Consider the following 70,434-nt stretch of genomic DNA (forward strand, 5'->3'; position numbering starts at 1 on the left):
CCAACAACCCAGGAGTCTTGAAATTACTCAGCACTACACTGTGAAAGGAAAATGCTGCTTTAGGGGAGGGTGGGTTTTTTGTTGTTGTTGTTTTGGTCAAGTAAATGAATGTTTTGCTGGCTCAGAGGAGGCTGTCCAGGATTATGTGATTTGTGGAACTTAATATAACACCACACCCTTGTCCTGAGCTGCGTGCAAGGAGCCTGGCCTTTGTTTTCAAGTTGTTTCAAGCCCTCCAGCATTTGAAGAAAGTCTTTAAAATACTAACCAATGCAACTGTCATCTTCCTGTGTTTCCAGACATTTTACAATAGGAAACAAAGGACAAACCCCTGCAACAATAGCTCAGAGGTATGAATTGCCTCATTCATCTCACTGGAATGTTCAAAAACATTAACTATTTTTTGCCTGATTCAGCAGAAAATGTGCTGCCAGAGAGTAAGCTTGTGCCTGATCCAGGGGAGATTCAGGGGCTCAAAGGTTTTACTTCTCAGCACCTTTCCTGAAAGGAAGCAAATACTCTTGTTGCTGGAAGGGGCTTCGTGAGAGGGGAGACTCTGACACAGCTTGAGGGGAGCTGCTGCCTTCCTCTCCCTCTGTGCTGGCTCTGAAAGAGCAAATGGCTTATCTCACCTCCATTCTTAATCCACAAAGGCCCACCAAGAGGAGTAGATGCTGGAAAAGACTCTGGTGTCACTGTAATAAATTAATTACTAATTAGTGCCCACTCAAACACACCATGAACTACCAGTGCAGCCCTTTGGATTTCAAGGGGAAAGGGCCAGGACTTCATTGTGGGGTGTTTTCATCTCTAATTTCGCACTCTCAGAGCCGGAAAGACAAGGTCAGCACGGCAGGCTGAACTTCTGTTGAGTCAATGCCATCATTAAAACAAAGTTTGGTCAAACTCCCATTAAAACATGTTGATGCATTACAGCCAGTGAGAAAACAGATGGTTTGACTGTCACTCTGCACAGTCCTCCCCTCAGGAATGGTGGGAACTTGACTGAATTGCTGCTTCCAGTGCTGATGTCTCATTTCCAAGACCAAGAGGTCAGGAGAGAGGTGTGTTACACCACAGCCAAGCTTGCCAGACTATGTCCTCAAAGGAGGGCAGAGCTGCCACAGCCAGCACCTGGGTTTTGCAGCACTAGCAGGTTACTAACCACAAACACATCTACTGCACCCCAACCCCAAACAAACACAAATCAAAGTCTTAACAGAAATGGAATAATAAACAATCAACTGCTGAATTTCCCAACTTGGAATCAGATAATCCTTTTGCATGGAAAACATTCTTAAGATTATAAGAGTCCAGCTATTATCTAACTACCAAGTCTGGTGGTAAACCATGTCCCTCAGTACCACATCTCTGCCTCTTTTCAACACCTCCAGGGATGGGGATTCAACTACCTCCTTGGGGAACCTGTTCCACTGTTTAATAACCCTTCCAGTGAATAATTTCCTTTTAATATAGGATCTAACTTGATTAAATTTCTTCTCATCACGTTACTTTGGGGGAAGAGACCAGCCCCCACCTCACCACAACTCCTTTCAGGTAGTTAGAAAATAGAAATCGAATAAACCAGGTTGGAAGAGACCTTCAAGATCATCGAGTCCAAGCTATCATCCAACACCACCTAATGAACTAAACCATGGCACCAAGCACCCCATCCAGCCTCCTCCTGAACACCTCCAGTGAGGGTGACTCCACCACCTCCCTGGGCAGCACATTCCAATGGACAATCACTCTCTCTGTGTAGAATTTCATAGTAGTATCATAGAATCAGTCAGGGTTGGAAGGGACCACAAGTATCATCTAGTTCCAACCCCCCTGCCATGGGCAGGGACACCCCACACTAGATCAGGCTGGACAGAGCCTCATCCAGCCTGGGCTTAAACACCTCCAGGGATGGGGCCTCAACCACCTCCCTGGACAACCCATTCCAGGGCTTCACCACTCTCATGGTGAAGAACCTCCTCCTCACATCCAGCCTGAATCTCCCCACCTCCAGCTTCATTCCATTCCCCCTAGTCCTATCACTACCTGAGATCCTGAGAAGTCCCTCCCCAATTTCCTCCTAACATCCAGTCTGAACCTCCCCTGGCGCAGCTTGCGACATAGGTCTCCACTCAGCCTCCTTTTCTGCAGGCTAAACAATCCTAGATCACTCAGCTGCTCCTCACAAGACACGTTCTCCAGATCCTTCACCAGCTTCCTTGCCCTTTTCTGGACACACTCCAGGACCTCAATGACTTCCTTGTAAGGAGGTCCCCAAAACTGAACACAGTGGTCACCAGTGCTGAGGGCAGGGGGGTGGAGTATTATCATCACAAGGCCTATGGAAAAGGGCTGTTTCATTTAGAATAGAATAAACCAAACCAGGTTGGAAGAGATCTTCAAGATCATCATGTCCAACCCATCAACCAATCCAACCCACCTAAACAACTAACCCATGGCACCAAGCATCCCATCAAGTCTCCTCCTGAACACCTCCAATGATGGTGACTCCACCACCTCCCCAGGCAGCCCATTCCAATGGGCAATCACTCTCTCTGTATAGAACTTCTTCCTAACATCCAACCTGAACCTCCCCTGGTGCAGCTTGAGGCTGTGTCCTCTTGTTCTGGTGCTGGCTGCCTGGGAGAAGAGACCAACATCGGCCTGTCTACAACCTCCCTTCAGGTAGTTGTAGAGAGTGATAAGGTCACCCCTGAGTCTACTCTTCTCCAGGCTGAGCAATCCCAGCTCCCTCAGCCTCCCCTCACAGGGCTTGTGTTCCAAACCCCTCACCAACTTTGTTGCCCTTCTCTGGACTCGTTCCAGCAAGTCAACCTCCTTCCTAAACTGAGGGGCCCAGAACTGGACACAGGACTCGAGGTGTGGCCTAACCAGTGCAGTGCACAGGGGCAGAATGACCTCCCTGCTCCTGCTGGCCACATTGATAGACTGCAGGGCTTGACAACAGGATTTGTGTGCTAGTACAGAACAAAGGGATTGCTGCTGCTTACCCCAGCACCAGAATCTGTGAAGAGCTGAGTAACAAGTGCCACCCTCACACTTCCAGTTAGCCATTCTAAACAATGACTGGGAAGTGGCCTATGTCTTCAAATAAAGGCTACATCAGACAGCTGAAGAGATTTTGTTGGGTTTTGTTTTATTTGAATGGAATCTTTGACCTTTATGAGCAATATTACTTCTTAAATAAATAAAAAAACCATTCATTTAGGGGGAAAAAAAAATTAACACCACCCCAAAAAACAAGAAATCACAGAAGTTTTAAAAGTGCTAGGTTTTCCAATATCCTTTCAGGATTTCACACACACACACACAGAGTTTTAGCTGCATTCAGAGTAATTGTATGCAAAGTGAAGCCACAGTTAGACCTCCCTTCCCACCAGGCACACCCCTGCCATTTCCAACCCCCCCTCCCCCCCCAGTCCAATCATTTCAGCAAATTCCTATAAATCAGTGCTTTAGCTCTGTTACCCCTGCTCTGCCACGTGCAGTATTGATGGCTCACAGCTGGCACAAGCACTTAAAAGTCAGTGGTTTAAAAGTCACCAGAAGAACACTTCAGTGTCATTGTTGAAAGGACATTTTAAGAGTACAGCTTGGGCTCGAGAGGATTCACCTTTCAGACAGTTTGACAATCAGACCTAACTGTAAACAAAAGTGCACACACAGCCCAGTGCTGATCAGCACTGACCCAGCCAGGCATTTAGAGGTGGCTGTCCCCAACCTGGGCTGAAAACTCAGGTCTGTGAGTTTGACACTGCTGCAACAGGGAGACCTCTTCAAACCCTTGCTTAATCCTTGGTTTCCTGAGGTCTTACAGAGAGGTCCCTCTCAGATTTGAAACAGTGGTTGGTAGCCACCTCAGGAGAAGTTCAGAACAACTTGGGCAACTGCCTGAGCTGTTTCACATCAAGAACAGTGCCAACAGAATTCATGCTGTTTGACTGGTTTAACGTTTCAAGGGTTGGAGTATGCAGATTTCCAGGGAAGGCCTGAATATCTCCATTGTCCTTCCTGCCAGGCTGTTCAGTGAATTCAACCTTCCCAGGTAACAATTTAGGTTTTGATTTTAAGGCCTTGAAAATTTGAACTGAGTTTTCATCTGCTTGATCTGGTCTAGGAGGAAAAAAATCCTGTGTAACATTCCTCAACACAGGGCTGTTTGATTCTGGTGGCGAGGCATTAGTAGCCAGCTCTCTGCTGTGACTTTTTAGGTGAATGGGAAGTCTTCCATCAGTTCTTTTGGATAGTTCAGCCCAAGGGTTGAAGCCATCCAGCACAGGAGTGCAGATTTTGTCCAGCAAGCCTTTGCTCTTGACAGTGCCAGAACTGCCATCCTGAACCTGCAGTTCCTCTTCATCTTCGCTACTGTCGTCGCCCTGGATCAGCCCGTGTCGCTTCATGTACTTCTTGGTTGCAAAAGACATATTGCTTGGGGAAATTAAGCTAAGACCCACCATGCTCTTGTCCATATTTGTATGCAAGATGTCTTGGAAAGAGAAATCTGCAGGAGGCTTTTGGCCTGAGCGACTGAGGGAAAGTCGGGACAGCTGATTTTCGCTGAGATACTTGAGAGCTATGGCGTTTGCTTCCATGCTCAGGTCAGCGACGTTGGGAGTTAAGCCACACATGCTGACGTTGGCAAAGGACACACAGTTTAGCCCAGGAATCACTGCTTCAGGATTTATGCACGCTAAGACGCTGAAAGAAAGCATCAGAAAGTTAGTTTGGCTTCCAGGAAAAGCGTGCATTTCACAATACGCTCAGCTCATTTCATCTTGCTGGCTGTACAGATTTTCTCCTTCCTCCTGAGCGCCACTACTCAGTCAGGCTGCCCAGCTCCCAGATCAGGCGTTCTGCAGGTACTAGAAAGCGGTTCTCCAGCTACTCACACCAACACAGTACCCAAACATCACATTAGAGATGTTCCCTTCCGATTCTACACTAACCACAACCCTTGTGTGAAAAAGAACCTGCCTCCAGCAGGTTTCAACAGCTGGTTTTGGTCTTGCAGATGGTTTGAGCTCTTAGTTTATCCTCACCAGTGAGCATAGCATTATATGCCTCTGATCCTAAGGCTCTAGATCACAGTATCACTAAGGTTGGAAGAGACCTCAAAGATCGTCAAGTGCAACCTATCAACACAGACCCCATGACTAGACCATAGCACCAAGTGCCACATCCAATTCCCTCTTGAACAGCCCCAGGGACGGTGACTCCACCACCTCCCTGGGCAGCACATTCCACTGATGAATGACTCGCTCGGTGAAGAACTGTCTCCTCACCTCGACTCTAAACCTCCCCTGGCACAGCTTGAGACTGTGTCCCCTTGTTCTGGTGCTGGTTGCCTGGGAGAAGAGACCAACCCCCTCCCAGCTACAACCACCTTTCAGGTAGTTGTAGAGGGCAATGAGGTCACCCCTGAGCCTCCTCTTCTCCAGGCTAAACAATCCCAGCTCCCTCAGCCTCTCCTCATAGGGCTTGTGCTCAAGGCCTCTCCCCAGCCTTGTTGCCCTTCTCTGCACACATTCAAGAGTCTCAATGTCCTTCTTAAACTGAGGGGCCCAGAACTGGACACAGGACTCAAGGTGTGGCCTAACCAATGCAGAGTCCAGGGGCACAATGACTTCCCTGCTCCTGCTGGCCACACTATTCCTAATGCAGGCCAGGATGCTATTGGCCCTCCTGGCCACCTGGGCACACTGCTGGCTCATATTCAGGTGGCTGTCGATCAGCACCCCCAGGTCCCTCTCTGTGTGGGAGCTCTCCAGCCACTCCGACCCCAGCCTGTAGCTCTGCATGGGATTGCCGTAGCCAAAGTGCAGCACTCGGCACTTGGACTTGTTAAATGCCATCCCATTGGACTCTGCCCATCTGTCCAGTCTGTCGAGGTCCCTCTGCAGAGCCTTTCTACCCTCTAAGTGACTAACATCTGCTCCTAACTTGGTGTCATCTTCAAACTTGCTGATGACTGACTTGACCCCCTCATCCAGATCATCAATGAAGATGTTAAAGAGGATGCCATCCAAACCAAAATTGCTACCCAAATAGAGGGTACAAGCCCAGTGACAGCAACCATGAACATCTCTTTCCCAATGCATACCAATTCCAAGGTTTTTCCAGAAACTGACAGAGTATCTGTTCCTAGAAGCCTGCAAGGTTCTAGATTTTGAAGACATCCTTCAGCAAGAGAAATGCTCATTTATTCTGTTGCTTGGTGCACCAGTTTCTTGTATACATTTGGTACTTAAAGATGGAAAGAACAAGCTATGGTACACTGGCAGGAGTTATAAACCACTGCATTCAGTGTGTGTCATATACTAGTTCATAAACCCAAAGTCCTCATGTGGAGAGTTTAAAATCTTCCTGTTTCCCTGAGCAGACATTCTGAAGCTTGATTAGGGAGAGTAAAAACTCCTGGCTCAGATGAACAACCACTGCTTCCATTGTAAAGCTGCACTGTTGTGTCCTCTGCTGAGATGCAGTCCTCCTCTCAGAATTTTTATCAGTCATGAAAGTGGCAGAAGGAAGAATTCCACTCTGCTCACCAAGCATTCCAGTTTTGTCTTATGGGCTCACTTATTAGCCTATTACTGGCATTAAATGAGCACTGGCAGACCCTTCAGCCAGGAAGGCAGCCTAGAGATTCCACAAAAATGTCTGATGAAATTCAAGTGAGAGAGAGAGAAGAGAACTTAGAAAGTACATGACTGGAAACAGCCTCTGATACATGGCTGAAGAAAAGATTCATTAGGAGATGATTAGGGCTTTTTTTGTTTACCTAACAGTTATATACTAGAGTCAAGGACAATATGAATGAAAGCAAAGCTGTTCCAGGTGGTCATCCTGCATCAGTAAATTCCTGTGCCTCAAAGACCTTCTGTGGAAATTACTCCTGCTCCTTCTGTTTCATTGAGGCCATTTCCCTCCCCAGCCACTGCCATCTCCCTGCTTCAGGTCAAAAAAACACTCACAGTAACAAGTGATTGAGACAACACCACTTCTGACTAAATATCAAAGCCATGACAACAATGTCATGGTGAACTGCAAAACGAGGGTTAAGAAGCAGTGACAAAATACACAGCTGCTTAACATTCAGCCTCCCAAGTCCAGTGCTTCTCTGGAATACCTTGCCATAGCCCAAAGGATTGAAGTTACTCAAGAAGCTTTGTTACTATTCTAGAGAGCTGTGTGCTACTGCACACACAATACTCTAAGAATCACCAGATGCTCTAACAACTCAAGAGGGACCTCGACCGACTGGGCAGATGGGCAGAATCCAATGGGATGGCATTTAACAAGTCCAAGTGCTGAGTGTTGCACTTTGGCCACAGCAATCCCATGCAGAGCTACAGGCTGGGGTCGGAGTGGCTGGAGAGCTCCCAGATAGAGGGGGACCTGAGGGTGCTGATTGACAGCTGCCAGAATATGAGCCAGCAGTGTGCCCAGGTGGCCAACAGGGCCAATGGCATCCTGGCCTGCATTAGGAATAGTGTGGCCAGCAGGAGCAGGGAAGTCATTGTGCCCCTGGACTCTGCATTGGTTAGGCCACACCTTGAGTCCTGTGTCCAGTTCTGGGCCCCTCAGTTTAAGAAGGACATCGAAGCACTTGAACGTGTCCAGAGAAGGGCAACAAGGCTGGGGAGAGGCCTTGAGCACAAGCCCTATGAGGAGAGGCTGAGGGAGCTGGGATTGTTTAGCCTGGAGAAGAGGAGGCTCAGGGGAGACCTCATTGCTGTCTACAACTACCTGAAGGGGTTGGTCTCTTCTCCCAGGCAACCAGCACCAGAACAAGGGGACACAGTCTCAAGCTGTGCCAGGGGACGTTTAGACTCAAGGTGAGGAGAAAGTTCTTCACCGAGTGCGTTGTTCGTCATTGGAATGTGCTGCCCAGGGAGGTGGTGGAGTCACCATCCCTGGAGGTGTTCAAGAGGAGATTGGATGTGGCACTTGGTGCCATGGTTTAGTCATGAGGTCTGTGGTGCCAGGTTGGACTCTATGATCTTTGAGGTCTCTTCCAACCTTAGTGATACTGTGAAGATACTACTATCATATTTAAACAATCCCAGTTTTGCTAGCAGAGCTCTCAGACCTATCTGAAATAGACACAGTGCTGAGCCAGTGCTTCATCTTTGTAAGACGTGTGGATCAAGTTGCCAAACAAATCCCCAGTGGCAATGAACACAGTCCCTTCTCTTTGCTCACTGAACCAGCCCTCATATTTGGTTGGATCTACAACTTGCTACTCAAAACAAGCAGCATTTTACCTGGCATTCTCCACTTTGTGTGTATTTTTCTTCACCTTGCCAGGTGAGTCAATGGTCACTCCCAGACTTTTCAGCTGTTTGAGCGTAGCACTAATCACACTCTCTTTATCCACCACTGCCATGTCAGTCCCTGAAGCCATTTCTGTTGTATCTTCAGTAGCCTGATGATTAGGACCATCATCATTACAAAATCCTGATTTTACAGGCAAGTGGTCTTGCTCTTCTGAAGACTTCAAGAGGTGGTTTACTTGGCCCTGCAGAAAAAGGAAGCAGGGGAGAGACCACATGGAGAAAAACATCATCAGGTAGTGGTAGGACTAGGGGGAATGGAATGAAGCTGGAGGTGGGCAAATTCAGGCTGGATGTGAGGAGGAGGTTCTTCACTATTAGAGTGGTGAAGCACTGGAATGGGTTGTCCAGGGAGGTGGTTGGGGCTCAGTCCCTGGAGGTGTTTAAGACCAGGCTGATCTAGTGTGGGGTGTCCCTGCCCATGGCAGGGGCGTTGGAACTAGATGATCCTTGTGGTCCCTTCCAACCCTGACTGATACTATGATCATCAGAGGCAGGAGTTATCAAGCCCCCAAATTCTTACTTTTGTTATGCAGCTAGACAGGTTAACAAACTTATTCTGGCAGAGAAGCCAAATTCAGGTTCAGTTCAGATGCAAATATGTATTGCTCTCTACAACTACCTGAAGGGAGGCTGTAGCCAGGTGGGGATTGGCCTCTTCTCTCAGGCAACCAGCACCTGAACAAGAGGACACAGTCTCAAGCTGTGCCAGGGGAAGTTTAGGTTGGAGTTAGGAAGAAGTTCTTCCCAGCAAGAGAGATTTGCCATTGGAATGTGCTGCCCAGGGAGGTGGTGGAGTCACTATCACTGGAGGTGTTTAGGAAGAGACTGGATGGGGTGCTTGGTGCCATGGTTTAGTTGAGTAGATGGTGTTGGGTGATAGGTTGGACTTGATGATCTCGATGGTCTTTTCCAGCCTGGTTAATTCTATTCCATTCTAACCACAGAGTCACAGCAATGTACTCAAACACTGGAGTATTTTATACTTCAGGCTTTCTGCAAGCCTGTCTTAAATTTAAACACATCACACACAGAGACTCTTCAATGCTGAAGAGCCTGCCCTTTAAGGGACTTGAAGGTAAAATGGTGTGGTATTTTAAAGGGCACTAATTTGGGTAGTTATCAACTGGCATTCTCTCTGAACTAAAGAATTATTATTTCTGAAACAGCACTCCATGGATGCATGGAAAAATGAAGTACAGAGTAACCACTTAAACCTTAAACAACCCTACCCCCCTAAACAACCCTAAAAAAACCCCCAAAACCCTCAACAACAAAATAAACAGCACTCAACACCAACCACCAAACAAACTCCCACCCCAAACCCTCCACAAAACAACCACAAGAAAACCCCAACATAAAACCCACCAGAAGCTTGGAACTTTTCTGTAGGGCACAATGTGAACTTGAAAACTGTGTGCAATTTTCATTCACTCCAACACCACACCAGAGCTTCAGCAGTGTGCTCTTCTGGGTGTTGCATTCAGCCCAGAATATAACATTTGAATCAATTACCAGTAAGTCCTGATAAAGCTTCTGCTCCTCTGATGGACGCCGAGGAAGCAGCGAGGCGGGTGGCTCCGAGCTGCGCTCGCTTGTTACCGCCTCATGGCTGCCGGCTCCCTCTGTTGGCTCTTTCTGCAAAGACACGCCAATGCTTTCCTCCAAGGATGAGCTGCGAACAAGAGCTTGGGAAACGTTTCCATTTCTGAAAGAGAACACCCAGACAGCTAGGTATTGCCTTGGAACAGAAAACGTACCAGTATCACCACATGCACCTGATCTTTTCATGAACACTGGAAGAAGAAATGTTAAGTGCTGGAAGCCGATCCTAATGTTTGTTTGTCTGCTGCTTGAGCCCAGTGCTGTGTTCCTGCAGTCATTTTCTTACAGAAGTCCTTTGAGGACTGAGGAAATGTACCCCACAGAGTGAAACTACAACAGCCTCTCTAGTTTTTGAAAAAGATGACTTGAAAAATGGCTTCTCTGCACTACTCCACACTCAATGACACTCTGCAACTGTGTGGTGCAGCAGACAGGCTGGAGGGAAGGGAGGCCATCCAGAGGGACTTTGACAGGCTGGAGAGGTGGGCACAAGCCAACCTCAGGAGGTTCAACAAGAGCAAGTGCAGGGTCCTGCATCTGGGTCGAGGCAATCCCAGGCACAAATCCAGGCTGGGCAGTGACTGGCTGGAAAGTAGCCCTGAGGAGAGAGACTTGGGGGTGCTGGTGGACGAGAAGCTCAACATGAGCTCTCAGTGTGCACTTGCAGCCCAGAAAGCCAATCAGATCCTGGGCTGCATCAAGAGAAGTGTGGCCAGCAGGTCAAGGGAGGTGATCCTCCCCCTCTGCTCAGCTCTGCTGAGACCCCACCTGGAGTACTGCCTCCAGTTCTGGAGCCCCTATTACAAGAGGGATATGGACGTGCTGGAAGGTGTCCAGATAAAGGTCACAAGGATGATCAAAGGGCTGGAGCACCTCTCCTATGAGGACAGACTGAAGGAGTTGGGGCTGTTCAGTCTGGAGAAGAGAAGGCTCTGAGGTGACCTAATTGTGGCCTTCCAGTATCTGAAGGGGGCTACAAGAAGGCTGGGAAGGGACTTCTCAGGCTCTCAGGTAGTGATAGGACTAGGGGGAATGGAATGAAGCTGGAGGTGGGGAGATTCAGGCTGGATGTGAGGAGGAGGTTCTTCACCATGAGAGTGGTGAAGCCCTGGAATGGGTTGTCCAGGGAGGTGGTTGAGGCCCCATTCCTGGAGGTGTTTAAGCCCAGGCTGGATGAGGTTCTGGCCAGCCTGATGTAGTGTGGGGTGTCCCTGCCCATGGCACGGGGGTTGGAACTAGCTGATCCTTGTGGTCCCTTCCAACCCTGACTGATACTATGAACTTAACCCTAAAGCAGATTAAATTAGAGCTCTTAAATTGGGAGCTCATCTTGCATGTTCAGCATCTTTGCAGGCACTCAGAAGCCTTTAGGAATAGCTTCCACGTGCTCTGAAACATGCCTTATTCAGCAAGCCATGTTTACTAAGGTGAGTAACTGATAAGATTCCTTTAGAATGCTGTAAAAACTTCTCAGAGATACTGTTGGAAGCGCACAAACACACACAGCACACGCCGAGGATCACGCACCCAGAATAAAAACCTAGCTGAAATATTTCTCATTATCAGATGTTGTCAGGGGCTAACCATTACAGATGTGAAAGAGGAGCCATAATCTACCTTGAAGTTTCCAGATAAAAAGGGTAAATACCCTAGACTGAGCTACGATGCGATGCTCAGCATCCCCTTCAGCCAGCGGATGTATGCAGCGCATAAACCTTCTCAGACCAGACATATCAATAGTACTATCACCCTGAGGAGATCCTTACGTGACCCTCCTCCCCCTCCCTGTTCCTCCTCAGGAGACAAGTGTAAGATAAGAGAATTTCAGAACTCCACTGATCAATTGCCTGGGTTGAAAGCGATAAGATTTAAATCACGTGACATACTAGATAGTCAATGTAGGTTATCAGTTACTCTTGCAGCAGCAATTATTCATCCTTCCCAAAAATGTTCCCCTCCTCCTTCAAGGGAGCTGGGTGGTGCTCTGCATTCTCACTCTAAGATGCTTAACACAGCTATTTGACACGTTTATGACTCTAAGCTGACGAGAACCTTCAGATGGCATCTCTGCCAATGCCACGTTCAGAAGACTGATTTGAATCAGTAACATTTGGGGCAGCAGTGTGTTTGCAGATGGTGCTTCCACCAAGGGCTCTGAATGCTTAAGTTACAGCTTAATTATCATCATATTCCCCCAAGATGATTATTTTAGACCTCTAAATTCCCTAGGAGGATATCCCCTCTCCTTTGTTGCTTTATATTTTGGAAACCTTACATCGTGGGAAGTGCTAAACTGTTGAGCTAGGCTCTGTATAAAAATAACAGCTGTGTAGGTAATAAAAACCATCTAAAAATGTGCTCCCCAAATTAGTCTGAGCTTAGTCATTAACACTAGGAAGAGTCTGATATTAAAAAGAAGAACATGAACAGCAGTGAACTTGGTAGCTGCATTCGTTACACACGAGGTGATCAGCTGCGAAAGACAGAGAAATGTGGGAAGGGTCTTAATCTTAAACCCCACATCCAGAGCCCCTCAGAACTGAAAGGGCTCTGAATGCTGACAGGGAAATGCCACTGCAGGCAAGCAGCTGACTACAGCAGCATTGCCATTGCCCCTTAGGATTTAAGGCAAGAACAGGAATGCTGCCAGCACTGCCCTTGCTTTCATAGTATCATAGTATCAGTCAGGGTTGGAAGGGACCACAAGGATCATCTAACTCCAACCCCAGTGCCATGGGCAGGGACACCCCACACTAGATCAGGCTGGCCAGAGCCTCGTCCAGCCTGGTCTTAAACACCTCCAGGGATGACACCCCAACCACCTCCCTGGACAACCCATTCCAGCGCTTCACCACTCTCATGGTGAAGAACTTCCTCCCCACCTCCAACTTCATTCCATTCCCCCTAGTCCTATCACTACCTGAGATCCTGAGAAGTCCTTCCCCAGCCTTCCTGTAGGCCCCCTTCAGATACTGAGTGCAAGGCTTTTGCCATCAGCTGCTGCTACAGGTAGGCCAACTAAACATGCATGGCTGATAAATGCCAGCTCCAAAGGCAACTGTGTTCTGGTGAGCTGTACACCTATAACTCCAACACAAAGAAGGGCACCTAGGCAGCAACTGAAGCCTGGTGAATATTTGTAACTCCTGAAAATACCTCTGAAAGCAGTAACTTATGAAAGGCAGTTCAGCTGATTGTGTGAAAACAAGGTTTTGCTGGTTACTTACTGGAGAGTGTTCTGATTAGTTCCTTCTTCCACCAGATGGACACTGTCTACAAAGCTGGGCATGTCAACCACCTTTAAGGAAGAAGCAATACTTGTATTACTTGTGTCTTGCCCAGCATTAATTGAAATGCTTATGTCTTCCTTAGAAATCTCTTCATCCTCTTTTTTCCCTTGTGGTATGGAGTCATCTTGTTTACCCGAGGCTGTGTTCCAAAATAAGCTAGCACCTAGAAGAGAATAAGAGATTTACTCATTTAAGGAAAGAATAGAATAGAATAGACCAGACCTTTGAGATTATCAAGTCCAACCTATCATGCAACACCATCTAATCAACTAAACCATGGCACCAAGCACCCCATCAAGTCTCTTCCTAAACACCTCCAGTGATGGTGACTCCACCACCTCCCTGGGCAGCACATTCCAATGGCCAATCACGCTCTCTGTGAAGAACTTCTTCCTAACATCCAGCCTAAACTTCCCCTGGCACAGCTTGAGACTGTGTCCTCTTGTTCTGGTGCTGGTTGCTTATCTTCTGAGACTCTTTGGCTTTGTAAAGCTACAGGAATCATGTCCTTATAGTCATTTTTTTTCCCCTCACCATTCATAAAGTGAATTAGGGTTTAGAGCAGCTAGGAGCTGCCAAAGCATCATTCAGGTCCTAGTTTGATTCCCAAGCATACTCAATAAAAATGAGTGATTGTATTAAAGCAATGTAAAGCATTTAATCTTGAGCCACTTTCCTTCAGACTGACCACAGTATTTCCATGGATTTAACAGAAATCCATACATTCATGTGTAACTTTACAGACACAGCTGCCTAACTGGCTAAAATTAAAGCAAATACAATCTGTCCCCTCCATGCATGTAAATAAACAGCTTACAAACCCCATCAATGATACATTTACTACACCACCAGATGGGATAGTATCAGTCAGGGTTGGGAGGGACCACAAGGATCAGCTAGTTCCAACCCCCCTGCCATGGGCAGGGACACCCCACACTAGATCAGGCTGGACAGAGCCTCATCCAGCCTGGGCTTAAACACCTCCAGGGAGGGTGCCCCAACCACCTCCCTGGACAACCCATTCCAGGGTTTCACCACTCTCATGGTGAAGAACTTCCTCCTCAAATCCAGCCTGAATCTCCCCACCTCCAGCTTCACTCCATTCCCCCTAGTCCTATCATTACCTGAGATCCTGAGAAGTCCCTCCCCAGCCTTCCTGTAGCCTCCTTCAGATACTGGAAGGCCACAATGAGGTCACCTCAGAGCCTTCTCTTCTGCAGACTGAACAGCCCCAACTCCTTCAGTCTGTCCTCATAGGAGAGGTGCTCCAGCCCTCTGCTCATCCTTGTGGCCCTTCTCTGGACACCTTCCAGCACCTCCATATCCCTCTTGTCATAGTGGCTCCAGAACTGGAGGCAGTACTCCAGGTGGGGTCTCAGCAGAGCTGAGTAGAGGGGGAGAATCACCTCCCACCTTGGACAGAAGCCATTAATTTCCCAAATAATGTCTTAATTAAAAAAAAGATGGATTTTTTTTCCTTTCTTTCAATAAGGCACAGTTTAAAACAGAAGACCTTGCTAAAGCTACTGGAAAAAATAATTCTTCTGGTGATAGCAATCACTGTCATTGCAGCCCAAAGGCAAAAGTAGCTCCAGCCTAAACTTCCAAATAGCACCTAGGGAACTCAGTTGGGTTTTGCAGCTAGGAGCATAGAATCAATAATGTTGGAAAAGACCTCAAAGATCATCAAGTCCAACCTGTCACCCAACACCTCAAGACTACTAAACCATGGCACCAAGTGCCACATCCAATCCCCTCTTGAACACCATGTTTGCACGTGCACAGCATCTCTGCAAAACATTTCCTGCACACCCAACCAAATCATAGAAACAGCTGGAAAAAGCCATGCCAGTCTGTGTTTAAAAGACCAAAACATTACCTGTGCTCACAGCAACACTCACACTTTTCCTGGTGTGAGGGCCTGGTGAGGACTGTGTTTCCATAGAAACAAGGTCCGCTTGCTTCTCTGGCTGCAGAGCATGGCTGGCTGCAGCTGGTTCAGAGGAACAAGCCTGACGAGCCTGGGCTTCCAGTAAGCGTTGGATCTGTAACAGTAGCCAGGATGTTACAATGTGTTACAGTAAAATATAAAATGCAATAGGCAAAAGTGAATTGCTAACTTGGGCTCCACTAAGATGTGGATTTGAAAGCAGGCTGCTCTGCCACAGAAGTCTGAATCCCATCCAGTTCCCAGCGGGGCGTGCAGCGTAAATCAAAACATCAGTTCTGATGCTGGCAGAGCTAGCAAAGGAGAGGTTTTAAGCATGCTGGCAGAGCTAGACCAAGACAACTTGAGTAAAGCCTATTTGCACTACACTTGTTGGAAGTATTCTCTGTGCCTTTCATTCACATACAAAGCCTATTACTGGCTTGCCAGCCAAGCGTTTCTCTGCCAGCAGTGCCTGCGCCAGGCTAAACCAACTTTGCTAATTGGAAAACTAAGCACTTCAATGTTAAAGTCAAGGCTGCCCAGGCAATCCTCACTCTGGTATTTGCATCCACTCTGTTCACCAATTAGTTCACAGCTCCATGGAGAAATACCATAATAAGGAAGGCTGCATTTAGGCAACAAGGAATTTCCTTTCCTCGTGCCCCAACCCCTGCTTGGAGACCTTGATTTTACATACAGCAGCTACATCTAAAGCACGTTTCAGTTGCAATTTTCTGGCTTAGGTGGGGAAAACATGTATTGTGAGCAGCTTGCCTATGCCTATAATCCATCACCAGCAGCCCCATTTACACTTGCCTCTTCAGCTCCAAATCATACCCTGCAAAATACAGGGACCACAGAGTAACTCAGGAGATTGCTGTTATGAAGAAGCTTAACTAGCTATCAAAACAGATCTCAGTGAGGTGGCCAGAGTCAAACTCTCCAGCACAGCAACACACACCTGATGAATCCTGCCAGTCTGCTGCAAACACAACTGGAGTTTTCTAAGCAACAGACTCAACAGCTCAGGAAGCTGCAGGCTTGAAGGCAGGCAAAGCAACAGGAGAACCTTCTGTGCTTCACCTGTATGCTTAAAATAACTCCAAAGTTTACAGCCCATGCAATTGTGGTTTGGTTTTGTTTGATGTAGACAGGCATATATATATGTATGGGGGGGAAATTCTACAGAAGGCAGAGTGATTTACATTATAAACCAAGCTGCTGAAAGGGAAACCTTTACATCCTGGAAATCTGGTAAAAATAAATGCCAAAATCTCATTGGGTGTCAAACAGTCTTCATTTGTTTTACAGCATCACAGAGACCTCAAAGATCATTGAGTCCAACCTGTCACCACAGACCTCATGACTAGACCAGGGCACCAAGTGCCACATCCAATCCCCTCTTGAACACCTCCAGGGATGGTGACTCCACCACCTCCCTGGGCAGCACATGCCAATGACCAATGACTCCCTCCAAGAATAACTTTCTCCTCACATCCAGCCTAAACTTCCCCTGGCGCAGCTTGAGACTGTGCCCTCTTGTTCTGGTGCTGGTTGCCTGGGAGAAGAGACCAACCCCTTCCTGGCTACAACCTCCCTTCAGGTAGTTGTAGAGAGCAATGAGGTCACCCCTGAGCCTCCTCTTCTCCAGGCTAAACAATCCCAGCTCCCTCAGCCTCTCCTCATAGGGCTTGTGCTCAAGGCCTCTCCCCAGCCTTGTTGCCCTTCTCTGGACATGTTCAAGTGTCTTGATGTCTTTCCTAAACTGAGGGGCACAGAACTGGACACAGGACTCAAGGTGTGGCCTAACCAATGCAGAGTACAGAGGCAGAATGACTTCCCTGCTCCTGCTGGCCACACTATTCCTAATGCAGGCCAGGATGCTGTTTAAAGAACACCAATGAGCAGAATTAAACCAGGAGCTTCCTGCACCCCTAAACTGGACCTGCTATGACAGGCTTTCTTGTTCCACCAAGGACAGACGACAGCTGATTTAATCCCTGCAGCAGGGGAACTATCAGAGCATAATCACCATGAGGGCAGAGGAGAAAGCTACCAATTCCACAGACCTGAGCTTGGAGCAATTTGAGTTGTCTGTCTTGCTCTGTAAGAACCCGGTATGCATCTGGAGATAACCCCATCATGCCATTATCTGATCCCGCTTTCGGAGCAGGCACGTGCAGGCACGGCGAGTGGGCTGCACAGAACTGCGGACTGGCACTTGAAAGCAGCCTTCCTCCAGGTGGTAAGCTGTTGTCCAGGGAATAGTGCCCCATTTTCCCATGATACCCCATGCTTAAAGGGCTGCTTGTGGTGCATCCTGGATTGCAGCACATGTTTGGGCAGATGACATTTGGATGGAGCAATGTGCATGGATTCTGTTGAGCCATCTCTGACTGGATTTCTGTTCCGGGTTTGGGGCTCATTTTACCAACCCCTTGCCACGAATGTATCAGATTGTATTGGATGGAAGGAGGAAACTGACAGCTGCATGCATTGGCTGAACAGCAAGGTGGCACTTGAACTGGCCCCTGCAGTTCTGGTGGTCTTTTGCAGCTCTGTGGTGAAAAAGCAGAGTTGTAGAGGACTGGCTGTGTCACAGCAGGAAGCTGCTTGGAACCGGATGTTGATGCTCTTCTAATTGGAGGCTCTCCCTGCTGCATGACTCCATCAGGATTTAACACAAGCCTTTCTGATGACTTTCTGGGGTGATTCACAGATGTATCTGGAGAAGGCCCACTACAAGGGGTTGAAGGAGAAGATGATCCAGAACTTTTTCTTGATGGAGGGCAAGCTTTCTTACAGTGCATCTGTTGCTGTGGCAGAGCTTGTTTTCCTCTGGAAGGTCTTGAAGTCAGAGCTGGCAACTGTCTCAAAGAGGGATCTCCCACGTTAGCAGAAAAGTTTTGCTGGTCTTCAGAGTGCTGGGTGGGATAGCATGCAGATCCCAAGCACCCTGTCTTTTTAACAGGCTGATGTAGTGCTGAGGGTAGACTTTTAGCATTTGAAGTCCCCACAGGCTTAGATGATTGTCCTGATTCTACAAAACTCCCATCCAAAACAAGTGACAGTTCAGGAACTGATGGAATGATCTTGGTAACCTGAAGGGACAATTACACAAGAAAGTCTAAGACAATCTTAAAATACTGTTGTTTTTTTTTTAAGCAATTCACATGCAGAACTTCACATAAGTTCTTTTCATTCAACAAAAAAAATTACAAAATCAATATATGATCATGGTTCAACTACAGATGGAGTACTTTTCTAAAGGCTGGAGAAGCCAGATACAGAAAAAGCAGCAACATTTCTGGCATCATTCTTAGAAGACAAAATTGCTTACATCCAGCATAACAGCTGTGTCTACCAACTGAGTAATCCATGTCATCCTGGAGTGCATTTCAGAGAGGGTCTTTTCCCTTCAAGAAGTGAACTACATGTCTCCCCCTTATTATTCTTTGACCCAACAGGATGTTTTATAATTCACAACTACCACATCCTTCAAGACCTGTGCTGTATGAGGGCTGCTATTTAGTATTTTCCACACACTTCAGTGAAAAACAAGACTGGCAGAGCTTGATTTCATTTACCCAGCAATACACAAGAAAGTTTGCTGCCTCTGTCATTGCCTCAGATATCACAGCTCTTCCACTTAAAGTTAGCAAGATTCTCAGTATCACAGTATCACCAAGGTTGGAAGAGAACTCAAGGATTATCAAGTCCAACCTGTCACCACAGACCCATGACTAGACCATGGTGCCAAGTGCCATGTCCGATCTCCTCTTGAACACCTCGAGGGTTGGGGACTCTACCACCTCCCCAGGCAGCCCATTCCAATGACTAATGACTCTCTCAGTGAAGAATTTTCTCCTTTCTCAAAGCAGAGCCTACTGTTTCTGTCTCTAAATACCAGCATATACAGGAATTACAGTGTCTATGACCCTAGCAAAAAAAGGCAAGTTAACTAGAACAGCAGCTGGGACTCTTGGCTTGTGTCTTCAGTTCTTTTTATCCTCCTGCTAGTACTCCGAGACAGAAACTTTACACCCTCCAGTCCCCTTACAATGAATTTTGCTGCTTTAAGGGTCACATCTGAGATGCCTACAACAATTATTTACTTAATTACCTGCTGACTCACTGGGTGAGGACTTGGAATTGGTCTGGGGGATAAATCCTCATCTTCTACACCAGAGTCGTGATCGCTCGCTGACAACTTGCTGGGTGAACAGCCTAGGGAAGGACTAAAACCAACATAAATCAAACTTGTCAGATCTGGCAGCAGTAACATGAATCCTCACACTTTTCACTGTGCCATCTGCAGTGCAATATCAGCATCATTTTTTCCAAGCAGCAGTTGCTGTACATCTCCCTGGCTAGCTGGGGAGTTCACCCAGCATACAGTACTGAGATCAAGCAGTGGAAATACAAAGGCTGCTTTTGGGCAACGGGAGACAAACACTCCCTTCCCCACATCCCTCAGACATACACACTTTCAAAGTGACATTCTAACAGCAAAGCACTGATTTGTATCGAAGATAAGGAGTGCTACAGTAAAGATTATAACACTGCTTAAAGGACAGTGAAAGCCATTGTATAGACAAAAACTTGATGGGTAAGTCAAGCTCTTAAGAAAAACCCCAAAACCCTGTTTCAACCTATCCAGGTCTTTCCTTCTGACTTTTTTTTCCAGGGCTGGAAAAAGTCATTTTTACCAACTTAAATAGATTTCAATTAGAGATTTGCTTCAAAGGGCAGATCTCACAGAAAGCTTGAAATAGTGAATTAAGCTCCATCAGTAAGGAAGCTTAATAAAGGAACATCCACTGTATAAATTACAACCACCAGCATCAAAAGTGGACCTTGAGCTGATTCTCTTGGAATACGGTCAGCTTGACCACCTGGCTTGGAGAATATTAACTCCATGAATAAGCAAAAGCACACACACAGATTTTAATGTGACAAGTCACTGTATGCACAGCCAAACCTGACAGGTGGCAAAGCAGAGGTCAAAAAAAGTCTTCATCTGGTGAGCACTTCAGTTTTATGCATAAATGACAGCTGAAAGATTTACCTTCTGAGAGGAAGTTTCTTGCAAACTCTGCTGAAGAACTCTGTTTCTGCATTTTGGCTCTCTGCACTCAACTCAAACTGGAGAGGGCTCTTGTCTGAAGGTTCAACATTCTGGAATGAAATGTTCTCTGTGTGTGAAGCATGAAACTTTCAGCTTTTCATCACTGAGGTACTATTCTCAAAGAAGTACTTTTAAGGATGTTTGTATCTGATTATTTGCTGCTTCTCCTCTACTTTCAATTCTCAATTCTTTCACCAGTACAAGGAGGCAGGCAACTTCCCTTCCTGTTTAACACTGTTCCCCCTGCTTCTCTGTAAAGTAGTTGGGCTAATTATAGCCAAGAGCAGATGCTTCCTTGCTGCAACTGCTGAAATACTCTTCCACAAGCCTTCACCACCATAGGAAACTGCAACTGTTCCAATACTGTTCCACACACCACAGCTGGGCAAGTTCTGGAGGCAACAGAAGTGAGCCTCTGTTAAGAGGCTGGTGATCTTCAGAAAGCTATGCTGTACCTAGGCTAAAGGTGGGAGCAGGGAAATTTAATTGGAAAGAGTAAGCAGCACAGGGGAGACACTACCCTAGCTGCTGCCCTGCAAAGCATAGAAGCATTTATCACACAGATTTAACAACTTCAGGTTTTGCCTAAGCCTAGAAAAGAAACAGGTAAGGAACTGAGATTTACTATGGTTTCCTCAAACTTTTCTAGTTACCTCCCAGACACTGTACCACCAAATTCATTCAAAGAGTTACTCTGCACTAAGACAAATTTACTCCTGCTTTGTTACTGTAGTAGAGCAAGAAACCTGCAGATCAGTAAGGCTAGAAAGGACCTGTAAAAGATCATTGAGTCCAACTGTAACCCAGCTACCACTAAACCATGTCCTGAAGCACCACATCTACACACTTCTCAAACACCTCCCTGGGCAGCCTGTTCCAACACATCACCACTCTCTCAGTGAAGAAGTTTTTTCCTAATGTCCAGTCTAAACCTCTCCTGGCACAACTTAAACCCATTTCCTCTAGCCCTATCACTAGTTACCTGGGAGAAGAGACCAACACACCAGCCTCACTATAATCTCCTTTCAGGCAGTTGTAGAGAGCAGTAAGATCTCCCCTTAGCCTTCTCTTCTCCAGACTGAACAACCCCAGACCCCTCAGCTGCTCCTGGTATCACCTGCCCTCCAAGCCCCTCACCAGCCTCATTGCTCTTCTCCAGACACACTTCAGGATTTCAACGTCTTTTCTATACTGTGGTGCCCAGAATCTAACAGAGTACTTACGCTGTGGCCTCACCAGGGCTGAGTACAAGGGCACAAGCACTTCCCTACTCCTGCTGGACACACTGGATTTGATACTGGCCAGGATGCTGTTTGCCTTCTTGTCCACCTGTACACACTGCTGGGTCATGTTCAGCCAGCTGTCCACCAGCATCACCAGATCCTCTTCCACTGGGCTGCTTGCCAGCCACTCTTTCAAGCCTGTGGCATTACTTGGGGTTGTTGTGACCAAAGTGCAGGATCCAGAACTTTGTCTTATTAAACCTCATTCTGTTGACTTCAGACCATCAAGATAACTTGTTCATATCAAGCAAACCACAAGTACCTAGCTTTCACATGTGCCTAAGTTTGCTCTCTTGAAAGCACTGCTGTACATCACTCACTGTAGCTAGTAGAGGAGTCCTGCATGCACATAATACTGAAGACTAGCAAATGCTACAGGAAATCAGAATCTCTGTTCATAAAGCCAAAATGTCACTAGTAAGGAGCAGCACTAACCAAGTACAACACAGCACAGTACACTTTGAGAAGAGAGATTCTTAATGCTGTCAGAAAAGGGAGCAGTTGCTGATGTTGGAGGTCATCTCTCAATGTGAGAGAAGCTGAATTTACAGTAATCACTGTAAAAAGGAAGCTTTATAGAGCTACACAGTTTTCAAACACTGCATTTCCATTTGGGTCACATTATTTAGTGACTCCTCCCTTAAGAACTGACATCAAAAGCCAAATTTTGAAGTACCACAATGCATGAGGAAATCAAGCCACTTACTTTGTAGAGGTGCACTGTTTCACTGCAGGTTAAGATCTGAAACCCTAGTTCACTCTGTCCACTGCATGGAATGCACTCATAGAACTCTGGTTCCTTGTGTGTTAATGAATAAAGCACGATAAGAAAACTCCCAGATTCTGAAAAAACTCTAAAACAGGAAAAAAGCCAACAACAAACAAACCACACAACACATATTAAAAAAAAAATTGAGGAAGAATATGTTTTCAATATGCTGAGCAAACTATCAGACAGTTTAGGAAGCTGGTGAAGCACTGCATTGAGTGGTGCTGAGCTACAGGCAGAGCAGACAGTCTTATGGCTGATGTTACATGCAAGAATCCAAGCAGAGAAATGGGGCAATGAGAATCACCCTTCTATTCTCTAGTTCAAACTTTTAGGATCACTTAATACAATCAACTGAATTCCTGGAAGACTTCAATCATAGCATGGAAGAGAGTGGCTGGAAAGCAGCCAGGCAGAGAGGGACCTGAGGGTGCTGGTCGATGGTAGGCTGAACATGAGCCAGCAGTGTGCCCAGGTGGCCAAGAGGGCCAATGGCATCCTGGCCTGCATCAGGAACAGTGTGGCCAGCAGGAGCAAGGAGGTCATTCTGCCCCTGTACACTGCACTGGTTAGGTCACACCTCGAGTACTGTGTCCAGTTCTGGGGCCCTCAGTTTAGGAAGGAGGTTGACTTGCTGGAACGTGTCCAGAGAAGGGCAAAGTTGGTGAGGGGTTTGGAACACAAGCCCTATGAGGAGAGGCTGAGGGAGCTGGGGTTGCTTAGCCTGGAGAGGAGGAAGCTCAGGGGTGACCTTATTGCTCTCTACAACTACCTGAAGGGAGGTTGTAGACAGGCGGAGGTTGGTCTCTTCTCCCAGGCACCCAGTACCAGAACAAGAGGACACAGTCTCAGGCTGCGACAGGGGAGGTTTAGGCTGGAGGTTAGGAAGAAGTTCTATACAGAGAGAGTGATTGCCCATTGGAATGGGCTGCCCGAGGAGGTGGTGGAGTCACCATCATTGGAGGTGTTCAGGAGGAGACTTGATGGGGTTCTTGGTGCCATGGTTTACTTGTTTAGGTGGGTTGGATTGGTTGATAGGTTGGACTTGATGATCTTGAAGGTCTCTTCCAACCTGGTTTATTCTATTCTATATGATATTGTGATTTCATAGTATCATAATATCATTCATGGTTGGAAGGGACCACAAGGATCATCCAGTTCCAACCCCCCTGCCATGGGCAGGGACACCCCACACTAGATCAGGCTGGCCAGAGCCTTGTCCAGCCTGGTCTCATACTTCAACTGAAGGTGTATTATGAAGACACTCAGTGTTTCAGCTATACCAAAACATCAAAATAAGATGCTTACTAGCAAACAGATATTTTGCCAATAAAATCACACTGATTTTTGTTCTATAGGCTGAGAACAGCAAGTAACAACAGTCAACATTTAACACAAGAGATGAAGGAGAATGAAACATTTCTAGGGGAATGTATTACTACTTTCAGAACCATTTGGTTTTACAGCACTTGAAATAGAATAGAATAGAATTAACCAGGTTGGAAGAGACCTTCAAGATCACCATGTCCAACCTATCATCCAACACCACCCAACCAACTAAACTATGCAACCAAGCACCCTTTCAAGTCTCCTTCTGAACACCTCCAGCAATGGTGACTCCACCACCTCACTGGGCAGCCCATTCCAATGGGCAATCACTCTCTGTGTGTCAAACTTCCTCCTGACCTCCAGCCTGAACCTTCCCTGGTGCAGCCTGAGACTGTATCCTCTTGTCCTGGTACTGGCTGCCTGGGAGAAGAGACCAACATCTGCCTGTCTACAACCCCCCTTCAGGTAGTTGTAGACAGCAATAAGGTCACCCCTGAGTCTCCTCTTCTCCAGGCTAAGCAACCCCAGCTCCCTCAGCCTCTCCTCATAGGGCTTGTGTTCCAAACCCCTCACCAGCTTTGTTGCCCTTCTCTGGACTCGTTCCAGCAAGTCAACATCCTTCCTAAACTGAGGGGCCCAGAACTGGACACAGGACTCGAGGTGTGGCCTAACCAGTGCAGTGTAGAGGGGCAGAATGACCTCCCTGCTCCTGCTGGCCACACTGTTCCTGATGCAGGCCAGGATGCCATTGGCCCTCCTGGCTGCCTGGGCACACTGCAGGCTCATGTTCAGCCTACCATCAACCTGCACCCTCAGGTCCCTCTCTGCCTGGCCGCTCTCCAGCCACTCTGACCCCAGCCTGTAGCACTGCATGGGGTTGTTTGGGGAGGACACTGGGGTTGTTCTCTTTGAATGTTTTATGTGGCTGAGAAAGCAGCAGGAACGAGACACTCGAAAAAATGCATTCACAAACAAGTTTTAAACTCTTCTTACAACTTAAAGAGTTAAAAAATGTATGATGCACAGATTAAGCAGTTAGTCTGCAGAGGTTAATTCTGCTTGCATGGCTCATTGAATCTGCCTAATCCACTTCAAAGATGGAATCAGTGAAAGTTAATGAGAGTCAAGCATCTAACTTGTCTATCTAATAGTCTAATTGGGCTCTTATCTGTATTTGGGCATATTTAAATTGTTAAGGGGGGGGAAAAAACCCCACCCTATCCTGTAATTACAGACATCTGTTCACCAAATGTGGGGGTTTATTTCATAATTTAAAAGCAAGTGTGGTGGAGCAGATGAAATTCTTAAGCATATCTCCAAGTCTCATTTACTTAAAGAGCACCTGAGCTTCCATACAAATGGAACCTAGCATATGTTACAAGTGAAAAGACAGAGAATGAAAAATGATCATCTACTACTATCACAATGAAAAAAAACAATGTAAAAAAAGACACCCATAAATCCAGGGTGTTTAGCAGTAAGTCAAACAAGAAGGTATTAGCTGCAAATCAGCATGCTCAGTAGGTTGGTCAGGTATAACCAGGGTTAAAGCTTAGGTCAAAGACAAAGAGTCATAAGAAAACTTCAACACCAAAACTCCATCACTGTTTAAACTACTGTTTCCTGCTTGCTGCTTCTTTTTTTTAAACTTAAATGCAGTGACCTTAATGATACTAATGTTTACCCTCCTCTGTCTTTGAGGTATAAGCCAAACTTTTTCAACACTCCACTCAAGGAAACAAACGTGAAGCAGAAGTCGAAAGCGAAAGGAACAAAAGCCTTACCTCTTATGTAACATATAAATCATAGAATTCCTTCAGCTATCTTTGAACAGAACCCATATTGCCATGCATTTCTAGGGAATACATTTTTAGGCAGCCAGCAGCTTCTATGTTTTATAGGTAAAAGTGACTTGCCTTTCCTGAACTGAAGAGCTGAATAAATATCGCAAGCAACAGGCCCACACTTGAGGACTACAGATATGAGTAACTCCACTCAGCCAGCTAGAAGTGAGAAGAAATATCCAATTAGACACAGTTCTGTTACCAAGTTTTCACTATGTAATCCCTCAAATGCATCTCAAATCACTGTGCACTAATCTGTACAAACAGAGCCAAACACTTACACTCCAACTAACGGGAGAGCATATGCCTTGGGATCAGACTCAAGCAGCAAAAGCAATTTTCGTGTCTGGTCCATGGTAAGGAAGCTGCAAGAGAGCAGAAGTTGGGGGTTTTGTGTTTTGGAAGGCAATCTTTCAGAAAACAAAACAAAACAGAGTCCTGAAGACACAAATGCAATTTTAGAAAATACTCTAAAAGAGTTCAGGGGGAAAAAAAAAAGAAGTAGAGAAAACCCCAAACTATTCTCTCTCCACACTTAGAGCAACTCCTCAGCTTTTCACATGAATTATCAAGGACAAAATGCACTAAGTATTATGTTCACAACCAATCCAGAAGTGCAAGTCATGTTCAGTTTCAAAAGCAACTTTTAGAGAGGCACTCACAAGGTTTCTCTTCAAATAAAACAGCATTTAGTTGCTTCAAAGTATTTCCCTGACTTATCTTTAGTTGACCCTACTAACTCAATTATGAATCAGAATAGCTTCTTATAAGCACTAACAGAAAAAGCTCTGGGTTCACATTCACCTGATTCTCATTCTGGGACAAGCACTGACATTGGTAATGAAGCTGGATGCTGTTTATATTTCTTATGTTAACTAGAGCTGTGTGCCCCCAGTGAGAAGATTGTTCCATTGAAGTCAAAAGCAAGAACTCCCACTGAACTAGTTCAGATTCCTGTCCCACTCCATTTCCTGCTTCTTTACTTCTGTCAAATCCCAGAAACTGTTTTTACTTTGCTGGAAAGCATTGCAATAAACTACCAGCCAAGCTTGACAGCTTTGGCATCACCCTTTACTCACCCACACTTATACGTTCCTTGGACTTGTGCAATGTTCATAGGGCTGTTCAAATTTCTTGCTAGGGCTGTGGGAATAATTGGGACAGACTTCACAGGGGTGTATTCCAAGATGTTTGCTAAGGTAATAGAAGCCCAGTGAAAATTAAAATGCAGATTATCCAGGTTTTCTGTGAAAACAATGTGAGCTCTAACAGTGAGCAGTTTAGAAAGATCCAGGGATTCTTTACTGCACAGACTGTGCTGCAGACCCTAGAAGCAGGGAAAAGAGGAAAAAAAAGTTACATACTCCAAGTTTTCTTTGTAGGACTGCCATGATGTATTGCACTGACAGCTGAAATCATTCATTATAGCAGGAGACAGCATTAAAAGGTGTTAACCCAGGTCTCCAAAGTTCATGGCTATACTGAATATAATGAACAATGTGAAATACACTTGAAATCAAGCTATCTATACCTTAGCATTGTTTCATGATGCATTAAAAGACCTTGGGGTCACTTAAATTGTATAGCTGGAAGGCTCAAGGTGATCTGGCAAAGTTTTCTTACTTGCATTCAAGACATTTGTATTTTAACATCTACATGTATTGTCATGAAATATTTTAGATGGAAAGTAAGCATTGCTTGTAACAGAAGATACACACAACATCCACAGGCAAATGTTTACAGGAACAGAAGTGTATTCACTAGATGATACACCTAGACAGAGCACAGAAGCCACAGGCACACATTACAGATATGACTACGAACCTACACACATGCTTTCCTGCAAGTCAGTTAGTTGCCTAGCAATACTTGATCAACACTTGCACAACTGCTGCAACTCACTCATGATACATTTAAAAGATGTTTTTTCTGGTTTAAACAAGTTTGCTGCAATCAGTTTTCTGGCTGGTTTTGGTGGTCAGACCAGAGGAAAAGCTTTGGTGAGGAAGATTTTAGACCAAGATTAAAGAGCATGTGAACCCTAAACACCTGTGAAGACTAACTGAATTTAACAGTTGGATAAACTTTTCAATGACACTGGAGCAGCTCATTTCACAAACAACTAAACAGTCTTGCCTTCAATCACAGCAAAGCTGTGACTGAAATAGATGGCTGGAACATGAGCCAGCAGTGTGCCCAGGTGATCAAGAAGGCCAGTGGCATCCTGGCCTGCATCAGCAATAGTGTGGCCAGCAGGAGCATTGAAGTCATTGTGCCCCTGTACTCTGCATTGGTTAAGCCACATCTTGAGTACTGTGTCCAGTTCTGAGGCCCTCAGTTTAAGAAGGACATTGAGACTCTTGAGCATGTTCAGAGAAGAGCAGTAAAGCTGGTGAGGGGTTTGGAGCACAGCCCTGTGAGGAGAGGCTGAAGAAGCTGGGATTGCTTAGCCTGGAGAAGAGGAGGCTCAGGGGAGACCTTATTGCTGTCTACAACTACCTGAAGGGTGGTTGTAGACAGGTGGGGGTTGGTCTCTTCTCCCAGACAACCAGCGCCAGAACAAGAGGACACAGTCTCATGCTGCACCAGGGGAGGTTTAGGCTGGAGATGAGGAGAAAGTTCTTCACAGAGAGAGTTGTTAGCTGTTGGAATGTGCTGCCCAGGGAGGTGGCGGTGTCGCCATCCCTGGAGGTGTTCAAGAGAGGACTGGATGTGGCACTTGGTGCCACGGTTTAGTAGTCATGAGGTCTTGGGTGACAGGTTGGACTTGATCATCTTTGAGGTCTCTTCCAACCTTATTGATTCTATGGAAATCAAGCCTCACACATAGTCCAGTTTCCTGCCTAGAAGACAGTTTACTAAGAGACCCCAAAGTTGCATAGATCTGCCTACCGTGAAAGCCAAGCTGATGTCTTCAGCACTGTGCACTACAATGCTATCTGAAGAAAGTCCCCAAGCATTAACTGTACATGGAATCAAAAAGTCTCCAGGAAGAGATGCAGTTGGAATTTTGCCTGATCCAGCAGCAACTTCTCGACCAGGATCAAAGCGGTCTATTGTTAGCGTTATGCCTTCCCCATCTTTAAAACAGATAAAGAAAGTAAGTTAGAGTCCAAGAGCAACAACTCAGGCTCCTTGATCATGGCTTAACCAACCAATGTTGTCTGTCTGCCTGATGTTTAAAGTTACCTTTGTCTACTGCAAGAGTCCCAAGCAAGAAACAGGACAACAGCCTCTTTTCATTCTGCTTGGCATGGCGATAGGCAAGTCGCAAGGTTTTCTCCAACAGGGACAACTTTGGGTTTCTGAAAAAAAGTCAAAGAAGTTTAAGAACTAAATTTTGAAACAACCCAAAGCCCTAAATGATACAAAGGTAAGAATTAACAACACTGTATAGAGCATCAAACCAATTTTAGCTCCCGTTCTGTGCATCATCCCAAGTATTCATATTCAGGAAAGGCATTATTTTAACTGGAGCAGCTCCACAGAATGCTCTATAAAATCACCTTAAGAGGTGGCTTCACTAGTTCAAGCAAACATCATAAAGGAAACACTTCTTCCTATGGAGAATAAATAGGAAGATGAGGAAAAAAAAAATCATCTCTTTCTTTGGAGAGTAATTTCCTACCTGTAGTAGGTAACATGCGAGCCAATGACATCACCCATGGGGACTGGGTCCCAAAGTGCACGCTTTGACAGAGGGAAACTGAAAGGCACCATCCTCTCAGTAGCAAATCTGGGAGGAAGATCACAGAGAAAAGAAATTAGAATGGATTAAACTCAGCACATTTAGAAGAAGGAACAAACAAGCAACACTAGGAAAAACAACAAATAGGATTCATAAGCTGTTGGTGCTTTTGTTGTTTCAAGTCCAGGCCAACGAAGCAGAAACTTTCTCTTACGAAGTTGTCAAGGATATGAAGCACAAAGTCAACACAAAACTTCTGTTTTCCACCTGACACTTCCTTCGTGTAACCTTGGAAGATGTGTAGGCCAAAATACAAGCTCGCAGGTAGAGCACAAGAAAAAGGTGCTCTGGATATATCGTAGGGAAGGAAAAGGCTACCAGTTATTAAACGCTCCCATGGCACATAGAAACTCTTGGTTTAGCAAACTTAACATTAGAGGAGCTTCCAAACGCCCAGTTTTAGTCAGCTCTTAAAGCCAGCATTCAATCCACTTAAGCTTTGAGGGCTTCTGAAAGCAAGCCTTGGCTTAAGTCAAACGATATACTGCAGTATTTGCAATCAGACTTCAAAGGGGCCTAAAGAAAGTAGTATGTAAGCACAAACTTATTTACAGAAGCAGGTTTCGTTGCTTGGTGTGATTTTTAAGGTGCCTAAACTAAGTACATTAAGCAAAATGCAAAACATTTGACAGTTCACAAATATTGCAACGCTTTTAAACAAATAAACAAGAACTTCTATTGCAGTCATTTGAAGTATCAAACTTTGCCAGGACGCTTTTCTCTGTACTTCCTTCAAATCCCAGCAAATAACTTTCTCTGGTGTTAAGGCAGGTCTTTAAACAACTCACCCACCTCTCGCGGTTAAAGCGAGTTAGTTCATTCCCGTTAAAAGCCAAATGCCCCCCAAAGCAAGCCCCAAATTTAGGCTTGCAATAAGCAAACCCATTTTAAAGCCCCCGTTGTTTACAGTACGATTTAGCAAGCAGGGATCTGAAATACACCTCCACAACTCATTATAGCCAGTCGCACTCGCAGAGCGGCATGGGGCCCAGCTTGGGTCCCACAGGCTGGAGGCGGTATCGGGGGTCTCGGTCGCAGGGAAGGCTATGGCGGACGCTCCTAGAGCGGTTTCTCCAAGTGGAGTTGGTACCTCAGGTCTGGGCCGCGTAAGAGAGGGTCCATGAAGGGCGGCTGCAGCACTGCTCCCTCTTCTCTGCGGCGGGTCACCGGCGTGGAGCAGCGTTCAGATGCGGGGGCTGCTCACACCACCTCAGCCAGCGTCCCCTCAGGTAGCGACTAGCGACACCCCCTCCCCTAAGGCCTGACTGCTGCCGCGCTCCCCGCAGGGAGGTACGGGAACGGCCTTGCCTAGCCTCCCCCCGCGGCAGGACGCGTCCCGCCCCGCTCCCGCGCCTTCTACCACCGACAACTCGTTCCCCGCCGCCAACCGCCTCCAGCCAATCAGAACACAGGACCGGGCGCATTCCCGCCTCCACTACCTTCTCCGGCCCAATCGACGTGCAGTGGAGAAGTGGCTGGTTCGACCAATACAAGCGCGCCCCGGGGAACCAACCGCCAGCGCGCGCGCAGGGGATTTAAAACCGCCAGCGAGCTAATAAACGGTCAGTAGAGCCGCGCAGCCGCAGTACGGAGCCGTTGCCATGACAGCGCGGGGCGACGCTGCCGGGAGGAAGATGGCTGTGGCGTGACGTGAGATTCAAAGTAAACCGACACGGCCGTCCCGGCCGCCTGTTGGACGGCTCCGGCCTTGGCCTTTCCCAGCCCGTGCCCCGAGGCGGGAGCCGCACACACCTCTCCGCTGCCGACCTAGGGCCTGCACCAGGGCACACGTTTGTGCCCACTGCCGGGGCTCCGTGACTGGCTAAGGGGCGTGGCAAGGCCCTCATGGGGCAGACCCTGTGGCAGCGATACGGCCCGGCTGCACCGCCTCAGTCCCGGCGCTGCTCTGGGAGCAAGTTCGCCGGAAAGATAGTGCATTAAACGTTATCCGCTGGGCCGCGAGGAAAGCGCCTTGCGTTACGCCGCACAGCAGCTCCGCGCGGTCCGCACCGGATGGCAGAGCCACAGCTGCCGGCCCCGCGCGCACGTGCCCTGCCCGCCCCGCCCCAGCCGGTCGGCGCGCGCCTCCGCGGACCCGGAAGCACTTTCCCTCAGCAGGGACAGCCCAGCAGCGGGTGCGCGGCGGCGCTTCTGCTTCAGCCACATCCCCAGTCCTGGCTTCAGTGCCCGCTGCTCCCCGCCTGCTCTACGGCCGCCCCCTGGCCGCCGCCCCGACACCGCTGTCCTGCTGCTGCTTCGCCGCCGCCTCCTTCTCCTCATGAAGCCCGTTGTTGTCTTCGTCCTCGGCGGGCCCGGGGCGGGCAAGGGGACGCAGTGCGCTCGCATTGTGGAGGTGAGGGCAGCAAACCCGCCACCGGAGAGGGGGATATGAGGGTGTGACCCGGTGTGCCGCAAGGCTGTGACTGCGGGCGGCTTTGCGGGCACAGCCGTCGGGCACGCTGAGGCCCTACCGGCGAGGTCCGCGCCTCTCCTGGCGGAGTACCGTGTCCCCTTTGCCGGGCCCCGTGCTTTTCTTTAGGTCTGGGCCCTTGTTTGGTGTCGGTCCGGCTCTTGGCGATAAAACAGAAAGTAACTGCTTCGCATTTCCCCGTTAGCCGGTGAAACGACGAGGGCAGCCTCTGCTTCAGCCTCTCCGCTACCCTTCTAGCGCCCCCCGCTCAGGCGGCCCAGCCAGGGGCCGACCCTTTTCCTTCTCCTGCCTTTTGTTTCTTCAGTCCCCTTCCCCGCGATCCCACTTCGTTGGTGGGTCGGCCTGTGCTTGGCATCCGCTCTGGGCAGCGGGACACCTCACCCGTTCGGGATTTGAAGGCCGCCTCATCGTGGCCTTGACGGCGGCAGTTTGGGTAGGGGCACCGGTGCCCGCTGCTCGTGGGAGGGGGACGAGCCCCCGCGGCCCTGGAGCCTGGCAGCCTGGGCGGTGGTCAGACCAGTCTTGTAGCCCAGCCCATGTGGGTGGCTCGGTACATGTCTGCGTGGCCCTGTACACGTCTGCGTGGCCACGTAGGTGATTGCAGGGCTCCAGTCTGTGCCCCTCGGGCTGCCGGTGTTGCGGCCTGGGAGCAGAGGTGATGTGGTTTGCCGTGGTTGGAAATCCATTGACCTCAAATGTATGGGATCAATCTATGTGTCTTCTGTAAATGCAAGAGCCGGTAGGCATTGCAGGGTGTTGGCTTTCTGACCCAGTGCCGTCTCTGTAAGTCGTGAAAGTAAGATGTTAAAACCAGAACTACTTTATTTTCTATGATAGAGGGTGTCCTGACCCCAAAGGTGCTTATAGTTTCATAGTTTCATTCAGGGTTGGAAGGGACCACAAGGATCATCTAGTTCCAACCCCCCTGACATGGGCAGGGACACCCCACACTAGATCAGGCTGGCCAGAGCCTCATCCACCCTGCTCTTAAACACCCCCAGGGATGGGGCCTCGACCACCTCCCTGGACAACCCATTCCAGGGTTTCACCACTCTCATGGTGAAGAACCTCCTCCTCACGTCCAGCCTGAATCTCCCCACCTCCAGCTTCATTCCATTCCCCCTAGTCCTATCACTACCTGCTTAATCTTCTTCTCTCTTTTCAAAAATCCCAGAGCTCATCATACAGGTTGAGAAGACTTTATGTTGTGTTGTTCATATTTTCAATTGCCCCAATACAGTTTTGCAGCCCTTTGAGATAGAGCAGCTATCTAGGGAAGCATAGTGAATGCTGGGTGGTGTAGCACTGTCCTTTTAAAAACCAAAACACCCAGGCATAATTGCACTGTATTCAAGTGGGTAATTATACAGAAGTAGTTAAGGCTCAGCTCTTCCAAATGGGTGTACAATAGATTTGAAACAGTTTTCCCTTCCCTTTCAGAAGTTCTATTTCTTTTTCTTAATGAGACTCATGTAGGGTTAAAGTTTGTTCATACCCACAGGGAAAGACATTAGTAAGAACTATGGCCATACCCATCTTTCTGAAACTGCTGGTGGAAATAAACCCACAGCTCCTGGCACAGGCATGCTTGGTGTGTCATCTGTTCTGGTAATGCCCCGGCAGTGCTGCTGGATGATGCCATTATATCTCAGTCTGTATAACTAAGTTACACAAATTTGGTCCAGACTGAAATTATGCCATTAGGAGTTTAGTTCTAAAGGAATTTAACCTCAAATTATAGACTCTCATTCAAACCACTTTATTCATTAAATTGACTGGTGGAATGAAAGGTTCATAGTGCTCATAAAGGCTTTTTGGTGAGGTCAAGCTCTGCCTCTGGCACATAGCAAACAAATGAGCTTAAATTATATGGGGAATTTTGTAGGTTGTCAATAATGGCTTTCACCAAGCAATGTAGCCTCAGGGCTGAAGTACCTTGTGTGGCCTCTGGCTGGTTTGTAGAACTCTGGCATGATAGGCTAATAAAACTGGCTAAAGACCACTTCATTAGGAGGAGCCACAATGAGTCATTGCTCTTCAAATTGCATTTGCATCTTGAAATTTGAAGAAGAAAGTTAACTTTGCTTGTATGGTACTTATTTTTAAAGCCTGAAAAGGGAAGTCCAGACACTAATAAAGGTAAATTTACTTTTAATTCTGCTAATCCTGTTCACTGCATGAAAGGAAGTTGATTGGAGTCAGTGAGTTGACAGTAGAAAGCACTCAGACCCACTGGCTGCAGTGGACAGCCTTTGTGCTTGCTCGGACACCTCTGTAAGAGCTGCTGCCTAAACTATGAGGTTTTGAGGTGACTGAAAGGAGGAAACTGCTGGAACACTTTAGAGAAGGATACATGGACAGAGACTTTTGGATTAAAAGCAGCAGAGGTTCTGGAGAGCAGCACCTTTGTGAAACAATCATCCTTGGCCTGGCCCTTGGCAGCCACACAGCAAGCCCTAGTGTGGGCAGTTGAGTAACCTCTCCACAGTCAATGCTGCCTTCAGGGTGAAGGTTGTTTGGATTTTAAACCTTGTTGGCAGCTTGCCACAGGGAAAAGGTGCTGTGCTGAGTGATAATAAATTGCCTTCATCCATGTTGTGAATAGACTGAAGAATATTAGTTGACATTTGGAACAAATCTGACCCAGTATCTGGCTATAAATCTGCAGTTTGTGCTGCACAGAGAGTCAGTATGAGCTATAAATATTTCCCAGTTGCTATTTGTGCCAGAGATTTGGGACAGAGGACATCACATGTGGAAGAAGTCTCAGATTGTTGAGGTGAGATCTTACCACTAAAGGCTTTTATTAAAAAACCCAACCCAAGGGTAGCTGTGTTCTGTTGAGTAAAGGGGATATTCCATGCTACCTGGGAATGATTTATCAAAGAAGCATTGTCATCATTTTGCTGATGATGCTTTACATTCCCAGGAGAGGGAAGTGGCTATCACATGTTGTAGGTGAAATACGTGTCTGTTAGATACTACTCTAAATCATAGCTGCTCAATATGTGTGCTGGAGTCCCTCATTCTGCAGAAGGCAAGTATTCATGCCAAATTTTGGGTCAGAATGGAGAAATGAGGGAAGAAGGTGCGATAGCAAGTGGAAATGGGTATTGACACAGTGCAGGAAAGAGCACAGGTAAGCGATTAGGTTACTTTATCTCTACAGATAAGGTTGAAGAAGGAAGCTGAACCGAGTTGTGCTTCTCCGATGTGGAGAGAAGACTCATGTAATTCCACAAACTCTCAAAGTTGTCACTGAAATGCAAATGCAGCAAATCTGCTGCTCTGGACCAGTTCTTCCTATTTAGGAAAGGATGAAGCAGAATTCCCTCTTAAGTTCTTATCCGCTCCCTTCCAGCTTGGCAGATTTACTCCTGAAACCTTCCACAGCTCTGTTAGGAGGAGCTTGCCATCACAGGGACTGTTGCACAGCTGTCGTGTGAGGCAGAGTATTTGAGAAGGTAGTTGAATGATGCTATTTGGAAGCAGGTTCTTGCAATAGCTTTCATGCTTTTGGTGGTATTTGTATCTCCTGTGACTGTGAGATTGTGTGTAGTGCAGAACCAATGTGTCTTATTCCTGACTTTTGAACTTGGCTTATAATACTGTTGTGATAAAGTCAAGGACAAAAATACTTCAGGTCTGCACAAAACTTGCTTTCATGTACTTAAATCTTTACAACCTTTGCCTGAAATGCAAAGCTCTTTGGTTGGTGGGAAAAAATAGCTACTAAATAATTTGTCTTTGAGCTGTATTTTGGTTGTTGTTTTGGCAACGTGATTTTGTGGGGATTGGAGATATGCAAGACATCCCTCTCAGTGTCCCTAAAATATCATTCACCTCCACCACAGCCTTGTCCAGTATGTTTGTGGTTAAATCTAAAATTCCACAAGGTGGGATGCTGACCCTTCTCCGTTTATAGGAGTGTGAGTTAATATTGAGTTGGAAGAAGCTGTTAAGTTGCTTTGGGATATATGATAAAGCAAAGGAGAACTTCCTCTATGAGAAACACTCCTGAAAGTGGCAATTAATTTCCAGTTGTGTTGTCTTTTGTTAATTGCCTTCTGGAAGTCCACTGAGAGACTGTGTTAACTTCCTTCAAATAAAAGCATTTTTAAAATGGTTTGCTTTAAACCCAGCTTCTGAGATCCCTTTCACAAATGCCAAGTGTTGGCATTCTGCTTAGCCTTAAGTTTCTCAGAGTTGTTGTTTTTTCAAATACAGGCTGATGTTTCTGAACTGGGGGAGCTTTTAAAACACAGGGAGTGATCATTTCAATCTATTCCCTGAAGATTTAGCTCTTCCATTTTGCAGAACACTGGACACTGAATTTTTGACTTGCCCATCCATACTGGGTGCCTTTTACTGAGCTCAGCGTTCCTGAAGCAGTGGGACACTCAATTTGCCCTCCATTCTCTGAGGGCACTGTTAGTGTACCAGAACAAGAGGGCACAGTCTCAGGCTGCACCAGGGGAGGTTTAGGTTGGATGTTAGGAAGAAGTTCTATACAGAGAGAGTGATTGCACATTGGAATGTGCTGCCTGGGGAGGTGATGGAGTCGCTGTCATTGGAGGTGTTCAGGAGGAGACTTGATGGGGTGCTTGGTGCCATGGGTTAGTTGTTTAGGTTGGTTGGATTGGTTGATGGGTTGGACATGGTGATCTTGAAGATCTCTTCCAACCTGGTTTATTCTATGTAATTCCTTTGTGTGTTTCCTTTTGTTAATGTGGGCTTTTGTTTGTTTGTTTTTTTCCCTCCCCCAGAGGCAAGAGAATATTTCAAACTAAGAAAATGTGGGGGTGTTATTTTTTAATTGGAATAAGCAATCAGAAGGTTTTGACCCCAAAATATTCATTCCATGTGCTAATTGCTATAGGACAGACCAAACTTGCTACAAGCTCTGTAGGCTTAAACAGAACTCCAAAGGCTGCAGGCTGTGCATAGTGCTGTTTTAACTAGTTCTTAAATGGGTTTATGTACAAAGTTTAGTCTCAAAGGTTGCACAAGATGTGACAGGCCAGAACTAGGGCAATAAAAGTTTATATTTTATTTGTTTAGATCTTAAGCCCTCTGACTTTCATTTTCAGGGTGACAATGATTGGCCAAGATAGGAGTCAAGGTCAAAGTAGTAATTTGTGTTTCTCTTACTTTTTCTTGGCTTCTGCTCACTTAAGGAAGTCTCAAGCTGTGTGCTTAGTGAAGAGATGTGTGGCTGGCCCTCACAGGGCTGAATCAGAAGCAAACCTTGTGCCCCTTGAAGCTGGCAGTGAGAGGAGTCTCAGCAGCAGCTGCTGCACGCCACTGATGTGTTGTTACTGCCTGGAGAAGATTGCTGGGGCAGGCACTACCTTACTCAAGTGTGACACAGATATGAGTCATGAATTTTCACTTGTTTTCATCTGTTTGGTGTATTTACTGAAACAAAGCCTGTTCTGTCTGCGGAGTTGAAGTTGCAAATCCCCAGCTGACTGAAGCAAGCTAGAAGGACAGGGGAGAGAAGGGCATCCCAGGGAGCACTGGATTGTAATTTGGAGATGTGAAGCACACAGCTTGCATGTCCTGGTTTGCCCTGCTGAATGAGGACTGATGTACCAGGCCAGTGTGAGACAAGAGGCCAGCAAAATTTTGTTCTGCTCTCTACAGTACTGCTAAGTGCTGAGTAACACCTGTCAGATGGGATTGATGGGAATCTGAGAGTTCCTTTCCACATCACTGTTTGGTTTTAATCTTTTTTTATCTTCTTGTAAGCATAGGAGAAAGATGTCCACAGTGGTGCTGAAGACAGCTGACTCTTATCTTTTTTCATTCTGTTAGTTTCTGTAAGAGATTTGGATTCTGGCTCTCCAAATATAAATAATTATATAATTATTATTATCTATTATATAATCATAATTATAAAAATTATATAATATACACCTATAAATACAGGTTTTAAAATAAGGGGAACTTGGGTAATAGAATCATAGAATCAGTCAGGGTTGGAAGGGACCACAAGGATCATCTAGTTCCAACCCCCCTGCCATGGGCAGGGACACCCCACACTAGATCAGGCTGGCCAGAGCCTCAGCCAGCCTGGCCTTAAACACCTCCAGGGACGGGGCCTCAACCACCTCCCCTGGACAACCCATTCCAGGGTTTCACCACTCTCATGGTAAAGAACTTCCTCCTCACATCCAGCCTGAATCTCCCCACCTCCAGCTTCATTCCATTCCCCCTAGTCCTATCCCTACCTGATATCCTGAGAAGTCCCTCCCCAGCCTTCTTGTAGGCCCCCTTCAGATACTGGAAGGCCACAATTAGGTCACCTGGGAGCCTTCTCTTCTCCAGTGAACAGCCCCAACTCCTTCAGTCTGTCCTCATAGGAGAGGTGCTCCAGCCTTCTGATCATATAGGAACTTACTGATTTAATCTTTTATTCTACTTGGAGCAGAGCACACCAGTCCATCAGCCTAACAGGAAATATTATCTATGGAATAAGTTTTAGAAGAGTTGATTTTTATACTTTCTTTATTTCTTCTGTATAATCTAAATCTCTGTTCAGATTGTAAAGGCTTTGCATCCAAGTATTTGGGGGGGCGGGGGAAGCTAACCTAGTTTCTATTTCAGGTCTTCCTTCCAGCCTGACACGATGAATCTATCATTCATGCATCCTTCAAAACTGGAGAAACTGCTTTTTCATTGTTTGGCAGCCCCTGCACTGCTCCCTTTCTGATTTTGAAGGAGAAGAATTAGGCAGCAGTTGCCACAAGTCATGTTCTGGGGATTGCATCAAGATGTACTTGGCACTGCTGGCAAGTCATGCTGGCACAGTGCAAACCTTGGCAAGATGTCAGAGTATTTTGCCCCATATTTTTTTTTGTGTGCAGTTACATCAGAGTCTCCTTTGTGAATTCTTGGGGAGGGGACAGTTTGCTGCAGTTCAGGACACTTGCTGAGGGTTTGTCTCACCTGAGCTGAGAGAAAACTTTGCGTCCTGTACGCTGTGATTAAAGCTGGCAAGGGTAGCGTGAGCACCACATCTCTGAAGCCTTCTGTGTGTGGAGCAGCAGCCAAGCCTTTCTCTGTGCTTGTTTGCTTTGTTTAAACTGATGTGTTTTCTTTGGCTCTCAACTCAGCACAGTTAACAAATAGATGTTTTGCCCCTGAAGGAGAGGTTTGTTTTTCTTATTGCCTGGTTAATCCATTCTGAAGGTTACTCCAGAATGCAGTTTGCTATTATCTGAAACAAGTCTATTTGATACAGCAGCACTTTGAAACCACTTCTTTTACTTCCCTGTTCAGCTGTTAAAAGCTATTTTAGTTTGCTGTGGCAAAAGACAGAGAATTCCAAAACTCGCCTGACTTGGATTTTGTTTTCATGCATGAGAAGGGAAATGCCAAGGCAAATGAAATGGTTTGGTAATCCTCTAAACCCTGAAGGATTATATTTTCCTCCTGTTTTCTCCTTTTGTAGGAACCTGATGTTAAAAATAATGTTGTCCTTTAACTTCAGCAAGAAGAACCACATTCATTTAGGGTAGAGCAGAGCAAAGTTTCTTGCTTATGAGGGGGAGATTTATTCTGGTTTATGGCTTCTGGACTCCACAGTCAATGTTTAGATTTGCAATTAAATAGGCATATCCGAATGCGAGGCACATTAAAGCAGGAGGACAGTGAGCTTGCAGAGGATGTCCCTGGAGCTTTTTCTTCACAGTTATTTGGAGCAAAATCTTGCTTCCTTTTTGTTGTTTGTTGTTTTGGGGTTTGTTTGGGGTTTTTTTTGCCAGCTGTGTACAGAGTTGTGGAGATTGAGGTAATTATATCCCTTCTTAAATTAGGACTATGGCAGAACTAACTTTCCACGCTTTTGCGGATGCAATTGGGAAGCGGCTGAAATGTTTTTGGAGTCACTTAGTGGGTTGTGTAATGTTTCTGTTGTACTTAGTCCAGTAGCCAAGTTTTTAAATCCCAAGTTCCCAGCCTTAGGAAGTGTGTAGTCATGTTACTGTGCTGCTCAGGCACCTTTTCCTGAAATTTGCTTTGGATGTTGCTGCAACCAAGCTGATAACCCTGAAGTTTTTTGCTGCTACGTGTTTATGGCAACTTTAGGCTGAGTGTGTATAGGTGTACTCTGCCACAGCAACCCCATGCAGTGCTGCAGGCTGGGATCAGAGTGGCTGGAGAGTGGCCAGGTAGAGAGGGACCTGGGAGTGCTGGTCGATGGTAGGCTGAACATGAGCCTGCAATGTGCCCAGGCAGCCAAGAGGGCCAATGGCATCCTGGCCTGCAGGAACAGTGTGGCCAGCAGGAGCAGGGAGGTCATTCTGTCCCTGTACACTGCACTGGTTAGGCTGCACCTTGAGTCCTGTGTCCAGTTCTGGGCCCCTCAGTTTAGGAAGGAGGTTGACTTGCTGGAACGAGTCCAGAGAAGAGCAACAAAGCTGGGGAGGGGTTTGGAACACAAGCCCTATGAGGAGAGCCTGAGGGAGGTGGGGTTGCTTAGCCTGGAGAGGAGGAGACTCAGGGGTGATCTTATTACTCTCTACAGCTACCCTGAAGGGAGGTTGTAGACAGGCAGATGTTGGTCTCTTCTCCCAGGCAGCCAGTGTCAGAACAAGAGGGGACAGTTTCAGGCTGCGTAGGGGAGGTTTAGACTGGCTGTTAGGAAGAAGTTCTACACAGAGAGAGTGATTGCCCATTGGAATGGGCTGCCCAGTGAGGTGGTGGAGTCACCATCATTGGAGCTGTTTAGGAGGAGACTTGATGGGGTGCTTGGTGCCATGGGTTAGTTGTTTAGGTGGGTTGGATTGGTTGATGGGCTGGACACGATGATTTTGAAGGTCCCATCCAACCTGGTTTATTCTATTCTATGGGCATAGAGCTGGCTTAGGTAATCACCAGGGCAATATCTTTATTGCCTGTTGTTGTGATCTATTATTTGATCAGGGAACATAGTACACTTGGTTAGTTTTATGATGGTGTTAAATGGCCTGAGGAAATGATTGTTTTCTGCTCTTGAAATTTCCTTTGTAACCCTGTGTTTATCTTTGCTAAGAGTGTATTTGTATGCTTGCACTGAGTGTATTTATGATGGTAAATACCATCATAATAATTCTGTGCTAGCAACTGGTTTTAGGGTGTGGTTTGGGGTGAAATAAGAGTAATGGTGTTTGCTGTTTTCTTACATACTGATATGAAATTGCTAGATTTGGGCTTGATCTCTGCTCTCTTCCTGTTTACTGAACATGGTGTGACATAAGGTGGCAGCAGTCTAGCTGTTTGCCTTCATCTGCCATGCCATTGTTAGGAGGAGGCCCTAGCTTCCTCCAAGGGCTGCCATCCCAGTTTGTCACATTCATCCCAGGGAAGGAGGTAGCAGGGGCAGGCATGCAGGGCTGGTTTTGGAGGAGTCAATTTGTAGGACTGTTTGTGTAACTGTGGTATTGGATGCAGAGTTGCAAGTGAGCTGAGCAAGGTAGAGGAGGAGGCTGGTGCCAGAACCACAATAGGAACATAAGGGCGTAGAGTAGAATAGAATACAATAGAATTAACCAAGTTGGAAAAGGCTTTGAGATCATTGAGTCCAACCTATCACCCAACACCATCTCATCAACTAAACCATGGCACCAAGTGCCTCATCCAGTCTCTTCCTAAACACTTCCAGTGATGGTGACTCCACCACCTCCCTGGGCAGCACATTCCAATGGCCAGTCTCTCTGTGAAGAATTTCTTCCTAACATCCAGTCTGAACCTCCCCTGGCACAGCTTGAGACTGTGTCCTCTTGCGCTGGTGCTGGTTGCCTGGGAGAAGAGACCAACTCCCACCTGGCTACAACCTCCCTTCAGGTAGTTGTAGACAGCAAGAAGGTCTCCCCTGAGCCTCCTCTTCTCCAGGCTAAGCAACCCCAGCTCTCTCAGCCTATTCTCATAGGGCTTGTGCTCCAAACCCCTCCCCAGCTTTGTTGCCCTTCTCTGGACACCTTCCAGCAACTCAACATCTTTCCTAAACTGAGGGGCTCAGAACTAGACACAGGACTCAAGGTGTGGCCTAACCAGTGCTGAGTCCAGGGGCACAATGACCTCCCTGCTCCTGCTGGCCACACTGTTCCTGATACAGGCCAGGATGCCATTGTCCTTCTTGGCCACCTGGGCACACTGCTGGCTTATGTTCAGCCAGCTGTCAACCAATACCCCCAGGTCCCTCTCTACCTGGCTGCTCTCCAGCCACTCTGTCCCCAGCCTGTAGCACTGCCTGGGGTTGTTGTGACCGAAGTGCAGCACCTGGCACTTGGACTTGCTGAATGTTTCACCCAAGCATCTCCCTACTGTTTGGCTTTCCGTGTGTGCAGCGTGCGCTGCGTTATCACTGCGCTCTAATGGAACAGATCCATCACTAGGAAGATGCTATTCCCTGTGTTCTTCTGTTGCAATGCAAAGATCCCTGGGGTTGGCACTCTTGGCTGCCATTACCTTTGCACGTATCCTGGTTCAAAGGAGTCTCTGCTGCTTGTTGTGCCCGTTTCAGAAGTACGGCTACACGCACCTTTCCGCCGGGGACCTCCTGCGCGACGAACGGAAACGGCCAGGCTCACAGTACGGAGAGCTCATCGAGAACTACATTAAGGAGGGGGAGATTGTGCCCGTTGAAATAACAATCAGCTTGCTGAAGAGGGTAAGGAAAGGGCGGTTTCTTTGCTGGTTCACTCTTGAGGGCTAAGCAGCAGAGTGGCTGTATCCTGGAAGAATTGCCTTCCCTCTGGTGTGAGCAGCATGAAAGGGCAGACGCTTAGGTGCACGTTACACAGAGGGCTTCTCTCAGCAGTTATTCATGTTTCTTTCTGGCAGCTTGGAGGGCTGCAGGTGATGGCCTCTGAGACCTGAGGATTTGTGGGAATGGATTGATTTTACTTCTATTTTCTCAGGGGCTCTAGGGAAGTCAGTAAAACTCCTTCTCACTTCCATTAGCTGGCTTTTAGACCATGTGGTGGTTCTAAACAATGAAATCGTTCAGACTCATCATTAGTTTTCCTTTTTTACACCCCATAGTGATTTGTTTATATTTTGTCTACTTATCTGCTCCAAATCTGTAACAACATTTGAAAGGCATTGCTTAAAACTACCACAGACCTGCTGGTCAGCTGAGTTGTAGTTGAGTGGAGGGTGGGAGGCCTTAAGGGTACTAAGTAGCCAGGAGAAAGAGAAGGTCACCTGCTAATGTGGAAGGGAAAACTTTAGCCTTGAATATGTGTCTAGGAAAAGAATCAGAGCATCTCCTTTAGGACAGAAAAGGCTTCTGTTGCCCATGGCACTGCATTCTAGTGGAGTTCTTCCATTGGAATTAACTCTAGATTAGGGATATTTTGGCACCTTTTGTTGTATAACAACTTTAAATTAATTAACTTCAAAGCTGGAGTTGGGTCTTAAGATATTTTGAGCTCTATGGAACAGTGAATTCAGTTTGAAAGCAGGCTCTTTGGGTGCATCAGTGAAGTAATTAGTGTGTATTGAAGGTGAAACAAAACTGGATTTTGTGAATGGGTAATAATCCTAAACTGACTGCTTCTCATTTTACCATGTCAGCATTTGGGGGAGGGGGGGTGTGTAATTTAATAAGTAGATAAATGCTTGTATGTGCAGGAGATGGTGAATTGAATTCTCTCTTTATCAGGCTATGGATCAAACAATGGCTGCCAATTCCCAGAAGAACAAGTTCTTGATTGATGGGTTTCCCAGGAATGAAGATAATCTTCAAGGCTGGAAGAAGACTATGGATGGAAAGGCAGATGTTTCTTTTGTTCTCTTTTTTGATTGTGACAATGAGGTAATGAAGTTTATCTGTCTAGTAACTTCCTTTTTTGGGCTATAAGATGAGAATCATTCCAGAACAAAAGACTGTCATGCAGCAAATGGACCGATAGAATAGAATAGATGTAAAGGTAGAAGGAAAAACTTAGTATCATAGTATCAGTCAGGGTTGGAAGGGACCACAAGGGTCATCTAGTTCCAACCCCCCTGCCATGGGCAGGGACACCCCACACTACATCAGGCTGGCCAGTGCCCCGTCCAGCCTGGGCTTAAACACCTCCAGGGATGGGGCCTCAACCACCTCCCTGGCCAACCCATTCCAGGGTTTCACCACTCTCATGGGGAAGAACTTCCTCCTCACATCCAGCCTGAATCTCCCCCCCCCCAGCTTCATTCCATTCCCCCTAGTCCTATCCCTACCTGAGATCCTGAGAAGTCCCTCCCCAGCCTTCTTGTAGGCCCCCTTCAGATACTGGAAGGGCCACAATTAGGTCACCTCAGAGCCTTCTCTTCTGCAGACTGAACAGCCCCAACTCCTTCAGTCTGTCCTCATAGGAGAGGTGCTCCAGCCCTCTGCTCATCCTCATGGCCGTTCTTGGGGCACTTGGTCTGTGCTTCTCAAGGAATTTGTTCTGGCAGCTTGATTTTTTGCAGATGAAGAGCTGCGTGGTTTTGAAATGGGCCTTTGGGATAGCCACATGCAAATAAAGCTGGAGTGTGTCCAGAGAAGGGCCATGAGGATGAGCAGAGGGCTGGAGCATCTCTCCTGTGAGGACAGACTGATGGAGTTGGGGCTGTTCAATCTGCAGAAGACAAGGCTCTGAGGAGACTTCATTGTGGCCTTCCAGGATCTGAAGGGGGCCTACAAGAAAGCTGAGGAAGGACTATTTAGGGTGTCAGGTAATGATAGGACTAGGGGGAATGGACCGAAACTAGAAATGGATAGATTTAGATTGGATGCTAGGAACAAGTTCTTCCCCATGAGGGTGATGACACACTGGAACAGGTTGCCCAAGGAGGTGGTGGAAGCCTCATCCCTGGAGGTTTTTAAGGCCAGGCTGGATGTGGCTCTGAGCAACTTGATCTAGTGTGAGAGGACCCTGCCCATGGCAGGGAGGTTGGAACTAGATGATCCTTGAGGTCCCTTCCAACCCCAACAATTCTGTGATTTATGAAATACTGAAGGCAGTTGCAGTCTTAAGGAAAATTGATGAAAGCTTGAAGCACATTGTGTATAACTGTTTGGTCAATGTTCAGAAAACATTCCTCTGTTTATTCTTGGTGGTGTTTAATCCAAAATGAACTTGATGGCAATGTCTGCTTTGATTTTAAAGTGCTGCCAACAGCAGTCTGTATTTTTCTAGTGAAGAGCTGTGCTATGGGATGGCCAGTAATCCACGTTTTATTAGGCTCATCATTAGATTACAAGGGCATTTTGACAGTGATACATTGCATTCATTTAATGAGTGCCCTGATATGCTGTCTTTTTAATATGTCCATGCCCTTGAGGCATAAAAACTGATACCACAATCCCACAGTATAACTTAGGTTGGAAAGGACCTCGAGGATCATCGAGTCCAACCTATCAACACACACCCCATGACTAGACCATGGCACCAAGTGCCTTGAGCTAAGTTTTTTCCTTTTACTCTGGTTCCCAGTTCCCTGAGTCTGAGTTCTGGTTTTTACCTTTTGTTTTTACTTAAGTGCAGTTATATTTAAATCTGAAAGAACAAGTGAGAGGTTAGGTTTTCTATTTTGAAACTCAAATAGCCTTTTTAATCTTATATTCCACTTTGTGACATGTTAATTTTGGGGACTCTCTTTGTTTTATGGGTTTTTTTTCCCCACTAGATCTAAAACCAGACAACAGTGCCTTCATGATCTTGTGTGGCTTCTTGCCCTGTGATTTTTCAATCATTGTCCTGCTGCATGAGCAGGACAAATGTGTTCATGAAGTGTACGTATGTCAGCGTGTTCCTTACTGAACTTTGTTTCAAAGCTTAGTTCGTTGGGCAGCTTACTGTGGCTGGGTTTTTAATTCTTCCTTAGATTTTGAGCTGTTTATTTTCATAGTATCAGTAGCATAGTATCAGTCAGGGTTGGAAGGGACCACAAGGATCATCTAGTTCCAACCCCCCTGCCATGGGGAGGGACACCCCACACTAGATCAGGCTGGCCAGAGCCTCATCCAGCCTGGTCTTAAAACACCTCCAGGGACGGGGCCTCGACCACCTCCCTGGACAACCCATTCCAGGGCTTCACCACTCTCATGGTGAAGAACTTCCTCCTCACGTCCAGCCTGAATTTCTGTTGTGTTCCTGCCTTCAAGGCAGCATCTTGTGTTCCTGGTTGTGCTCATCCTTCTGATGTGTTTTGCAGATTTGTGTTGGCCGCTGCCTCGAGAGAGGCAAGAGCAGCGGCAGGAGTGATGATAATCGTGAGAGTCTGGAAAAGAGGTACTACCTTCAAACCTTCTGAGTTCCCTTCTCTTTCTGTTTGACTGTGTAATGACTTGATCCCCTGTGCTGTCTCCTAGAATCCATACGTATCTGCAGTCTACTAAGCCTATCATAGAATTGTATGAGCGAATGGGGAAAGTCAGAAAAGTGGATGCCTCTAAATCTGTCGATGAAGTAAGTATGGAAGCCAAAAAGCCATGAGGGTGATGGTGGCAGAGTACAGATTCCTGCCATTCTTCTGGGATGTGTGTATGTGTGGTTAGTCTTCTGATTAAGCACTGATGTGTATTACTGAGGGAGGTTGTGGAAAACGCTCTGACTCTTCAAGAACTGATTAGGATGTCAGTGGCTTCAAGAAGTCGATTAGTTCTGCTTGAACATGAGCAGCACCAAACACCCTTTCAGTGTTTCTGTGTGGAACAGTGTCTTGTCTTTTTCCACTTTCATGAGCTTTTGCCTTTCTGAAGTAATGCTGCTCTTCTGTCTGAGTTTCCCAGAGCTGATGCCAGTTTCTCTGTTAAAGAGTTCCTGTGAATGTTCGAAGCAAACCCATTTCTTTTTTAAAGGAGCTGTCAATTCTTGTGTGTGTTGATTTAACTTGAAGCAACTGTTTGGCTCACACTTCACAGACTCTAATAATTATTCTTCTTTCTCTTTTTTTTAGGTCTTTGAAAAAGTTGTGCAGATTTTTGACAAAGAAGGCTAATTCCCCAGCTCGAAAGTGGTTTCAACTTGTGCTTGAATCTTGCTTGAATAGCTGCTGCTGCAGTCCACTCTTTGTAATTGTTTTAAAAGATCTTTTTAAATTGGGTTGGTTTTTTTTTTTTCCACATATCTAATGATGATTGGGGAAAGCAGTCACTAACAAACAGATCTGGTTTTTAAATAGGAGATCATTTCTTGTTGGCTAGAGTGTATAAACTTCAGGGTTCTTCGTTAGCACAGGTTCACTCACATGGCAAAAACACAGTTAAAACATCTCTCTGAAGAGACTGTTCTGTGCCTGTTGTGGGCATCCCTTCTTACTCTTCTTGCCATACTTGATTTTTTCAGATGCTTGGACCAAGTTCAGCAGAAACCTTTTTTTTTCAGGGTGTAAGTTTGTCACAAAGTTCCCAGCTCTTCCCAAACCTGAGTTCTGTAAGTCAAGGTACACTTAGCAGGAGAATCTATTTTAGTAGTTCTCAGAAATCTATTTAAGCTGCTGTTCAGCAATAGACACACAAAGTACTTGATGGAAAGTGGTGCTTTCTTGTGACTCTGGATGTTAAACTGTCTTGCAAGCTCTTGAGGACCTGGATAACGTGGCCCCGGGTTTTACCTTGTCTTCATTTGCAAAAGGTTAAGAATGTAATGTCAAAGTCAGGTCAGTATTTGCATACTCATTGATTTTTAAATGGTAGCTACACTCTCAATTGCAGCATGGCCTGCAGAAGGTGGCAGGACTCTTAAGTGGTGCACAAGGAGGAAAATCTCACAACAGTTCTGTCTTCTGTAACAAGTGGAAGGGATTTTCTGTGTTGTTGTTATTATTATTGAGATACTGTGTTACTGAGTGCTCTCAGGTTTGTTACCTGGGGGGAATGCTTTTATGGTGAAACCAGTGAATTTGTTTCCCTAAGAGTGTATGATTTTTAACAGCTGTCTGATTGAAAAGATTGTGAATTCTTGCACTTTTGTTGTGATGTGTTCAGTTGAGGGGAAAGATTCCTGCAAGGGGGGGGGGGGGGGTGGAAAGAAAAAGTTCAATTCCTTTTAAACCAGTTGGGTCCTGTTTCCTAATGTAGCCAAGTACAGTCAGCAGCAAGAGCTGGAATGAGCAGATAACCCTCTGAAACAAACTGGTTTAAATGTTTGCACAGATGTGGTGTCATTCTGCCTTTTTGTTTCAAGTAACCTTTCTCTCTCCCCTGTACGCTGTGCTGGGTCTGTGGGGGCCCGACTGTGCATTCTTTGCATGCCCTAAGCTTTCACTGAGGCTTGAAGATGAGTGTTTTGACTAATGTCAGTAATAGAGTGGCTCTTCCTGCACTGGCCAACACTGTAACTGATTTGTGATACACACATGGATGTTGCAAATTCCAAGGAATTGCAGTTTGAAGCCCTTGGGGTTCAGCTTTTCTCTGCTGATGACTTTATTTTGGAAAAGCTTTAGATGAAGCCCAGCTTCTAATTAGAATCAAACATGTTGGTCCTCATCCTGCAATCTGATCTGTGCAGGCAGATTTGTGTTTGCCTGAATCCTCATCTCGCTGAGGGTCTTTTCTCCAGCGTAGTACTTGTTCAAACAACAGACTCAGCACAAATTGCAGTTTACTACTGCAGACCATATGGACCAGGGCTGCTTCTGTGAGTTTGGGAGGCTAATGCTTTCACTGTATGAATTTCCTTTCAAAAGAAAGAAAACACAAATCATGGAATCTAATTCTAACTGCCTAAGTATGCTGACATAGGATAGGCTCCAGTAAAACTGCATGTGTTGATATGAAGGTTAGAATTGGGGCTGGGGGTGGGGGGTGGTTGGCCAAAAGACTTCAAACAGGATTCTTTAACCTCATTAGAGAGATTCAATTATCTTTTGTTTCAAAGTTACTGGTTTTTACAAGTTCTGCTCAGAATGGAGTGTCTGTTTTCTCTCAGCATATACTTTTCTGTGTACTCAAGTGCTGAAACAAAAGGGGGAAAAACCAAACCTTTGGAGCAAGTTTTCCAGTGAAAACCAATTGTTTTGGCAGTACTGAACTTGGAGTGGATTGTATGGTGTCTGTGCAAAGACTAGACTCTCTCTTTTTTTTTTGTCCTTTTATTTATTGAAGATGCCATTGAAATGTGTTACCAATTCTTTCAAGTCAGGTTTATGATTGAAATAAAGATTAAAGGCAATATGCCAACGTGTTGTCTCTGTTTCGCAGCAAAACTGTACAAAGAGTTTGAGGAGATGCAATAAATTTTGTTCTGTGGCTTAATATGAGTGCTTGGCTTGCAGTAATCTGTCACAAGGGGTGCTTCTCATCTGTATCTGCCTACAGGAAGTGTGTGCTTATTTGTGTTAGATGCCTTGCATGGGGGTGTATGCACAGGTATCTGTAGGAAAGTTCCATTTTTGCCATCAAAACTGATGTCCTGAAGACCCTGTTAGGTACAGGATAAAATCAGGCAAACACCTGTGGAACTGGTGCCTTTTCTTGACCATATAAGTGTATTAAATCATTCTCTTGGTATAGCTCTGCTGTGTTTGGCACACCTAAGAGAGAAAGGGGAGCCCAGTTCTGGGCTCCTCAATTTAAGGAGGACATTGAGATACTTGAATGTGTCCAGAGAAGGGCAGTGAGGCTATCAAGAGATCTTGAGCATAAGCCCTATGAGGAGAGGCTGAGGGAGCTGTGGGTGTTTAGCCTGGAGAAGAGGAGGCTCAGGGGAGACCTTCTTGCTGTCTACAACTACCTGAAGGGAGGTTGTAGCCAGGTGGGGCTTGGTCTCTTCTCCCAGGCAAGCAGCACCAGAACAAGAGGACACAGTCTCAAGCTGTGCCAGGGGAAGTCCAGTCTTGAGGTGAGGAGAAAGTTCTTCCCAGAAAGAGTAATTGGTTATTGGACTGTGCTGCCCAGGGAGTGGTGGAGTCCCTGTCCCTGGAGGTGTTCAAAACAGGATTGGATGTGGCACTTGCAGCCATGGTTTAGTTGTCAGGAGGTGTTAGGTAATAGGTTGGACTTGATGATCTCTCAGGTCTTTCCCAACCTGATTGATTCTGTGGTTCTGTGTGATTCTGTGACTTTAAGTGGCATAGGAAACACAAACCTATTGTGCAGCTGCTGATGGAGATGCTTTTTGGCTTTCATTTCTCATGCTTCCTTGTTCAGTCACCAGCTGATTTCCTGACTGCCATTCCGCTGCTCTGCAGCGCCCGCCTGCATGCTACGTTCAAGGAGATTGACATGGAATAATAGCCTTTAGAAAAGCAACTGAGCAGTTGCCAGGCTTGTTTTAAGATGTCTTCACGCTTTGTGTAAAGTTTCTTCACTAAATGGGTTGTTTATCCACGTGTTGGTTTCGAGTAACCAACATGCTGATCTTGAGACCATACTCTGGAAAGGTTTGCAGAGCTGGCCTGGAAGGGGTGGGGAAAAGCAAGGGTAGGCATCTTCCTGCTGGTAAAAGTATCATAGTATCAGTCAGGGTTGGAAGGGACCACAAGGATCATCTAGTTCCAACCCCCCTGCCATGGGCAGGGACACCCCACACTAGATCAGGCTGGCCAGAGCCTCATCCAGCCTGGGCTTAAACACCTCCAGGGACAGCACCTCAACCACCTCCCTGGACAACCCATTCCAGGGCTTCACCACTCATGATGAAGAACTTCCTCCTCACATCCAGCCTGAATCTCCCCACCTCCAGCTTCATTCCATTCCCCCTAGTCCTATCCCTACCTGAGATCCTGAGAAGTCCCTCCCCAGCCTTCTTGTAGGCCCCCTTCAGATACTGGAAGGCTACAATTAGGTCACCTCAGAGCCTTCTCTTCTCCAGACTGAACAGCCCCAACTCCTTCAGTCTGTCCTCACAGGAGAGGCGCTCCAGCCCTCTGATCATCCCTGTGACCCTTCTCTGGACACCTTCCAGCGCCTCCATATCCCTGAAAAGTAGATAGTCCAAACTTGCTGAAGCCTCACTCTGAGGTTGTAGCATCTCTTTGGGGACTACCTGGCTGTTTGTTTGCCCCACTCTCAAAAGTGGGAGACTGGCACAGAAAATCTCTGCCCAAAAGGTGTCGATTTGGTGAAGTAGCAACAGGCAAAGTAAACCATAAGCCTGCAGCTGAGTATTGCCCCTGGGTGAGACATTCCCCACTAGCAGCATTTGTCCTGAAGAAGGAGAGGTGGTTCAGGAGGGATTTTCCAGGTCTCCTGAAAAACGTTGAGTCCCAGCAACAGTGGGAACATCTGTGTGCTGCTGCTGAGGTGGAGCTAAGGAGAATGGGAGAGTTAACTGGGGAAAAAAAAAAGCCCTCAGTTCAGCTGGAGCTGCCAGCTGTCGTTACCAGTTGGAAGTTTCTAGCTGCCAGCAGTTAGGGAAGTTGCAGCTTAGGGGATTACTTTTCTGCTTAGTTTGAAGTTCATGACTGCTTTGGTCCCTGTTGTGATAGAGATTTTTCTGAAGGCTATGATCAGTAACCTCTCAGCTGGTCACCTGCTTTGGTGGGGACCAACTCATGGCCAGCTTACTTCTTCCAGACATGGTGCAGCACCTGGGGCTGTGAGATCCTGGCGCTAATACTGAAAGCTGCGAGATGGTGCAAAGAGGATTCAGCTAATCAGGTAACAAAGGAGACAGCAACAGAAATATTAAGGCTTCTGGTTTCATACAGCAGCAGTTCTCATGCTCTTTTGATCTGCAGACATTTATAACTTCTTCCAGTGGAGATAGAGAGGCATAAACGAATTTATTCTTGCTGCTGTCTGCTGTTTTCCACAGATTGCTTAGTTTAAGATGGTAATTTTCAGCCTGCAGTCTGTGGAGTATTTCTGCTGGTGACAATAGGCATCTTTATTGAGTCTTCTAATCTGCTCAGCTGATGCATTCGCCCTCCTCTTTGCTTTCTGCCTTCTAATGTCTTTTCCATGCCTTTTCCTTACACTTCTGAGTTTCAGATGCTCTTTGGGATGGGGATACTCTTACTCTTCTCTGTCCTTGCAAAAAGAATCCCAAAATGTTGACATTCCTTTGGCTGGAGCGATCAGAACCTGTTTCTGCCAACACCATTGCTGCACAACCTGTGACAGAACTGACAGCACGCTCTCCCTTTTTGTTTGTTTGTTTGTTTTTGAACTACAGATATCAGCGCCGTGCCTCTGCTCTTTACTCCTCTATCTGGGATCAGATGTGTCTGTCTTGCTTCAGCGCAGCGCTTAGCAGCAATTGCATGAAAAAAAACCCTCAATCACTGGATGTTAAGCTAGCAATGAGCTGTTATGCTTGAATGGAGGCAAGTGAGATGATTGAGGAGGGGAGGAAAGACGCTTAAAAGAAGCTCAGTCAGTTCTGCTTCACTAGTCAGACTTCGGCTTTAGATACCTATCTGTTCTGCCCGGCATTGATGCTCATATTTAGTTTGGCTGTTTCATTATTCTGCTGTATAGAAATTCATGCAGAAGGACTCTGCCTGGAAGTTGCCTGTCTCCTGATCGACTCAGCCTCGAATTCCAGGGGCTGTGGAGACAAGACGCTGTCTTCAACGTCAAGTTACAGAAGCTAAACTGGGCAGGGTGAAGACAAATTAAGTTGTGCTTGTGAAGAGGGAGATGCACAGCTTTATTTCGCTGTGGGCAGCAATGGCAGGCTGTTTTGTCACCCTGGTTTATGACTGTGTGCAGACAGCAATGCAGAAATTTTCTCTTCCCTCTCAAATGTTTGGCAGAAGGCTTGCTTTTGTCTGAAAAGCTTCTTAAGCATTGTGTGAACCATTCACTCTTAACCCAAATACCAGCCTGAGTTGTGCTCTTTCTTTCTAATGTACAAATAGGAGGTTTTGGTTCAGTTTCTTGTAATAGCTGCTGCAGTGAGACAACTCTCTGGAAAATACAAGGCACCGTCCCAGAAGATATTATCTGCTGTAATTCTGGAGGGCTTTTTAGAACAATGCAATTCCTTTGTGGTAAGAAATGGCAAAGATTGCTGTGAGACAGCCAAAGTCTAATGATGTGTGGATGGCACAAGGAAAGGGTACCTTGAACGACTTTTATTCTCTGCAAGGTGCTTTTATTTACTGCCCTGAGATGTGAAAAAAGACTTTTAGGACACGGTCTCAGCTGAAATCGAGTCTTAGGAGTGAAGCTTAATCTATCATAGAGATCTTTAGGGTCCATCAGGTTGTTATCAAGATATTTGGAGGATGTACTCTGCGTCCTTCCTGACTGACCTCTATAGAGCTCTCTCTGTAGAATAGAATCATAGAATCGATAAGGTTGGAAAAGACCTCAGAGATCATCAAGTCCAACCTGAATGCTTTGGTTGGTGTTAATCACAGTATTAAACACAGTATCACCAAGGTTGGAAGAGACCTCAAAGATCATCAAGTCCAACCTGTCACCCAAGGCCTCATGACTAGACCGTGGCACCAAGTGCCACATCCAATCCCCTCTTGAACCCCTCCAGGGATGGTGACTCCACCACCTCCCTGGGCAGCACATTCCAATGGTGAAGGACTCTCTCTGTGAAGAACTTTCTCCTCACCTCGAGCCTAAACTTCCCCTGGTGCAGCTTGAGACTGTGTCCTCTTGTTCTGGTGCTGGTTGCCTGAGAGAAGAGACCAACTCCCTCCTGGCTACAACCTCTCTTCAGGTAGTTGTAGAGAGCAATGAAGTCTCCCTTGAGCCTCCTCTTCTCCAGGATAAACAATCCCAGCTCCCTCAGCTTCTCCTCTGTTGTCATCTTAAACCAGAACCAGCCGAAGTCTCCATCTACGGTCACCAAGTATCCTGAGTTCCATGTTATGTTCTAATCCAAATACCTCTGTCCTCCTCTGAATACCTCCTGTGGTTTCATTTGAATATGATGGAAATCATCAGTGCCTTTAGTTCAGCCGCAGCCCAAAGTTAACCTGCTGCCCCACCTCATGCTCCGGACACACAATCTCCTGTCAGATGCTTTCTGGGTGCTGGAGTGGCTGCCTTACTTCCATATTCCTTTCCAAGCTGTACATCCTGGATGGGTAAGATAACCTAAGGTGTGGTACTATCTCCCTACCCTGAGAAGGAAGTGCCCTGTACTCAGCACTGGTTAGGCCACACCTTGAGTCCTGTGTCCAGTTCAAGATCCCTCAGTTTAGGAAAGATGTTGAGTTACTGGAAGGTGTCCAGAGAAGGGCAACAAAGCTGGGGAGGGGTTTGGAGCACAGCCCTGTGAGGAGAGGCTGAGGGAGCTGGGGTTGCTTAGCCTGGAGAAGAGGAGGCTCAGAGGAGACCTTCTTGCTGTCGTACAACTACCTGAAGGGAGGTTGTAGCCAGGTGGGAGTTAGTCTCCTCTCCCAGGCAACCTGTGACAGAACAAGAGGACACAGTCTCAAGCTGCACCAGGAGCGGATTAGGCTGGATGTTAGGAAGAAGTTCTTCACAGAAAGAGTGCTTGGCCATTGGAATGAGCTGCCCAGGGAAGTGGTGGAGTCACCATCCCTGGAGGTGCTAAGGAAGAGACTGGATGAGGCACTTGGTGCCATGGTTTATTTGATTGGATGGTGTTGGGTGATAGGTTGGACTGGATGATCTTGAAGGTCATTTCCTTGTTAAATTTCCTTGTTAACCTGGTTAAACTCTATTCCTATTCTATTCCAGAGGTGAGATGGTAGCCACACCATGGGGGGAAGTCCTTGGGGCACAGAAAACAACTGCACGAAACATCCTGGATGCGTTATTCAAATCGAAGTATAATCAGCAACCACATTTTTCCTGGGTAATCCAAATGTCTGTGGAACACAGAGAGAGGGATCATTTTACCATGTTCTTTCTCATTTCAAATTTTCTGTGGAAAGAAAGTGCCTTTGACTGCTTCCTTGTGACAGCAAGCTCAGGGGCTTTAAGTGCTGTTCCTGAAGGCAGCGTTGCATTTGGCTTGCCATGCGAAGCTTCCCTGGGCTCTTGGATGCCGCTCTTGCCAGCCAGAGCAGTTTGCTTCCCAGCAATAAACATCCCACAAAATTATGTCTGTTCTTTAAGAAAAGCACTGAGATTTTCTGCTAATTACAAAAATACATAATGGATGCCTCCAGCATCTGTTCTTTATTCCCCAACCAGCCTTCATCCAAAAGTAACCTTTAAACAAACATGAAGAGTGGGTAGCTTAACCGGCCCAATGTGTCACGCACATCTACACCCCCCGGTTTAATTGCTTTGCAAACACACGCTCACGGCTGACTTCTAGAGGGAGGGAGAAACTGTTTACAGCTCTAGGTGGGAGGAATTGACAACCTGGAGGAGACACCGTCCGCTGCGTTGAGTTGAAAGCATCCCCGGGCGTTTAGCTGCGCTCTTTTGGGAAGCCAAAGGGCACCAAGGGAGGGTTTTGTTCACACGACAATTGCCTGAATCTGCCACAAGGAGGGGTGCGAGGCTCGCAGAGAGGAGGAGGCAGCTTCAGAGAGCCGTGCCTGGGCTGAACAGCATCTATTGCAAGACCTGATTTTTAACTATTATTATTGTTACTATTACTTTGCTTTAATGAACAGCTCAGGGCTGTGCTCCAAACCCCTCCCCAGCTTTGTTGCCCTTCTCTGGACGCATTCCAGCAACTCAACATCTTTCCTAAACTGAGGGGCCCAGAACAGGACAGAGGACTCAAGGTGTGGCCTAACCAGTGCTGAGTACAGGAGCAGAATGACCTCCCTGCTCCTGCTTGCCACACGGGCCAGGATGCCATTGGCCTTCTTGGCCACCTGGGCACATTGCTGGCTCATGTTCAGCCTACCATCAACCAGTACCCCCCAGGTGCCTTTCTGCCTGGCTGCTCTCCAGCTACTCTGACCCCAGCCTGTAGCACTGCATGGGGTTGTTGTGGCCAATGTGTAGAACCCAGCACTTGGATGTGTTAAATCTCAACCACAATCCCCCTCAAGAAACATTTGGATGGATTTTATGTTACACTGAGATCTGTTGCACTGGTGACTTGACAACAGTGATTGTCATGGTTATTTGTCATTTTATTTAACTGCATCTAATGAGAGCAGCTAGATGAGGCCAACTTAATTATTGTGCCTGTTCTGTGCCATTACATTCATTATCGTTTTGGCATTCCCACCCTAAAGCAACTAGGCAACTTTCTGAGATCGGCTTGAGTGAGAGCTTTCCATTAGTGCTGGACTCACATACCTGGTACCAAAGCAGGAAAGTAATCCTGCTGTCTCTCCACCCCAGAATGCCTCAGAAGTGAAATCTGCCTTGGGCTGGCAGTGGGAGCACTAGAAGGGCAGCTGCTAGGAAAAAGCTGAGTGGTAAGCACCCAATTCCCCTTCACTGTGGAATAACAAAGCTGGGGAGGGGTTTGGAGCACAAGCCCTATGAGGAGAGACTGAGGGAGCTTAGCCTGGAGAAAAGGAGGCTCAGGGGAGACTTTCTTGCTGTCTACAACTACCTGAAGGGAGGTTGTAGCCAGGTGGTGGTTGGTCTCTTCTTCCAGGCAACCAGCACCAGAACAAGAGGACACAGTCTCAAGCTGCACCAGGGGAGGTTTAGGCTGGATGTTAGGAAGAAGTTCTTCATAGAAAGAGTGCTTGGCCATTGGAATGTGCTGCCCAGGGAGGTGGTGGAGTCACCATCACTGGAGGTGTTTAGGAAGTGACTGGATGAGGCACTTAGTGCTATGGTTTAGTTGATTAGATGGTGTTAGGTTGGACTTGATGATCTCAGAGGTCTTTTCCAACCTGATTAATTCTGTTCTGTTCTAGAGGTAAACAACTATAGCTACACGATTGAAAACCTGAATTTCTGTCAAAACCTCCTCGGTGCCCTTCCATCTTATTATTCCTTCCAGCAGGCTGTGATGGGAAAGCATGGATTAGTTTACTCCTTCAGCCAGGGCTGTGTAGTTACTAGCTGGGTGTCTTTCAGCAGTAACAGCCCCACACTTCTCAAGAAGAGCTCAGGGTAGGAGAATGGGATGAGGATGGGGTTGGCCTTTTGGCTGGTGGAGTATAGAGGAGATTGGAGGTGCTGGAAGGCCAGTAATTGTGAGTGTTGGGCATGAGCAGGATGGGTACTGACAGCAGTCTCCTAAGATGGCTCAGCATCTCCTGCTATTTCTGGGACAGCTGGATCTTGTGTCACTTCACTGGCAGACACTGCTGGAAACTAGTGACTTTGCAGCTACTGAGTTTGCAGCCCCTTGCAGTAGCTCTCCTTTTCCTCTGTGCTTAGCTGTGTTCCCACTTTCTAAGCAACCTGGATGACATGAGCTAGTCAGTGTGCTGGTGTTAGGTCATAGGCTTTATGATCTCACAGCTTTAGGCCAGCCTCAATGATTTTGTGGTACTGTGACAGGTGGAAAGAGTAATCGACAAAGGGACTTCTAAACTCAGTAGAGGCACAGCCCAGGTGAGTAGCAGAAGCAGAAGTAGCCTTTGCTTGCAAAGAGCAGCTGCTCATGTTTGACCAAATGAGCTCCCAACTCAGTGCAGTCAGCAGGACAGGCTTACTGCATAAGTTTGATGATCAAAGCTCATTTACCTCCAGAGTTATTCCCCAAGTTCTCTTGTTTGTCCAAAGGAAGTTCAGCTTTTTTCAAGGCAGTCCATCAGGGCATATTTTCGGTTCTCCTGCTCATGCTGGTAAAGAAGTGCCTCAGGAATAAGTTAACATAATCGCAGGCAGAGGCTGAGAACCAAAACCAGTTTGGGGTTCCAGCCCTCCTGGAAGGATGTGACATCTCACAGCAGTCGTGTCCAACCTGCTAATGTCCGTCTCTACCGCAGCATTACAGACTAGATAATTATGCTTCAGCTAACATGTGGTTTTAAAAGTTAAGAAAAACATCAACTAATTAAAGTGATAAGGCACAAGTGACTTTAATAACAATAACTTTAAAAGATAACCTTAATTTTGACAATTAGTGAACAAATGACTCATCCATTAGCGGGCACCGCGATAAGAATTGCTCTGGGGAAGGAAGATTTCGAATCCTTTTCGGAGGACAGGTAGGTTTCTGCTCTTGGAGTAGACGCAGGGTCACCACAGCAGCTTAATGACGGTAGGCAGGGGGCATGTGAAGAGCCTTAATTAGCTGGGTTGTTTTTCTTCCATCATGAGCAATTCATTAACTCCTGCCTTATCTGCTCTGCTCTCCCCTCTCTGAACTTCACAGTCCCCTAAAAATGTGAGCTCTGGGCGAAAAGAATAAAAGTGGGGAGATGAGAGCCCCCCGAATAGCCAAGGCTATCCTGAAAGGCACAGAAACTGGGAAGGTCTTTGGCAAATACTCACACGTGACAGTCCTTGGTATAAATGCAGAGTAGCCCTGATGTGCTACTAATTGGTCTAATTGGTTCCAGCAGCGAACCCAGCCCACATGGGTAAGGACAAGCACTTGTGAAATGGGTTCCTGCTGGTCCCCAGCAGTTAGAGAAGAATTGCCTGCTGGAGTTCAGAACCTCGTGCTCAAGGGGGAAAATGCTGGTCCTTCAGCCTCTTCTTTGGGATCCAGGGAAGGAGCAGAGGTGAGAGCTCTGGGTTCAGTTCTGACTGCATTGGTTTGCTCAGGGGCAAGGCTGCCGGTTCCTGTGGGCTGTCTGAGGGGTTGGTGCTGGGGGTGTTTTTCAGCAGCGCCAAGGATGTATGGCTGAGGAGCTTCCTTGTATTTCATCAAATGTAGCTGAAGGCAGAGTGGGAATCTGAGCACAAACCGTCAGGATCCCTTGGGCAGAGGTCTCCATTAGGCACAGGTCTTTCCCGTGCCGCTGGTCTCTTTCCCTACTGGTCAATGCCCCAAACCTCCCAAGTAGCTGAGGAGTTTCAAGTTGCTCACGGGGACTTTGGTGCCCCAAAGCCTGCATGACTGGAACGCCTGCCAGGCACTTGGAGAGCATGAAATTCGGTTAGAAGTCATCTGAAGCTTGCATTTTTTTTTCCCTCTGCTTTCTGATTTCCCCTTTTTTTTGTGTTTGTTGGTTTGGGTTGGTTTGGTTTTTGGTTTTGTTTGCTTTTGGTTAGTTTGTTTCTCTCCAGTAACCACAAGGAGTAGGAAAGTTGTTTGTTTTTCTTTTCAAAGCAGGCTCAGATTTGTGTATCATCTCTTGGAGCTCTGTTTAAAGGAGGGAGGGGGAAATCCTTCCTAACTGCCTCTAACTCCAGCATTGGAAGACTTAAGGCAGTATTGTTAGCTCCAGTTACTGTGTAGGACCTGGGAGGGCTTCCCATGCTGTCTCTGCACTGCAAAGTTTAAACAGACACTGAGAAAATGAGTGAAGGAGGACAGGTGAAAGAGAAATGCTGCCAGTGAAATGAGTTGCCAGTTAGCCAGTCTCACTTGCTGGAGGAACTGGTGGCAAGATTTGCCTGCCAGAGCTCAGCCCTGCCCACAGATCAGCAAGTGTGAAGCTGAAGAATTGGGATATTTGGTCTTTTTTTTTAAGCTCAGTTTTAAGTCAGAGCAAGTCCTAAGCAATGGGCAAGTGAGCTGCATGGGTAAACCCTAACCTCTCCTCTGCAGGTGATGGCAGCGAAACAGAAAGACCCTGACTCCATATTGCCCCCTCCCCACAGCAGCACCAGCCCTGCTCTCTCTTGTGCAGGTGTTGCCATTATTGCTTTTCTACCTCAGAACAAAACAGATGTTTAGCTCCTGAGAGGCATGATAGAAATGAGAACTGTTTGCTATGGTGCTGAGCTGCTGCTGTGTGCACCTTGTGGCCCCACACGCTGCGGCTCCTGGGCCTACATGTAGGCGCAAATCCTCTGTTCCTCAGCAGTCTTGCAATCCCAGGCGTGATCCTTTGTGCTTGGGAATTTGTGATGGTGTGAGCAGAAGACGTGGGCTGTTTGTGTGCTTACAACTAGTGCCCTCAGAAGTGTGCCTCTCACTGGTGGCTCTGTGGAGAACTGTCGTGCTGCTGTTGGCGGCAACAGGCAGAGAGGCTGCCTCAGCCTGACGCCCTCTGTGGAACAGGTACCTGGAAGGGACAGGACACCACACCAGTGAAGTGTCAGTACTGGACTGTGTGTTGTAAGGTTCATAACCTCTCTGGGTGATGGGTTCATCAGAAGTGTATCTATGAGGTCCCAGTCTAGGCACTGCACACCCCACCTCTGCATGTACAGACGTTGGTGGTCCCCCAAAGCCACTTCTTCATGCGTGACACTATCAGCATGCCATAAAAATGCCATGAAGTCCTATCCCACAGAGCTGAAGCCACAACCATCAGAGTGAAAAAGCTTTTCTGAAGGTAAATAAAGCCCCAAGCTGTCTTATTATTTTACAGAAGCTACCTCCCTTGTGACCTTGCAGTGCCTGTTGATGGGCACCTGCCACAAAGGTTTAGTCTGAATCCAAATCCCTTCTCTCTCTGCTTTTCTGCTCTGAAATGGGAGCTGTCATCATGCTGCTCAATCTTTTAAGTCTGCCTGAATGCTGGTTGTCTCTCTAATAAAAAGAAAATGTCCCTGGGACACTGCATGAGGCCATTGCTGTGTTTCAAGGTGTGCTTTTGCTTGATCTTTGCTTGCTCTCTGGCTTGTGACCCAAGCAAAGGCTCATTCCTGATAAAAGGTTTGTTTTAGTGAAACTGGGGGAGATGCCAGGGCCTGCAGGCCTGTGAACAGACCTGTAGTTGAGGCCACTGTGGTCTTTTAAATTGGGCACTCCTTGATGCAGAGGGGAGGAACTATGGGGTCTCAGAAGGCCTGCAGGTCCCTCTTGCTTTGTGGGTGTGAGGAGCCCCTGAGATCACCCCTTACCTCCTGGGTGAGGGCATGGCTGTGGGCTGGATTAGGGCAAGGCAGGCAGAAATTTGGCTCTTGCTGGTCTCTGATAGAAACCACGACCATGAAACTACTTGAAATATTCATCATAAGTAACCCAAACCCACCAGCAGCTGTCAGGAAGCTGTTGGGAATGGATCAGCAGTGGGATGTGTGCTGCTGAGCCCTGGCTGGAGACCGTCAGGCTGATCCAGTTGGGAGACAGATATCTCAGGTGATAAACAGTCCCTTTGCCAGGGATGCCATAAGTTCTCACAGCAGGTACCTTTCCCTGCTGATCTGTGGTCTTTTCCCTTTTTGGCCCCAGACCAAAGCCTATTTGACAGTGATGTCTTTAAGCCAGTCAGTCAAAGGGTGGTGAAGAAGAGAAGGCAAACAGGAAGGTGCAGTGGAAGGGTGAGTTTGAGTGCCCTGATGCTGGGGTGGGGACTTGAATCACTGGAGCGTGTATGAAGTGAATGGCTCCAGCTACGACGTGGTCAGGCTTTTGGTGAACGTGAGGGGCGGGAAACTGTCTGGCTCCAGGACTGTGTGTGGGGACTTGTGCAGAGGAACAGCCCTGGCACCAGCTGATGTGTGAGGTTGATGAGAGGTGATCTGGACAGGTCATTCAGAAAATCTGGTTTGCTGGCCCAGGGAGGACATAATCACCTTGACCTGATGTTATCTGTGAGGCTGTGTGTGGAGGAGCAAGAGCTAGTGTAACAGACAGGCAAGCAGGAGCCTCTGGCTCGGCATCAAACCCTGGAGCCCCAAGGAGAGTTGGTATCTGGTGGAAGAAAGGATGTGCTTTGCCTTTGTTGGAGAGGGATGCAAGGGGTTGGAAGAAAACTGGTGGGAAGCTGAGTGCTGGCTTTCCTGAGTCTGGTTTAAGGTGACTCCATTTTGCCTGTGTCTCCTCTGACATTGTGTGCAAGAGTGTTCAGCCCTGTTTCTAAGCATATTGTGTTAATGTGCTTGGTACTTGAGTCTCCCTTCCCAAGAAGAAAATGTCATCAAAATCTGTGATCTTATTAAAAGTGTCAGGTTTTACCCATATGCACACCTTTGAAATGAGAGATTAACAGGACATGGGTCCTGGTTGAGTGAGGGCTCGGACTCTGGCTCTGAACATTGCTGTGAGGTGGTCCCAAATCCAACAAGCTCCCCAGAAGTGCATTTCTGTGGTAGTTAGGCATCCTGCTCTTGCAGACTTGAGCTGAAGTGACTTTCCCAAAGGTTCTGGAGCTCAAAAGACAGAGGACCCCAAATCTCCCAGACAGTGATAAATTATCAGTGTGCCATGTATCTCTCTTTCATCTCCCTTAACAAGCAACAAACTTGGGATACCTATTGGCATAAAATCTTCATTGGTTTTAACATCAAAATTGGTGTATTTCTGGGGCAGTCACAAAAATGCATCAGTTTATTATTATTTCCATTGATATTCTTCTTCTTAGGTGGCAATGTTGTGAAGAGAAGGGACCTGTTGAATCCATTGCCTGCCTTTGTGAAGAGATTAGGTTTTGGTGTGCTTGCAGAAATGACTTCTGCTGCTATGCATTGCCCTTTAAAGGCAAAAGAATAACAAATAAGCAACAAAAAGCATCTCACTCACATGTAGTGCCTATCTGGAAGGGAAAAATCGAGCAGGTTTGGTACTGTGGGAGCCATTCAATTTATTTTTCATCCATTTGCTTTGGGTTTTGTTTGGGTTTGAGGGTTTTTTGGTTGGGTTTTCTTTTTGGTGCAGTCTGATTAATTCCACATGTTTTCCCCTAAGGTTTGGAGAGTAAAACTGCTTGTCTGAGTCATCAGCTAGATAAATAATTGGCAATTTTAAGGACCCATCTCTTAAATCATTCCACAGTTGCCTGTGGCCCTGACAGAGCTTGGGTCCTTGTGCATTCAAGTCAGCCATAAAGTCTAATCGGGGCTTTCACTGGCGCTGGGAGACCAACAAACTGCCGATTACAGAGCCTCACGTCAGCTTGTCTTGGCACATCTGTTGGAAGAACACAGCAAGCCACTGGGGAACGTGCAGTCAGGCGTGGTATTTATAGCTGGGGTGGAGGACCCCTCCCAAAATGGGCACCCTGGGGTGCACACCTGGTAGCCGTGCAACCCCCTGCAGCAAGGAGCTGACAGAATCCCTTGCTTGGAGGTGGCAGGGCTTGTCCTCCTTGGTGGGTTTCCCGAGCCCACGGCTCAGGAGGCGCTCACCTGTCACACAGGGATGCGTGGGGATGGCATGCTAGCCTCTGCAATTGAGAGATGCTGGGAAGGCCCACTTCAGGATCTGTTTGCTATCTTATCCAAGTGCAGGACCTAAATATACTCTCTCTACATATATATATATATATATATATATATATAGTGTGTGTGTGTATATATATATATATACACACTCTATTAATAGAATAGAATAAACCAGGTTGGAAGAGACCTTCAAGATCATCACATCCAACCTATCAACCAATCGAACCCACCTAAACAACTAACCCATGGCACCAAGCACCCCATCAAGTCTCCTCCTGAACACCTCCAATGGACCTAAATATAATCCCCACTTGTGGGACCTGCAGCATAGCCCAGGCAACGGGAAATGAGAAGCACAGCTACATGGGTCACACAAATGTGGCCCAGCACAGCCCTCTCCTTGCTGAGGTCCATGCATGTGTCAGATAGATGTGTACCTACTGCTGCATACCTGGTGATAGTCTGGTTTCTGACAGGCATGACTCCCTCTACTTGAATAAGAGAGATGTTTGACTTCAGCTCTTCTGTCCCAGTGGGTTATTTCTGGCTTGGCTTATCTTTTAAGGGTTTCACAAAGTCTCAAGCTGAGCCAGGGGAAGTTTAGGCTTGAGGTGAGGAGAAAGTTCTTCACAGAGAGAGAGTCATTAGCCATTGGAATGGGCTGCCCAGGGAGGTGGTGGAGTCCCCATCCCTGGAGGTGTTCAAGAGGGGATTGGACGTGGAACTTGGTGCCATGGTTTAGTTAGTCATGAGGTGTTGGGTGGCAGGTTGGACTTGATGATCTTTGAGGTCTTTTCCACCCTTATTGATTCTATGAAAGGTCCAAAGTGTAGCCCTACTATGGTTAGAGAAGCCACACTGCTGTCCAGGGAATGTAAGAGGAGCTGAACTGGCTGCTCTCTTACCTGGATGTGGGGTGGGTGGGTTTTTTTTTTTTGGTGGGTATGACAGCAGTTAAAAATGCAAGAAGGTGCCAAAAGCAGGATGAGAGACAGTTCAGTGGTGATCTCTGAGCTTAAGGAAAAATAATGTAAATCTGGAACAGAGTCATCGTCGTCAGAGCCGACTCCAGGCTTCTCAGCGGGAGAGGAACAGCTTCTGCTGGACTGGAAAAATAAAACAGCCTAAATGCCTTTCATGAGAGGTCCTGGCCTCCTGGGTTGTATCAGGCCTGTTTGAAGCAAGCCCAGTGCTAGTGGGAAGGATGCCACTGAGTTTCAAGGATGTTGCTGGGGCTGCTGGGCAGGAGAGAAGCAGAGCCCTTCACTCCTTTGAATAGCATCAATGAGTTAAAGGCAAGTGAAGGAGGAGGAGTGGATTGTGCTTTACTGGAAAAAGAGGTCACATTAACATGCTGCAGTGTGTGACAGTTAACACCTGAGAATGTTAAATCAACTAATTGAGTTAAAGCTGAGCAAATTAGTGTGCTTTTGAATCCCCATTCTCATCACCACTTGAGCTATCTTGGCTTTCGTGGTGGCAGTTTTGGGCAAGAGCACCAAAACCCACTGAAGTCCTCGTTTGACTGGTGGTGCCTGGCTTTGATGCTGAGCACAGGCACCACAGAGCATGTGGTGCTAAGCAGGAACCATAGCATAACCATCCTGTTTAATGCCTACTTTATCCTAATTAATACAGTGGTGAGAAACTCAACATGGGCACCTTCCTGCAGGGACTAACCCATGGTCTGCCTTGGGTCCTCTCTGTGCTGCTTCTGTTTTCCCAGGGAGAGAATTGTTTGTGCAGCTGAATGCTTTTTGGTTTGGTTTTGGGTTGCTTTTTTTTGTTTTGGTAGATCTTGTTCTCAGCTTTATTTACAAGATTTTGCTGCTTGGGGAATGGTCTCCAAAGAGAGCACACTGTGTATCCATGTAGTGTGTATACTGTGGGGTGCCAGCGTGGGGCCAGCGCGGAGCCTTACCCCAAACCTAGGGGTGTGTGGCAGCTCCCAAGAGCTCCTCATCTGTTCTGTGCAAGGGGAAATGAGCTGAGCCAGCCTCTGTGCTGGTGGATATTTCCCATGTAAACATTGAATTCCCATGTAAATATTGAACTCCCATGTCCAGCCAACTTAGAGGCAGACGCCAGGTCTCATTCTTTAACTGTCCTCCTATACATCACAGTATCACAATATAACTAAGGTTGGAAATGACCTCGAGGATCATCGAGTCCAACCTATCAACACAGACTCCATGACTAGACCATGGCACCAAGTGCCATGTCCAATCCCCTCTTGAATGCCTCCAGGGATGGTGACTCAACCACCTCCCTGGGCAGCACATTCCAATGACCAATGACTCTCTCCATGAAAAACTTCCTCCTCACCTCGAGTCTAAACCTCCCCTGGTGCAGCTTGAGACTGTGTCCCCTTGTTCTGGTGCTGGTTGCCTGGGAGAAGAGACCAACCCATTCCTGGCTACAACCACCTTTCAGGTAGTTGTAGAGGGCAATGAGGTCACCCCTAAGCCTCTTCTTCTCCAGGCTAAACAACCCCAGCTCCCTCAGCCTCTCCTCATAGGGCTTGTGCTCAAGGCCTCTCCCCAGCCTTGTTGCCCTTCTCTGGACCCATTCAAGTGTTTTGATGTCCTTCCTAAACTGAGGAGCCCAGAACTGGACACAGGACTCAAGGTGTGGCCTAACCAATGCAGAGTACAAGGGCACAATGACCTCCCTGCTCCTGCTGGCCACACTATTCCTAATGCAGGCCAGGATGCCATTCGCCCTCTTGGCCACCTGGGCACACTGCTGGCTCATATTCAGGCGGCTGTCTATCAGTACCCCCAGGTCCCTCTCTTTTCTCCCCTGTCTCCACCCTCTTAACATTTGGATTTAATTTTAGGTCTAGCTTTTGCAAAGAATGTCTCTCTCCTCCATGGCTGCTCAGCCACTTCTCCTCCTCTTCCAGCTCAGGAAGGTCTGGGCTGATTCCTTCCATCCTCGTGATGGTGGAGGGTCACTCCACGTACAGCGAACCTTTAGTGAAAAGCAGCAGAGGCCTGGAGGAAGCATTTCAGCAGCCAGTGCAACCGACTGAGCTGAATTCTGTGTTGAAGTCTGTCAGTTGTCAAGTGTGCTGAGCATTTTGTACAACTGTAAGATTGTTAGGAGTCCCAGTGCAGATTTTCTGTGTTTTGTTTGTTGAGATTCGTGGGGGTTGGGGTTTTTTTTCTTTTCCCTCCCTTTGCAGAAAGAAAATGTGCCTGGCAATTTGCTGTGTGCATTTATGCCATGTTGTTTGGGTTTTGGCTTGGTTGGTTTTTTTTTTTTTTCAATGTAAAGTGGAAACAAGCATCTGAAATCATTCTTCTCCTTCTGACAGCAACATCTGTAAAACTTTAATGCTGGAAGGAGGCAGGAACCAAGAGATTTATAGCCCCCCGCTGAAATATTGGAACAACCTTATTTCCCGGCAATTAGCTTTGCTCAAAACATTTTTGTTTCCCATTAGAAGCAATCTAGTAACATTCACATTGATGTGTTTAATAGTTGTTGGCCATCTCTGAATTCAAGCAGTTGAGGGAGAGGGGAGGAACATGCTTTGTAAACTGTGAGAAGGTTTGTGGGCAGTCGTGTGTTGTGTTTGTTGGGTACTGGTGACGGCATCCATCGTGCTATGCTCCGGCATGGGGAGTTACATCTCTTGGGACAAGGAAGGGGACTTTGGTATTTGACCCAAAGCTTCTCTACCACTGCTGTCAGGACTAGCTCTGGTATCTTTGCAGGAAAGCAGATCTTGATTCAGCTGAAACTTGTGGAGAAGTGAGAAGAGTAGAATAGAATTAACCAGGTTGGAAAAGACCTCTGAGATCATCAAGTCCAAACTATCATCCAACACCATCCAATCAACTAAACCATGGCACCAAGTGCCTCATTCAGGCGCTTCCTAAACACCTCCAGTGATGGTGACTCCACCACCTCCCTGGGCAGCACATTCCAATGGGCAATCACTCCTTCTGTGAAGAATTTCTTCCTAATATCCAGCCTAAACCTCCCCTGGTGCAGCTTGAAACTGTGTCCTCTTGTTCTAGTGCTGGTTGCCTGGAAGAAGAGACCAAGCCCCACCTGGCTACAACCTCCCTTCAGGTAGTTGCAGACAACAAGAAGATCTTCCCTGAGCCTCCTCTTCTCCAGGCTAAGCAACCCCAGCGCCCTCAGCCTCTCCTCACAGGGCTGTGCTCCAAACCCCTCCCCAGCTTTGTTGCCCTTCTCTGGACACATTCCAGCAACTCAACATCTTTCTTAAACTGAGGGGCCCAGAACTGGACACAGGACTCAAGCTGTAGCCTGCTGTAGGAATGAATAAAGGCTCTGAGGGTCAAGTGGTGATGAGTAAGGCTAAGGAGTATGTGACTGGGTGGATAGTTCCCCTTCTTCAGTAGATGCAGCAATCTCCAGCAGAACAAGGAGCTGGTGACAGCAGCCTCTGAGACCTTTCTAGAACAGTCTGGGAGAGAGTTTCATAGTTTCATAGTTTCATAGTTTCATTCAGGGTTGGAAGGGACCACAAGGATCATCTAGTTCCAACCCCCCTGCCATGGGCAGGGACACCCCACACTAGTTTCTCACAGCCCTCAGCAAGAAGTGAATTTTTGGTTAGGTGGCTGGGGTGATCTTGTTTTTAGACTGTTGAGAGCATGACGCAATGGGCTGAAACTTGAGAATCAGATGCTTTAGGCTGAGTTGCAATGTGGGAAAAGCCTGGGTATAAGGACATTGATAACCTGGGTCAGAAGCAGTGGCTGATGTTGTGACAGTACTGCCTTGTAGGAGCAGAAGAAAGAAATGCCTATTCTCTCCTCCACTTTGAGCTCAGGAGGATGAATGTCGTATCTAGACACAAGGTCCTGAGTGGATCTGAAACAGAGCAAAGGTTTAATTGTTGAAAAAGACCTGCACTGGGGATGCTGAAACAAAGTCAGGCTTGAAATGTTGGGGATGTTTAAGGACAGGGTCTTGTTTCTTTGTTTTGAAGCTATTCAATTACCTTGAAAATCAGAAGAATAAAATGATAGTCTGGGTCGAGGCAATCCCAGGCACAAATCCAGGCTGGGCAGTGACTGGCTGGAAAGCAGCCCTGAGGAGAGAGACTTGGGGGTGCTGGTGGACAAAAAGCTCAACATGAGCTCTCAATGTACAAAGCAAATCATATCCTGGGCTGCATCAAGAGAAGTGTGGCCAGCAGGTCGAGGGAGGTGATCCTCCCCCTCTACTCAGCCCTGGTGAGACCCCACCTGGAGTACTGCCTCCAGTTCTGGAGCCCCTATTCCAAGAGGGATGTGGAGGTGCTGGAAGGTGTCCAGAGAAGGGCCACAAGGATGATCAGAGGGCTGGAGCACTTCTCCTATGAGGACAGACTGAAGGAGTTGGGGCTGTTCAGTCTGGAGAAGAGAAGGCTCCCAAGTGACCTAATTGTGGCCTTCCAGTATCTGAAGGGGGCCTACAAGAAGTCTGAGGAAGGACTTCTCAGGATCTCAGGTAGTGATAGGACTAGGGGGAATGGAATGAAGCTGCAGGTGGGGAGATTCAGGCTGGATGTGAGGAGGAGGTTCTTCACCATGAGAGTGGTGAAGCCCTGGGATGGGTTGTCCAGGGAGGTGGCTGGGGCCCCATCCCTGGAGGTGTTTAAGCACAGGCTGGATGAGGCTCTGGCCAGCCTGATCTAGTGTGGGGTGTCCCTGCCCATGGCAGGGGAGTTGGAACTAGATGATCCTTGTGGTCCCTTCCAACCCTGACTGATACTATGACATTGTTAGCTGGCTGTGGGATGTTGCTGTGGTAGACAGCACAGAGGAGAAACCTTCCTGGGAAATGCTCTAGCCCTGCAAGTGGTGGATGGCCACTCTTGGCTTTATGTAGAGATCTTCTTGTCTGTTTGCTTTCTGGAGATTTCTTTAACCATGAGATATCATTTTGGAAGTTTGCTCCAGGATGGGCAGCAGATGGTGTCATCTCAGTTTCATTTAAGTCATGGATGATTCACTTCCTTTGGCTGAAAAGGAGGTTTTCCTGGCCCAAACGCTCTTCCAGCTTACGCCGCAGTTCCCTATCCCTTATGCTGTGCAGTTGTAGCAGTTTTACAAGGCTGAGCAGTTTGCTGGGTAACCCAAATGGTCATAGTTAAAACCTAATCTTTTCTGGAGCTGCAGGCATCAAGGATGACAATCTCTTAATTTTGTTTTCCCTTGAGAGCCAGGGCTTAAATTGTTATACACAAATATGCAGCCACTCAGATGATGTGTCCCTATCCATCTTCGTGATGGCTGAGATGCTTTCCTCAGCCACATATGCACCCAAAGAGAGGGTAAGTAGCAAAATCTAGAGGTGCACTGCAGGTGAAAAGGGTCATTTGACAACCTTGAAGAGCAAAGATGCACACACTTTTGGATCAAAGAGCTTTGCCCTCTCCACTGCCCTGGGAGGACTGGCTAGGTTCCTAGTGGGGTTTGTGGCACCTCTTCACAGTGAAGGGGATGAAGGCTCAGAGGGGTCACAGTGAATTTCACCTGGGCCTTTAGCCTCCAGAGGTAGCTAAAGCTGGGGAGGGGTTTGGAGCACAAGCCCTACGAGGAGAGGCTGAAGGATCTGGGGTTGCTTAGCCTGGAGAAGAGGAGGCTCAGGGGAGACCTTATTGCTCTCTACAACTACCTGAAGGGAGGTTGCAGCCAGGTGGGGGTTGGTCTCTTCTTCCAGGCAACCAGCACCAGAACAAGAGGACAAAGTCTCAAGCTGCACCAGGGGAGTTTAGGCTGGATGTTAGGAAGAAATTCTTCACTGAAAGAGAGATTGGCCATTGGAATGTGCTGCCCAGGGAGGTGGTGGAGTCACCATCACTGGAGGTGTTTAAAAAGAGACTGGATGGGGTGCTTGGTGCCATGGCTTAGTTGATTAGATAGTGTTGGGTGATAGGTTGGACTCAATGATCTCAGAGGTCTTTTCCAACCTGGTCAATTCTATTCTATTCTGTTCTGTTCCAAACTGAGGACCAGGACACTGAGCATCCACCAATGTGTGGAGACACCAGGGGCTGAGATAAACATCTCCCTCCTGCTCTTTGCCACAGGCTCACCGAAGTGCCTGCTCCCAAGGGAGGGTGCTGCTGTCAGTCATCAGCCTGTCTCACTCCAGGCATTCCTGGCACAAGTCTCTTCAGGTTTGCCTCTTTGTGCACAGTCTGGTAATTCCTCCAGGGGGAAGCTTATTTGTCTTCTCTTTTTGTTTGTGAGGGGCCAGGGCAGCTCCCTGCTCCCCATCCATCCCTCCTATGAGGCTGAATTTATTCCCCCTTCTCTTTAGCTGCAAGCAGGGCTCTTTGCATGTGCCTTGGGCTGCCCTGTAAGGTGCTTCCCCAGCCAGACAACTGCGCCAGCAGAAACACCACATCCAAGCACTGACAGCAGCAACACTGCATCCGAACACCAAGGGAGAGGAGGAGGAGGAGGGCTGTTTAGAAGCAATGTTGATCCTTCCAAAGAGGGATAAACTGGCCACAGGCCAGCTAATACTGCTTTTAGAACAGAAGGTGAAGTGCTGAAGCCTGTTAGCGTTGGAGCTGATGGGAGGCAAAAGCTCAAGTGAGTTTGATGATGGAGACTGATGCATTTCTCTCCCTGGGGGCTTATTTCCACAGTAGTCATCCCAGCCAGCCAGCCTCCCTTTCTCCCCCTTAAAACAGTGCTGTGGTCAGAGAAGCTCCATGGAGGCCTTTTACTGAGGACCACGTCTGTATACCCTTTTTTCATCCCCCAGAGTGTGGTTGCTATCCTTATGATGTGGTGCTGCTATC

At 47.0% G+C, this 70,434-nt stretch overlaps 2 protein-coding genes across 2 annotated transcripts; one reads left to right on the plus strand and one right to left on the minus strand.

Moving 5' to 3' along the window:
• Nucleotides 1-3,446: 3,446 nt before the first annotated feature.
• On the minus strand, nucleotides 3,447-30,442 carry STIL (STIL centriolar assembly protein). The gene is made up of 16 exons (XM_068163818.1): nucleotides 30,371-30,442; nucleotides 29,161-29,268; nucleotides 28,722-28,837; nucleotides 28,425-28,612; nucleotides 26,612-26,859; nucleotides 25,814-25,897; nucleotides 25,605-25,691; nucleotides 22,297-22,444; nucleotides 20,248-20,357; nucleotides 19,303-19,417; nucleotides 17,249-18,280; nucleotides 15,129-15,294; nucleotides 13,187-13,412; nucleotides 9,870-10,062; nucleotides 8,286-8,539; nucleotides 3,447-4,719 (listed from the first exon to the last, which is right to left on the minus strand). Exons 1-16 carry the CDS (start codon nucleotides 30,400-30,402, stop codon nucleotides 3,891-3,893), a joined length of 3,936 nt encoding a protein of 1,311 aa, XP_068019919.1. The 5' UTR covers nucleotides 30,403-30,442; the 3' UTR covers nucleotides 3,447-3,890.
• Nucleotides 30,443-31,389: 947 nt separating this feature from the next.
• On the plus strand, nucleotides 31,390-48,926 carry CMPK1 (cytidine/uridine monophosphate kinase 1). Its single transcript, XM_068163817.1, has 6 exons — nucleotides 31,390-31,633; nucleotides 42,219-42,365; nucleotides 43,362-43,514; nucleotides 45,881-45,957; nucleotides 46,038-46,134; nucleotides 46,625-48,926. Exons 1-6 carry the CDS (start codon nucleotides 31,559-31,561, stop codon nucleotides 46,664-46,666), a joined length of 591 nt encoding a protein of 196 aa, XP_068019918.1. The 5' UTR covers nucleotides 31,390-31,558; the 3' UTR covers nucleotides 46,667-48,926.
• The last annotated feature ends 21,508 nt before the right edge of the window (nucleotides 48,927-70,434 follow it).

The sequence above is a fragment of the Melanerpes formicivorus genome, unplaced genomic scaffold (assembly GCF_026170545.1).
Source record: "Melanerpes formicivorus ecotype bairdi unplaced genomic scaffold, bMelFor1.0.p_v2 SCAF_75, whole genome shotgun sequence".
NCBI classification, from domain to species: Eukaryota; Metazoa; Chordata; class Aves; order Piciformes; family Picidae; genus Melanerpes; species Melanerpes formicivorus.

What these genes read in the sequence shown, in the direction of transcription:
- STIL (XM_068163818.1), bottom strand. Translation starts at nt 30,402, where the DNA reads ATGGACCCTCTCTTACGCGGCCCAGACCTGAG. An exon ending in TTACGCGGCCCAGACCTGAG is followed by an intron (nt 29,269 to 30,370) that starts GTACCAACTCCA and finishes TCTTCCTCCCAG; the next exon opens with ATTTGCTACTGAGAGGATGG. An exon ending in TCGCATGTTACCTACTACAG is followed by an intron (nt 28,838 to 29,160) that starts GTAGGAAATTAC and finishes ACTTTTTTTCAG; the next exon opens with AAACCCAAAGTTGTCCCTGT.
- CMPK1 (XM_068163817.1), top strand. Translation starts at nt 31,559, where the DNA reads ATGAAGCCCGTTGTTGTCTTCGTCCTCGGCGGGCCCGGGGCGGGCAAG. An exon ending in CGTGAGAGTCTGGAAAAGAG is followed by an intron (nt 45,958 to 46,037) that starts GTACTACCTTCA and finishes GCTGTCTCCTAG; the next exon opens with AATCCATACGTATCTGCAGT. An exon ending in CCTCTAAATCTGTCGATGAA is followed by an intron (nt 46,135 to 46,624) that starts GTAAGTATGGAA and finishes TCTTTTTTTTAG; the next exon opens with GTCTTTGAAAAAGTTGTGCA.